The 72,089-nt window shown below is 42.7% G+C and overlaps 1 protein-coding gene across 2 annotated transcripts; it reads left to right on the top strand.

Annotated features, from left to right (window-relative positions):
- Positions 1 to 42,312: 42,312 nt before the first annotated feature.
- MCM3 (minichromosome maintenance complex component 3) lies at positions 42,313 to 64,745 on the top strand (the record flags this gene model as incomplete). 2 transcript variants are annotated; one of them, XM_081093959.1, is made up of 17 exons in its annotated part: positions 42,313 to 42,391; positions 43,624 to 43,736; positions 44,325 to 44,533; positions 45,249 to 45,379; positions 47,470 to 47,708; positions 48,190 to 48,298; positions 49,090 to 49,243; positions 49,513 to 49,644; positions 50,134 to 50,342; positions 53,368 to 53,542; positions 53,886 to 54,012; positions 54,835 to 54,985; positions 59,618 to 59,758; positions 60,690 to 60,793; positions 61,747 to 61,835; positions 62,267 to 62,336; positions 63,990 to 64,745. In XM_081093959.1, the coding sequence occupies 17 exons, from the start codon at positions 42,314 to 42,316 to the stop codon at positions 64,186 to 64,188; spliced, it is 2,430 nt and encodes an 809-aa protein (XP_080950085.1). In that variant the 3' UTR covers positions 64,189 to 64,745. The 2 variants fall into 2 exon arrangements, with proteins under 2 accessions (XP_080950085.1, XP_080950086.1); XM_081093960.1 differs by lacking the exon at positions 43,624 to 43,736 and having other exon boundaries at positions 42,339 to 42,391.
- Positions 64,746 to 72,089: the final 7,344 nt, after the last annotated feature.

Raw genomic sequence — 72,089 nt, 5'->3', positions numbered from 1 at the left:
CAATTAATCATGATAACCGCTCCTGAGGTTTGGGAGTATCATCCCCATCTTACAGAGGAGAAGCTAGGTCTCAATAACTTCCCAAAGGCCATACCGCCAAGCGGCAAACCAGGATTAAGCCCTGCGTCTGGCCAAGTTCAAATCCTGGGCTTCACCTCCGACACCCTTCTGCCTGTGCCGAAGGCAGGCTACACCTGTGGGCTATTCTCTAATGGGCTTTTCCTGTTTTAAAATGGGGAGTTCAGAGAACTATTTTATGGAACTAACAGAGTTAGGGCTAAAGGCCCATGGGATAAATGATGCCAGAAGACAAATTCCTGCATCTGGAGGGACTGAACCACCAGGCCGCAGTTTCAGACACAGAAATAAGCATGTGACTACCTCCCTTGTACCTCTCAAACCGCTTAATAACACAGGTTTTGCTATCCTAAAGCCGATGGGCCTATGAAACCTTTAGTAAGCTGAAATAGCCTAAAGTGAAGAAGCAACTACTATTAATTTATATGGAAAAAATGTTGAGCATTCCCAGACCCAAAGAATAACCTACCAAATCACACCAAACAGGCTAATTTTGTCCAGTTTTACGCTAAGCATAATACCCTTACAAGCTCTCTTAGGCTCCTCTGATGCCTCAGGGCACATCTTGCTAACAGATGCACAATGTGAACTGAGACACACACAGATGCTCACAGACACAGAGCAAAGCGCTGTGGCTTGATGCTGGGATGCCGCGTATGGTTCCCAGGAAGGAGCCTGGAGCGGCCACTCCCGCTGCTCGGGTGCGCGCCGCCTCTCTAACAGCTATATTTTGGCTTTGCACTTTTTTTTTTCATAACAGTGAAAAGCCTCTTCAGATTTCTTTTGATTGGCAAAAACAGGTCTCTTTTTTTTTTTTTAATGTAAGTCTTTTGTAAAAGCCACGTGGGGAAACACAAACTTTTGAAAAGCGGGGGATTCCTATACCCGACTCTAATAGCTGACTCTTACTTCATTAGCTGAGTCCAAATGAAACGGAAGAATGTCCTGATCCCCCTGCAGCCTGGCTTCCTCCCCTACCATTGCACTGAAATTGCTCCTGTTGAGGTCACCCATGACCTCCTGGCTGAGCTATTTTACTTTGCATTGGCACCTATCTTGGCCCCTCTGCAGCAGCATTTACTGTAATTGCTGACCACTTACTGAAACCCTCCCTCCCTTGACGTTAAGGCAGCAGCCTGTCCTAGTCCTAGTGCTATTTCTTTGGCCTTTCCTTCTCAGCCTCTTTCAAAGGCTCAGGCTTCTCTGACTATATCAGTCATGCAAAAGGCAGAATTCACCCTGGCGAGGGTAAGCAGAAAGGCATAAGTACAGGTATTGACTGGGTTATAGCATCCAGGGGATTCCTGAAGAAGCAGACCCTGGGCAGAGTTACCAGCAACTAAGCCACTCTCAGGAGTGAATTGCCAGGGGAGTTGCTGCTTCTGCCATGATTGCGAGGTGCTTGCTGCACTGGGAAACCGCCCTACAGCTGCCATCCTGACATCTAGCATTGCTGCCCTCCACACCAGCTCAGTGGCTGCCTCCTGCCCAGCCTGCCCCCGCTTTTAGCTTTGCAGTACAGGAAGTCTTACTAAAAGGTGACTGAAATATTGAGCCCTAACCGGTTTGGCTCAGCGGATAGAGTGTCGGCCTGTGGACTGAAAGATCCGAGGTTCAATTCTGGTCAAGGGCATGTACCTTGGTTGCGGGCACATCCCCAGTAGGAGGTGTGCAAAAGGCAGCTGATGGATGTTTCTCTCTCATCGATGTTTCTAACTCTCTATCCCTCTCCCTCTCTGTAAAAAATCAATAAAATATATTTTTTTAAAAATAGATATTGAGTCACAAGTCCCTTGAAATTTTGGTGCTCTTCAGAGTTATATTCTCAGCTCTTTTCTTTCCTGGTGCTAAGACTATCTTTCATCAACCTCGTGGCTTCAGTCACTATGTGGGTTACCTCAAACCTTGAACTCCAGACCTGAATGTCTAGCTGGCTGCTAGGTAGCTCTACTTCCTCTGAAGTCAGCATCCTCCTGTATTTTTTGTATCAGTGAATGGCACCACCACCTAGCTAGTAACTCAAGTCAGAAACCGGGGACAGTGCTCTGTCTCTCGTATGCCTCATATATATCGTTGTGGTGTGCAGTTGGTCTATAATTTTCAGTCCTTTTTCAACTAGCTAGGGGCATCTGACTACCTCCTCGTCAATGTAATCTGAACATAGGTAACATGAGCAAGTTCAGGTGAAACCCATGTAGTAACCTTTCATGTACTAACTTCCATGTAGTAACCTTTCACACATTACCTGCACTCTTTCCCCATCTGCCAACTGAATGGAGCACTTCAGGGACCTAAAGCAGAGCAGAGCCATAGATGGAAGGAGCCTGGGTCCCTGAATGACTCAATGGAGCTCTGCAGCTCTCAGAACTGATCTGCATTGTACTGTGAAGTGAGGATGTGGGGGTCACAAAGTTGCCTTTCAGATCTCCTCCTGGAGGCAACACGATGTACTGCTGCCCCAGTTGGATATATCACTTGGCTACACTTCCCAGGGGCTGCCCCCAATGACGGAGCATGCAGCGCATACAAATTAGAACCCATTCCTGTAAGACACTGGACACTCCTCCAGCAGATGACTTTGACTCATAAGTTCTCCAATGGTGTGGATGAACTTTTCTGGGAATTACAGTGAAGTCCAGGACTCTTTCTACCCAATCCTCCTTCCCTGTTCCTCTCCTTCATAGGAGTCAAACCTGTCCTGTGGTCTGAAAGCTCTCCTCACCTCCCTTAGCATCTTCCTACTTGTCTTTCACAGGTGTTTCCCCCAATAAAGCTCCTGCGTGTCTAATCTCATCCTGGTATCTGCTTTTCAGAAGACTCAACTTCAGAAATATATGTTTAATATATTACACCATAGATATTTGTTTTAGTTCCAGTAGTGAGCCTATCTTAATGTGATAATCAAGTTTTAAGTATTTCTTTTTTTAAAAATATATTTTATTGATTTTTTACAGAGAGGAAGGGAGAGGGATAGAGAGTTAGAAACATCGATGAGAGAGAAACACCGACCAGCTGCCTCCTGCACACCTCCTACTGGGGATGTGCCCTCAACCAAGGTACATGCCCTTGACTGGAATCGAACCCGACGCTCTATCCACTGAGCCAAACTGGTTTGGCTTAAGTATTTCTAAAAGTTAATCTGTCTCCTCTTTGCAAATGCCTTAGTTTAGGTATCCTGAACTATCCATCTTCTACATCTCATCTTGGTCAGCAACCCAGCTTCAGAGTCCATGTCCACATCACCTTCACAGTGACTGTTCTACTATTGACCACCCATTTTTAAACACCTATACCAGCACTAAATACATGTTCTTTCCTTTATCACAGCAATCCTGCAAGGGAATAATTATTAGCTCCATTTTACATAAAGGGAACTGATTTAGAGAGGTGATATATCTTGCCCTATGTTATATGTCTGGTAACTAACAGAATTGGGATTTGAACCCAGATCTGTCAGCAAAATGTGTGTTCTTTTCACTACCCCAGCATTGCCTGGATTGAAATTTTTTTTTCATGTTGCAGTATATCATAAGCAATGACTTTCACATACATTGCCTACTCCCTCGAGTTTATCTAATTTCTAATGCAAATTGAGCTGGAACGTAGAGCAGATAGACCATAGACTGTTTGGGGCAGGGCTTTTATATTCATAAAAGCATATTATAAATATATGTATAAATAAAGTATCCATTTAATGATATTGATGCTCTATGCATGTTTTATTCATTTATATTTTCTCTCTTTTTAAAAATAAAAATATAATCATTGGAAAAAAAATAAAGAAAGTGGAAATAAATACAAAACTATAAGTGAACACAATATTTCAATCTCCGCTGGTATGAGAGGTTATATCGGGTGAATCTCTAAAAGCAGGAACAAAGATAAGCAGGGATGCAAGTTATACATGCGATTCCTGCAGCTCTGGTGATGATTCCAAAATAACATTTAAAAGCAAGTGGCTCAGAGCTCTATTATATGAAGGTATAAAAATATACCTGTTTTAGTTTATTAAAAGCATGTCATTTATAATCTCAATTCTTTATTATTTTCAAATTTTAAATGCAACTGAGAGAGACAGAAACAAGCTCCATGCATGGGTGTCAGTACACCTCACTGGGCTACCTACAGATCTGATTATACCATGCCCTGCTTAATACCTTTCAGAGGCTCTAAGTCCCATTGAGCATAAGGAGTAAATTCCTCAGACCAGCATTCCAGGCCCACTGTGAACCAGCCCTTGCTTCTCTCCTGTGACAGTCTCCGCATTCACACTCCACTCCTCCAGCCCTGGCAAGCAAGGGACCAGCTCTCCATTGCACCAGGCTCCTCCTGCCTCTGAGTCTTTGCAAATGCCATCCCTGCTGGAGGGAACATCTTCCTTCACTCTTGCCTTCTGAAAACTCTAAGAATTTCTTCACATACAGTTCATGTGTTTTCTTCTCCAAAAAGCTCTCCCTGAAACCATTCTCAGCCATACACTACTCCCAGGCTGAAGCAGGCACCCTCCCCACTGCTACCCTCTCTTCACCCCTTCCTTCCCTCTGTTGCAGCACACTATTGTCATTTCCACTCAATTCTCCCCATGAACTGCTTTGACTCAGAGATTGATTTTATGTTAATGTATTACAGTAAGTACTTGGCAAACAAATGTTTGTTAAATGAATGAGTGACTAACAAATAAATTTGGCTTCTCTAGTTCACAATCTATGTATGCCTTACGTAATTTATAAGGACTATTCCTTTGCCAATAAAAAAAAGGACTGCATCCTGTTGTGGACATGTAAGTGTATTATTACTTTAGCTAACATTTTAGGGTCAGAATTTCAGGATCTGAGAGTGGTTATGAACTGGGACTTTTTCAGGGGTCCATGAACTAACTAAAACCATATGCAGACATGTGTTTGTGCATATGTGCACAAGTGTTCACCTCATGCCCATGTGTGCTTCCTTCCCAGGCAGGTCCACAGGGATCCTTTGAAAGGACACGTGGAACACGGCCAGGTCTATTTCAGACAGAACGCCATGGAAAACACGCTCATGGAAAATGAAGACTGAGAACGGGAGAGGTGGTCATAAGAATAGGAAGATGGCACACCGAAGAAGGGATAATTTATACATTTTAATTTATTATTGGGTTCTTATCATCTGGTGAGGTGTATCACCATCAAAAACAGCATTAAAATAGTATAATGTATTTACCAATTCAAGTATGACAGCGTCAAAATTTACATTCCCCCTGCTCTCCCAGCAAGGAGTCTGTGTTTGCCCTTTTCATGCTGCTGAGGGTAATAAGCAATGCGGACAGGAAAACTGACAGGTGCAAAGAAAGACTAAATCGATTTACATACATAAAACCGATTTGCATAGATACTTGGGGAAGGAAGGACTAAATCCAGAGGTGGAGTTTTGCCAGCAGCGGAAAAGAAAGATTTGGAAAGCAGCAGCTTGGGAGGAAGAAACCTAGCAGTGAGCTGGCCAAACAGGCTATTTAGGAAGTGTAATACTTTTTAGGAAGTGTGAGGAAATGTCCCCGGCCACATTTCCACCAGGCGTTGGTGAAAACATAAGTGATTTTTAAGGTCATGGGTGTCAGATTTATGCTCCTTTTTAGCGTGGGTGCCATGTGTCCATAAGCCTCCAAGCAGAAGCACACAGGCCTCGAGTTATTTGTGCAGGTTATACAGGTTTGCCTGTTTGTTCTGCTAAATCGCAGCCTGGAGTCGTCACCTGACACACCTATTTTTGGTCCGGGTTGGGTAGGCTGAGGGGAGGTGAGTCATGAGAAACTCACTGACCCCTATCAGCAGTTCCACTGACCAACCTGCTCCAAGTTTCTGTTTGTTTTGTGGGAGGTCTCGGCCCTTCTTCAGGAAGAACCACTGAGTCTCTGGACAAAAGAACACAAAGCATGTCACCATTTCCTCCTGAGCCATTTTGAGAACAGTCACTCGATTTCTTTTACTATTAAAATATAACTGTAACAGCTTTAAAAATGTTTGCAGGGGATGCTGTAGTGTGCTGCCCAGATCCAGGCCTGGATCCCTGCAGCTGCTGGGAGGGTAGATGGCTGACAGGACCCAGTCCAGAGCTCATGGTGAGAGATGTCATTATAGAATTAAGTTATTTGATAATAATGAGAATGATAATAAGCCTGAAATATTAGAGGTCAGGTGGCAGTGCTTAACCATTAGATGCCAGTGAAATCCTTCCCCTGTGATTATCCTCTGTGGATGTGAGCCACTTTATCCAAAGTTATGTGCCCTTCCCAGGGGCTACCTACACTCAATGACTGGTCAACGCCCTCAGTTTGAGGACAACTTATCAGGGCCCTCTCCGTTCCAGAGGCCCTCATGGAACCTGCCGCGGCTGATACTGTGACGGCATCACAGCCAAACTTCTCTTGCTCAATCCTGCTTCTTCACACTCCTATACGTGTTGATCCAAGAGCATCCTCCAACAAGGCTTCTGTTGGTAAACTCCACTGCCAAACCTGCCTCCAGATGCTAGAGCTGGGCCACCACTAGCTGACTGGAAGTAAGGACCCCACTGGGGGAGGTTGGTAGAGCATGGACAAAGCCGGCACACAGCAGCAATGAGACTGCTGTCATACCTTTGGGAGGGAATGCACTGGCCTGGGAAATGGAGGCAGTATGTGAGCAGTATGGGGGACTTAGTGATTAGGAGGACAATGGTATCAGATGGCTGTTGCTGGGGGAACGCAGTGTTCTGGAGAAAGAAAAGGAAAGGCTGGGTGAGGGTGATTAAACAGCAGTTAAAGGCTAAACATAAAAACCAGAGGGCCGTCTTGGCAGATTACAATGGGATTTCATCTCTTATAGCTGGAGGGTAGATAAAGCTGAAGATTTGGATTTAAGCATCAAGTAGCAGAGCTCCAGAAAAGATTAAATCCCCAGTGGCAGGTCTGCTATACCTAGATCTAAGCTCTAATTGGGAAAGAGTGGGACATTGATAAATGGGATATGGGTGTTTGGGTTAATGCAACGAAAACTTTGTATCTGCATATCCCCCAGAAGCCTCTAGGGCCTGCAGAAAGGGCCCACTCCTCCCTGTCAACGGCCAGTGCTCATCAGTCACTTGAGGACAGTGCCTACGCCTCTGCCTTGCAAGACATGTGCTGCCCTCAGATCTGCTACTATCATTTCCCTTCCTGGCGGTAGACCCATTATAATCTGCTGTAAGTAATAACACAACCCATTAAGTCACAACAAACCCAGTCAGGGAAGCACTGGGTCTGCTAAAGGAGGAAAAGGAACTGGGCCCTGAAGGAGCCGCAGCTTCTGACTAATACTCTACCAGCAGAGCTAAGAGAGCATGTATGGGCGTAGATTCTGAGGGTGTGGAATCAAGGGGAAGTAAAACATAAATTTGGCCAAGGAATTGTTGATTGATATGGGAGCATTCTCCTGGACTACAGCATTCGTAAGCTCTGGCTGGGACCCCAGCACACACTGCTAGCATGGAAATTAGACACTCACAGAAGGTGATGTCCAAACTCAGTTAAGAGTAAGTGCCAGGCATCTTTTGCAGATGGTGGAAAAAGAAGCAAATGTTTCATAGAAGAGGGCATGCATAAATGGGTTTATTATATGAGGCTGCAAACCCCACCAGAAGACTATTTTCCCTGAGAGGGCTCAAAAAACACTCCCTTTACCAAAGCAGTTAGAAAGGACCTAGTGAGAGGGACTCAGATTCACTGATAAATGCACTGGTGGCTGTCCTGTATAGTCCAGAGCTCATGGTAAGGGATGTCATTACAGAACTGGGCTCTTTGATATAATAATGAGGATGATAATAGCCTGAAATATTAGAGGTCAGGTGGCAGTGCTTAACTATTAAAGAAGCAAAGTGGGTTCAATTATTTGTAGTGAGAGGCAAGGTTGGAGAGGGGCCTGACGCACAGGAAGCTAGGGAGATGGTTAGGAACAGAGCATCCTTGTGGGAAATATAGGTGGACAACCGATAAGAGCATTGTTCAGTCTACTCAATCAAAATGATCAAGGGCAGCTGCCCCAATAAAAACTCGATCCTTTGCTCAGTTTCCAGATCTGCGTCAGTTTTCACAGCCAGAACTCTTGACTGAGCCACAGAAGACACTAAGCACTGGGCAGACAGAATGACTCGGCCAGTTGACGTCAGCCAGCCTCTGTGTTGTGCCTCAGTGTTGCCACACAACCAAAGAGCCATGGTGGCTGGGATGGAGGCTATGCAAGGGCTCAAAAGAATGGGCTCCCATTCACCAAGACTGCTCCAGCTACTGCTGCTACCAAATTTCCAAAATGCTAGGCAATAGGGACTAACTCTATGTCCCTAATACGGCACCATCCGTTGAGGGAGGCCCAACAGCCAATTAGTGGCAAGTTGACTTCATTGAACTCCTTCCACCCTGGAAGGGGCAATAATTCGCCTTGTCATGTTGACTGAAATCAATAAATAGTCCAGCTCTGAGTTTGCCTTTCCTGTTTACAGGGCCCCGGAGAGCACCATTTTCCAAGGGCTTACAGAGAGTTTAATCACTCACGGGGGATCCTACAAAAGATCACACTGGAAAAAGAAATACACTTTATAGCAAATGAGATAGTGAGTGCAAAACCATGGGACCCACTGGCCTTTTCCCAGACTTCACAGATAGAGCAACGGAATGAATTGTTCAGGAGTGTTTTGTGCAGGGCTCACCCTGTGAATAATGCTAGAAATCCCTGCGTCCGGTAAGCTTCTCACAGGTGTCTCCCCTGTTTCCAAACCAATGTTGGAACAACGCTTGCAATTCTTATTATGATTCCAAGCTGCCTTTCAGTACTCACAATCAGGAAACTTTCAAGGAAAGGAAAGTTTATTATTCACAAATCCTAAAGCATCCAAGGCATGAACAGCAAAGTTGCTCACAGAGGGTGAGCAGAGGGCTGGGGTTGTAAAACACAATACAAACAGACCCACTTCACAGTGGAGTTGGAGCTGCCATCCCAGAGGAAACCCCATGCGCATCTTACCTTTGGAATGTTAAAACTAGGCAAAATAACCTTTGAACTGAGCCTAAAGCAACACTGCGTCTGAAACAACTGTTCGCTATGATTACAGAACGGAGAATTGGACTATCTGACTGAAAACTAAAGACATTTTTTAGAATTAACATCATATGCTAGCTTATCTGCCATCATATCAGGACAAGACACTGATTCATTCCCCCAGCTGCTGGGAGTGCTGTTTACTTAAGACTCCTGGCTAAATTCCTCCTAAGAAATTGTTCTCAGACAATGGGAAGTGACACTCCAAGGGTCAATGGTATCCAAGGACAGACTTATGCAGGACTACAAATGCTTGGCCCTCTTCTCTCAATTTAAGACAACTCTAAAAACCAGTTCAGTTAAGAACTCATGGAACTGGCTGAAGCTTTGGTGCGACTGCATTTTACTTCGACTTCTCCCTCTATTCAATTTTGTTTCCTTCACTCCATTATAGGTGTGATTCCTAAGAGTATTCCTCAGCAAACTTCTTGCTCTCAAATTTTTGTCTCAGAATCTGTCTCTTGGGGAACCCAAATCGTCAAAGGGTATTTCTTCTTTTGTTGAGGCAAACCTCACACATTCAACTAGAATAAATTTTAGCTGAATCAAAGCTTTGAATGTAAAATTTTTAAAAGTTAAACTATACATATAGTGGGAGAAACTAGAGAATTTTTTATACCCTTAATTGGTTTAAGTATCTGAGGAAAGAGTAAAGATACGAATATATAAAATGGAGTCACTTTAACCAAGCTGCTAAAAGTATGAACATTATGAAGGTTGAGTCATGAGAAGAGACTCCATTCCTGTTCTAACTCACCTAGAAACTTAAACTTTTTAAAATTTTCCAATCCTGAATCAATGCCTGGATATACATCCAGATAACCCTCTAATTGCCCCCAAATACACACATATCCAGTCACCTGATTTTTGCCTGAAGGACTCACGTATACATCCACCTGACATCCATCATCCTGACTGCCTGACATCTGACTGATAACCATCCTGGACCAATCCATCCTAAGAATGCAGGACTGATAATTCTCAAGAATGTACTTTTTGCTATAAGAACTTTTAACTTTTCTTAGGAACACTTCCAGGTTTTTGCATAGCTGTTTCCAGTTTATAAACACTAAGATCTTGAATAAGTCTCTCTCTACCATTTACTTCTAGCAAAGCCTCCAAACTCTTTTTGAGTTTGACCTATCAAAACCCATTTTTTTTAGAGAAAGATGGACTTTTTCACATTAAAATAAAATTCTGATCAATGGATAAACAAAATGTTGCATATATATACATATATATATGGTTTACTGTACACTTGTGTTTGCACAATGGAATATTATTCAGCTTTATAAAGGAAGGAAATTCTGACACATGCTACAACATGGATGAACCCTGAAGACACGGTGTTAAATGAAATGAGCCAGTGACAAAGGGCAACTGCTGTCTGATTACATTTGAATGAGATACCTAGAGAGTTAAATTCATGGAGACAGAGAGTGAAATGGAAGGTACCAGGACCTAGGGAGAGGGAGAAATGGAAAATTATTATTTAAGTAGTGACCCGGTACACAAATTCGTGCACTTTGAAAGGAAATTAATTAGAAGGTGGCTGGCAGGGTGGGACTGGGTGAGAGGGGCCGGACATGCCCTGCAGCCAACCTCCCGTGGTCCCTCCCTGGCCAGCCACACATGGGGTGTCACCATGGCTCGAAATGTGTCTGCAGAGTGAGTGGGATCCCTCCAGCAGGTGGGGTCCCTCGGCCTGGCCTGTGGGGATGGGGCTAAAACTGGCTCTCCAACATCCCCCAAGGATTCCCAGAATGAAAGAAGACACTCTGCAAAGTTGCTGTCGTACAGGGTGTGGAACACAAACACAAGTGTACAGTAAACCAGATTCAGGGACCACAGTGCCCCAGCAATAACATAACCCACGGCTGAAGGTGGAATCGTGCAGCCCTGCGCGAGGAATTGGGGCTCCCTCCTCTCTGGTTTCAGGGTGCATCACCAGAGAACCACCGCTGCCAAGTCACTGCAGCTCAGCAGCTCCTGCATTGAGCATCTTCCCCTGGTGGTCAGTGCTCGTTACAGTGACTAGTCAGACAGTGGGACACTTAGCGTATTAGCCTTTTATATATATATATATATATATATATATATATATATATATATATATAGACTAGTGGCCCGTTGCACAAAATTTGTGCATGGGGGGGTGGGGAGGAAGGTTCCCTCAGCCCAGCCTGCACTCTCTCCAGTTGCAATCTGAGACCACTGGCTCCTAACCACTCACCTGCCTGCCTGCCTGATTGCCCCTAACCCCTCTGCCAGCCTGATCGCCCCCAACTGCCCTCCCTTGCTGGCCTGATCCCCCTAACTGCTCTCCCCTGCCGGCCTGATTGCCCCTAACCGCCTCTACCTCGGCCCCATTACCGTGGCTTTGTCCAGAAGGTCTTTGGAAGGTCTCCTGGTCTAATTAGCATATTACTGTTTTATTAGTATAGATGGGGACAGAGTTTCTGTTTGGGATTCCTGTCCTAGAAATGGATAGTGGCAATGGTTGCACAATATAGTGACTGTTCTTAATCACTGAATTGTACACTTATAAATGGTTAAAATGATAACCATTTTAACATAATAAATAAGTAAAATTCTGTTTGGCAAAACCCACCAAAGTGAAAAGAAACAAAATATTTGAAATGTCTATCAGAACAAAGAATTCATCTACAAAGCAATAAGGAAAAGGCCCAAAGCACAACAGAAAAATGGGGAAATGAACAGAGAAGTCACACAAAAAATAAAATGGTTCTTAGATAAATAAAAAATACATTCAAGTTCATTCATAGAGATATACAATTCAAATCACATTGAGATTCCACCTTACAAACCTATTAGGTTAGCTGAGATAAAAACAAAAAGTTTGTAAGATGGTCCTGGCCTGTGTTTCTCAGTGGTTAGAGTGTAGACCCGCACAACAAAGGGTGAAGGGTTCAATTCCTGATCAAGGGTACATACCTGGATTTTAGGTTCACTCCTCACCCCCTGGTTAGTGTGTCTCTCTCACATCGATGTCCTTTTCTCTTTCTCCCTCTCTCTCCCCTTCCCTCCCTTCCTTCTTTCCATTCTCTCTGAAAAGCCAAGGAAAAAATATGCTCTGGTGAGGATTAACAACAACAAAAAGTTTGTAAGATAATAAATGTTTACTGTTTTAAGTAAAAAAAAACAAAGTAGTGGGATTGTGGAATGGGAAACATGAGTGGGCATTTCCTCTTTCACAAGCAGCCAATGACAGTCAAACCACACATGATGTCCACATTTCTCCTGGATATCCTGCGAAACTGGCAAGTTAGCCCTGAAGTGCATGGCCAGAACCTAGACATGGATATCTAAAGACCATCTATTTCTCACCTTCTCTCTCGAATTCTGAAACCAGCCAAAGTAAAGGCATCTTAGTGATTCATAACAACCATCTGCAGAGGGGACAAAGGTGCTTTCTTCTCTGATCAGGGGAAGAATTAATGAGCTGTTTTGTATTGCTAACTTCTCAGTCAGGATGCCAAGATGACTCTTTGCCTTGCACCTGAACTGTGGCCAGTAATCCATTCTGACCTCTCTTAAATTCTTAATAGCAGCTTCAATGACCGTGAAAGTTTCGGGGCAACTTTTTGAGCCTTAAATATGCACAAATAAATTAGATGGCTATTCCATATTGGGCATGCTGATCTGTGTCTGTAATACAATAGATAGGATATATGCATTTTTTTTACATTGTCCTGTGAATTCAATTTTGTAAGATTTATGAGATGGTGGATATGTTTGCACTTGAATTAAATTAAAAACAGTGGCCATCATCTATCATGTACACTTAATTTAGACGTTAAGGCCATAATTTTCCATTTTTATAGCAGAGTATACCTTTATCCCTCAAAATTATGCCAAGGGCACCAAACTGCGCTTAGATCACCCAGGACATTTTGTTTCCACTGGGTGGTTCCACATGGAAGGCCATCACAACTAAATTTCATCAGGGATGTCAGTTCTGCAATGTGGCCTCTAAACCCAGTTTTCACACCCTGGAGAACTCTATGACCTTCACGGTATTTAAAAAAGAAATCCCCTTTGTGTTTAAATCAGCCAGAGTTGGCTTCTGTAGCTTGCTACAGAGAACCCGGATTGATATATACATCTCATACGTCAGTAAAATGTGAGTAGTGATAATTACATTTACTATGTTAAACAGCTGGTCTAAATACCTTTCTTGCTAATATTACCAAGAAAATTATTTCACATTTTTAAATTAAATTAATTTGTATGGAACTACAAAAGACCTCAAATAGCCAAAGCAATCTTGAAAAAGAAAAACAAAGCTGGAGATATCAACTCTGGGATGGTGGCTATATAGTGACTGTTCTTAATCACTGAATTGTACACTTACAAATGGTTAAAATGATAATTTTTATTTATATCTTACCTCAATAATAAATAAGTAAAATTCTGTTTGGCAAAACCCACCAAAGTGAAAAGAAACAAAATATATGAAACTTCTATCAGAACAAAGAATTAATTTGTCTACAAAGCAATAAGGAAAAGGTCCAAAGAACAATAAAAAAAATGGGGAAGTTCACTTTATGAGTGAACTTGAATGTATTTTTACATATCTAAGAGCTATTTTATTTTTTGTTCTGGAGTTCTGAAAAAAAAATGTATACCTACATTTTCACATTATTTCTCACATATCCACCATCTCATAAATCTTACAAAATTAATTTCAAACTCTATATAGAGCTACAATAATAAAAAATAGCATGGTATCAGCATAAAAACAGATACATAGATTAATGGAACAAAATAGAGAGCCCAGAAATAAACCCATATATATATGGCCAATTAATATACAACAAAGGAGCCAAGAATATACACGGGGAAAAGACAATGTCTATAATAAATGGTGTTGGGGAAACTAGACAGCCACATGCAAAGAATAAAACTGGACCACTACCTTACATTAGATACAAAAATTAATTCAAGATAAAGTAAAGATTTGAATGTAAACCTGAAACAATAAAACCCCTAGAAGAAAACATGGGAAAGACCTTCTTGACATAGATCTTGGAAATGATTTTTTCAATTTGATACCAAAAGCAAAGGCAACAAAAGCTAAAATAAACAAGTCGGACTACATCAAACTAAGAAACACAGTGAACTATCAGTAAAATAAAAAGGCAACCTACTGAATGGGAGAAAATATTTGCAAATTATATATCTGATAGGGGGTTAATATCCAAAATACATAAAGAATGCATACAATTTAATAGCAAGAAAACAAACAATCTGATTTAAAAATGGGCAGAGGATCTGAAGACATTTTTCTAAATAAGACATACTGATGGCCAACAGGTACTTGAAAAAATGCTCGATATCAGTAATCATCAGGGAAATGCAAATCAAAACCACAATGAGATATCACCTCACACCTATAGAGATGGCTGTCATAAGAAAGACAAGCAGTGCCCTAACTGGTTTGGCTCAGTGGATGGAGCGTCAGCCTGTGGACTTAAGGGTCCCAGGTTCGATTCCGGTCAAGGGCATGTACCTCGGTTGCAGGCACATACCCAGTGGGGAGTGTGCAGGAGGCAGCTGATTGATGTTTCTCTCTCATCGATGTTTCTGACTCTCTCTCTACCCCTCTCCCTTCCTCTCTGTAAAAAAATCAATAAAATATATTTTTTTAAAAAAAGAGAAGCAGTAATAAGTGTTGGAGAGGATGTGAAGAAAAGGGAACCCTTGTGCACTGTTGGTGGGGTTAGAAACTGGTGCAGCAGCTATGGACACCAGTATGGAGGGTCCTAAAAAATTAAAAATAGAACTACCATATCATCCAGCAATTCCATTTCTAGGTATTTATACAAAGAAAAACAAACCCTAATTCAAAAGTACCATGTTCACTGCAACATTATTTATAATAGCCCAGATATGGAAACAACCTATATGTCCATCAACGGATGACAGGACAAAGAAAAGGTGGTATAGATTTGCAATGGAAAATTGTTCAGCCATAAAAGGAATGAAATCTTGCCATCGTACACCCAGCAGCACTGAGAGCCTCTACAGTGATTAATGCTCAGATGATGCTGTATCAGGCAGCATGAGAAAAATGATAGCAATATTTGGGACCAAAACACAGTCCTAATTTTCTCCCTCTGTGCCCCTATTTTCCATCCTTGCAATGGAGATTGAATAATTGTGTCTTGATTTAGAGAGAAAAAAATGTACATTCATGGTCTAATTACCTCAGATTCTCAATGACAAATAATGCAAAGTAAATTCATGGCTCAAATTGTTCTGGAGTTTTGAAAAAAATGTATACCTATGTTTTCACATTATTTTTCCAATTTAAGATTATTTAATGAACAGCGGGGTGGATATATCTTTGTGAATACAGGATTTTGAGGTGTTCAGAGAGGGATTGCTGGGTCGTATGGTAGCTCTATTCTTGATTTTTTGAGGAATCACCAGACTGCTTTCCATAGTGGTTGTACTGGAAACAACCAAAGTGTCCTGCAATAGAGGACTGGGTAAAAAAGATGTGGTACATATACACAATGGTATAATACTCAGCCATAAGAAAGGATGAAATAGCGCCACTTGCAACAACATGGATGGACCTTGAGAACATATGCTAACTGAAATAAGTCAGACAGAAAAAGCTAAGACCCATATGATTTCACTCATATGTGGGATATAAAACTGAAACTCGTGAATACAAACAGCAGTGTGGTGGTGGCCATAGGGAAGGGGGTGGGGGGAGAAGGGGGTCCTAATATATGGTGACAGGAGAAGATTTGACTTTGGGTGGTGAGCACATGGTGCAATACATAGATTTTGTAACATAGAAACCCACACCTGCAACCTATATAAGCATATTAACTAATGTCACCCCTAAATTTAATAAAAAAGGAAATATCAGGAAAAGAACAAGGATTATTTAGTGAATCCATGTCAGATTATTTATGCTTTCTCACCTATGCCAGCTATGGTTAAAACCTTGAATACTTCAAATTTAATAAGGTGTAGTGATGGACATAAGAGAATAAAAAATAGGATCCTGCTTTTGAAGAGCACTTAGAATCTCAACTGTGGATGAATGACTGTGAGGGTTCGCAGAGCAGTCTCCCTAAAACCCATCTCTGTTTTCCCCAGTTCACCATCTACCCTGCAGTTCATCTCCCATTGCTTTCATCATGTCTCACCAGCTACTGTCAATGGCTCCCCATTACTATCAGAACAGTTTTCAAGGCCCTCTATGATATGGTCTGAACCTACCCATCTAATTTAGTCTTCCACCATTTCCAAGTGATAATCAGAGAGCCAGGCCAGTGTTTCAACTTTCTTAGACCAGCAAACCTATCTTTACACCTGGCTTCTCCTCACGCTGCTCCCCCAACTCAGAAAGCCCAGCCCCACTTGTCCATCTATCCAAATCCTGCCTATCACTCGTCTTCATTGAAATGCTCTCAATCCCTTCCTTATAGATCCATGTCTCTTTTCTGATTTCCTTTTGTTTTTGTTTGAAGACTTCATTTTTTTTTAGAGTAGCTTCAGGTTCACAGCAAAATTGAGAGGAAGGTACAGAGATTTCTCACACATGCATAATCTCCCCCATTATCAACATCTCCCATCAGAGTGGTGTATTTGTCACAACTGATGAACCTACATTGACACATCATTATCACCCCAAATCCTTAGTTTATATTAGGGTTCACTCTTGGTGGCTATTTTATGGATTTGGACAAATGTATAATGACATATATCCACCATTCCAGTATCATAGAGAGCATTATTATTTCCTTTTAAATCTAGGCATTGTTACTTACTTGCTCTAAGAGTGTGTCCTTCCTCTCTCATTTATTAAACATACTAGGGGCTCAGTGGATGAATTCATGCACCTTGAAAGAAACTGTGGGCCGCGAGACTGTGGTACCCACCACAGGGTACAGGGGTAGGTCTCGGCCCATCCTCCGTGCCCCCAACTGGCCCCTCCCACCACGGCCCCTGGTCCCCTGTGTGCTGGCAGCCCTGCTCCCACCACAGCTGCTCCCATATGCTGAGGGCGCCAGCTCTGCTTGCACTCACTGACGGTGAGGAGAGATAGGGGCAGGCGCCAGCAGCAGGTGCAAACGGGGCTGGTGACGTCAGTAGGTGCGAGCGGTGGCTGCTGCCCTGATCACCCCTCAGGAGCAGGGCGAGGTGGAGAAGCCCTCAGGGGAAATCAGGGCCGGCAGCCACCACTCACACCTGCTGATGGTGCTGAGCGATAGGGACTGGCATGGGACACTGGCAGTGGGTGCGAGCGGTGACTCTGGCGCTGGCTGTGGGTGCAAGTGGGGCTGGCGCTGGCAGTGGGTCTGAGCAGCAGCTCCAGCACTGGCAGCGGGTGCGAGTGGAGCCAGTGCTGGCAGCAGGTGTGAGCACCGGGCAGGACTGTGGTGCTCGGGAGCAAAGAATTTTCAGTAACCATCAGAGTCTCGTCCCAATGACAGCGACTGGTACCCCGCCTTGATCTGGTGTCCCCACTCCACCATCCTGCCCCATCTGATGCCTACCATGTTCCACACATGCCCCCTGGTGGTCAGCACACGTCATAACAACTGGTTGTTTGGTTGTTCCAGTTTTTCCACCGTTCGGACTATTTGCATATTAGCCTTTTATTAGATAGGATACTTAATGAATACTTACTGTCTGCCAGACTAATGTGATTTATACTGAATATACAGCAGTGAACTAAACAGACCTGGTTTGTACCCTCCTAAACTGTATAACTGAATGAGGCAAAATAGACTATAAGTAAACCAACAAAATAAACAGAAAGTAATTTCAAGTGATAAGTGTTGCAGACAAAACATGGAAAAACATTAGAAAGCTATGAAAGAACAACAGAGGGACCTAAATTAGATAGAGTGGAGGGTGGGGGCAGGGTGCACTCAAGGAAAGTCTCTGAGGAAGGGACATTTAAACAGATAAATGTCTGTTTGATAAGTGGATAGGAGTTAGGGAGCCAGGATAAGATGGCAGGAAGAACATTATAAGGAACAGCATCTATAAAGGCCCCGAGGTAGGAAGGAAGGAGCTCAGTGAATATGAGGGCCTGAAAGAACGGAAAGAAACCAGAGAGGCAAAGGAGAGCTGGAAAGATGAGCCCCTTCTAACCAACTAGACCTTGGATGCCTTACGCCTGGGGTTTTTCCCATTTTATCATTTGTGTATCATTTTATCTTTTTTATATTAGGCTTAAAAGGTTTGAGGACTGAGCATAGTACTTGGCATACAGTAGATACATCAGTAGGTTGAAGGATTTCACCACTTGTCACAACTAAAGTGACATAGGAAATTAGAATAAAATATGAAATAATGCATAATCAAGCAAAGCTGTCTGAAGACTCTGGAAGATCCTGGGCACTCTCACTCTCAGATGCCCTTCCACTCCCACACAATTAAAAAATGAACCTAGGGTGGACTGGAGGGGGTCGAGGGGGGACAAAGTGGGATATATGTAATACTCTCAACAATAAAGAATTATTAAAAACAAAACAAAACAAACAAAAAAATAGAAAAAAATAAAACTAGATCAAACATTAATTGTATGTTATCACCTCAGAATAGAGTTGAGTTGAAGTTAATTGCTTTCCATAATATTAAATTTATGAACATTTAAAGATACAAACATTAACTTTTATTTTGTAAAGTTTGTTTTAAGTCCATTTTTTTTTCACTTCTCAAACACCGTTTTAGACTTTAAAGAACCATAGATCCTGAGCACTTTGCCTAATGGGCAAAGGCCCTGTAATCAAGGGCTGAATTCAGCAGAACAAACAACAAATGCTACAGGAGTCAGGGAAGAGAGACATCAACAGGAGCAGGAAGGCTCACGGGCTGTCTATCTAGCTGATTTGCCTGGCCAACAACTGCAGCTCCTAGAAAACAGAGGAAGTAAGAGGCCCTGTTAGTCTGGGCCTAACTTGGGCCCTAAAGCAGAGATTAGTAGGTCAATTTGAAGCACGAGGGGTCTTGGGAAGAAGTAACCATGTCTTTTAAAAGTATGCAGTACCCGACAACGGACAGATTTTATGAAGGCAAACGCCAAACCATTCAGAAAAAAAGCATAGGTCTGCTTACCTGGCCTGAGACACTGCACAAGAAGAGAACTATCCAACCATAACACTGAGGAGACAATGGACAATGGGAAGGTGGGCAGCTGAGTAGGTCGAAAAGCAAATTCAGTAATGAGGTCAGAGTTGAAAAGGCCACACTGGGAAATGGAGGGCATAGATAGAAAGAGTCTTAGTCTGTTCAGACTGCCAGAACAAGATGCCACAGACTGGGTGGCTCAAACAACAGACATTACTTCTCACAGTTGTGGAGGCCGAGAAGTCCAAGATCAAGGTGCCGACAAGTTGGGTTTCATTCTGAGGCCTCTTTTCTTGGCTTTACTATAGGTGGCTGTCATCTCACTGTGTGTTCACATGACCACTTTGTGGGCACAGGAGAGAAAGAGAGGAGAGTGCACATGCTAGCTCTCTGGTACATCTTCTTTTAAGGGCACACATCCCATGAGGCACCCGCTATCAAGACCTCATCTAACCTTAACTCCCAAAGGCCCAATCCCCAAATACTGTCGTACTGGTGTTTAGGGCTTCAACACGTGAATTTTGAGGGAACATAATTCATGTCTATAGCTGAAGGATACACCTCAAAGAGAAACAAGGGACTGAGCCAAGGGTTGAGAAAAATAAACACAATCCTTTTTTTTTAAAGGTGCTGTAATAGAGCAGGAGCTTCCTAGACAGTGCTGGGCTAAATCCCAGCCTTGGACATGTTGCTTAGTATCTCTGAGCCTCAGTTTCCACCGCTGTAAAATGCGCATAGAAATGCTCGTGTTCTAGGGTTGCTGTAAAACTTACCAGGACAGAGGGTTTAAAGTAGCTGGCACAGAGAAAAGACCTTTAAAGGTTTTGATGGAGCATGGAAGGTACAGGTATGTTGCTCAGGAGCAGAAGTTGTGATGGTAACTTGTGACGGAAAAAAACTGTTGCAAGCTGAACGCACTGTTTCATGGGTACTGGTCTCACTGAGTGGGGGGTGGAACCCAGTAACTTCTCCAGTACTTTCCAACTCCTGTAAATCCACATATCTATGAGGAACCAGATCTATTCATCTCATCTGCTTTGTTGTTACTATCAATTTCTGCTCAGCACTCTTACAAACATTATCTCCTTTAATCTTCACTACACTCTGTGACAACCAAATAATAATAATAATCATAGCTGTTATTATTCCAATTTTATAGGTGTACAAACTGAAGCTCAAAGAATTGGATAACGTAGTCCAAGGTCAGACTGCTAGAGAATGACAGAATCTGGGTTTGCATCCAGGACTTCCTGGCTTCCAGCTCAGAACACCAGCTTCCCTGCTCCACTTCAGTGGAGCTGCGTGTGGGTCATACAAATACCAGGAGGAAGATGGTAAGAGAACACTAGGCTTTGAATGAGCTTGTGTCTCCGAGCTTGGACAAATCCTGGCTGGGCGATCAATAGAATTTATATACGAGAAGACTGTTGGCAGTTTTTCAGGGACTATGGAGCCAGGGGGAGATGCCAGAAGACTGTAGATGGTACACACTGTTCCAATTTGTGAAAAGGGGACGAAAGTTGATTCTGGAAACCGTTGATGCCAGTCCTGGGCAGAGTTCTTGAAGGGCAATTTGTGAACATAAAAAAGAGAAGGAAATAGAAGTTATTAGGCTCTAACAAATATTCACTGAGAAGACATTGTTCCAGATGAACCTCACTCTCCTTTTTGATAAGGTATAAGACTGGCGTGTTTTTATTTAGACGATGCATTTTGCTCATTACGATGAGCAAGTTAGAAATGTGTAGACCGGGGGTGTATAGACGGATGGGTTCATAACGAGTTGAACATTTATTTTTTCAAATTAAGAAACAATTTTAAATTTTGTTTCCATAAATGTATCAATTTTTGGTTATTCACTTTTTAAAAATGAGACAATTGTGGATTTACATACAGTTGCAAGAAGTAAAAGAGAGAGAAATCCTCTGTCCAGTTTGACCAACTTTCCTTACTAGTTATATTTTGCAAAACGATAGTATAATGGTACAATCAGGATAGCCATATTGATATAATCCACTGATTTTATTCAGATTTCCTCAGTTTTACTTGTACTCATTGTGTGTGAATTAAATTCCACACGGTTTTATCAACTACGTAGAATTGCCTATTCGTCCACCACATCAAGGTACTAAACAGCTCCAACTGAAAGATCATTTTTAATGTAGGAGATAAAAGTTTAACTCAGCCTTGAAGGACAAAGGAGGGGGAAATATTTCAGGTGAGAGAAGAGCAAAATGAGAATCAGCGACATGAATGAATATTGGATGTGGGGAGGGCATCAGTGCTATTAAAGGGACGGGCTGTTAAATTATAGAAGAGGTGATTAGGTTAGGTAGGTAAGATGTATAGCCATATTATAAAAGGCCTTGACCATCAGGGACCTTATCACTCATATTAAAAATAGTATACCACCTAACTCTTAGAAGGCACTCAGAAAGTCATCCCTGCGCCCAATGGTACAAAGAGGCATCGTGTCTTGTGCTTGCTGTTCTTTCCACCTAAAAAATCTTCTCTGGATACTCAGGTCTGGATCCATCTCATTAGTCAAGTCTAGCTTAAAGGTCGCCTCCGCAGGGAAGCCTGTCCTGCTCACCCATCCTAGGGTGCCCACCCTGCTCTCTCTATCCCAGGTCCTGCTTTATTTCTTTCATAGCCCTTATTATTCTGTTAAACTTATGTTTACTCGTTCATTGTTTCTCCCCCCCCCCACATACATTTTATGAGAAAAGAGATCTTGACCGTTTTGCTTACTGCTGTATCCCTCTGCTGAGAAAAGCACTAGCACACAGTAGGTGCTTACTAATTGTTGAATGAAGAAACAGGTTGCCTGCAGAAGTTATGGCAAATACCGTTTTTTGAAGCGTCCTTAGTCTTGTCATCCTTCTTCCTATTTTTCCTTCCTATTCTCTCTTACCTTGTGGATTCAGAACAAGCAAATATGAAATGGGGGAGATCTCATCATTACTATTGTGTATGTTTCCTGAATTTCACTTCAAACCATACGAAAATCAGATGCTGAGTAGTGAAAGGATAGAAGGTTATTCTTTGTTAATATGTGATCAGGCTAAAAAACAAACAAACAAACAAACAAAACCAGACCATTCACTGATTTAAGGATTTGTGCCCATCCTAAGTATCAGGCAGCCATCAAGAGACCCTATCTTCAAAGAACTCAGAGCTTAGTGTGGGAGACAGGGATGCAAAATTATAGTAAGTGCCAAAAGCACCATGATGGAGGCATGGACTGGGTGCCACTCTGAGAGCCATTTAACGTCTGAGTCAGGAAGGGATTAATAGAGGAGAGACCATTGAGATTGGGAGTGGAAACTAGAGTGGGTATTTACCAGGTAATCAATCAGAACTAGAAAAACACAGGGCAGCTTCACATATTCTGGAAGATACCTCTCCGCAGCAGTTTTTCCCTCCACCCCTCCTTTTCTTCCTAAAATTCAATAGTTATTTTTGAGATACCTAAGGGAAGATTCACCTTCCTGACCTCAAGGTGTTCTAAGGTACAGACACCAGAGCTCCCACTATGGAATCAGACCCTGGGTTCAAATCCCAGTTCCGCCAGCTCATTAGCTTTGTGAACTGTAAAAGCAACTCAACCTCTCTATTCTCTCAGCTTTCTCATCCATAATTTGGGGATAAGAACAGTACTGTACTAAACTCGTAGGATTGCCTTGTATACAATAAGTATTCAATAAATATGGCTGTTATTATTTTTAACAAACTATTAAGAGTTATGGGGCTAGGGAAGAGGGAAAGAAAAAAAGCACAGGATCCCAATGCTAATCACAACCATATTCTTTCCTAAGTGTTTTGATATTCTCTTATTAGGTCCTTCTCATTCATACCGAAGTAATATAATTTTCTGTGGCCAGATTCATTTATTTTTCTGGTTAATCAATTTGTATAGGTTTTATATCAATTGAAGGCTTCATCTTGGTTTCCCAAAACATTTTCTCATGCTTGGGAGAGGCAGATCAAGGTCCCAAAGAGTCCCTATGAAGTATGAGGGTGAAAATGAAGATCACCTGCTGGGAAGTGGTGCCCCCAGGTGGTTAGACCTGGGGTAGCAGAGGCCCTCACACAAATGCCTGCAGGGAACAGGCAGGAAGCAATGTGTGAATCTTGCTCAGTAAAAACTTTATTTACCGTGTCTAATAACTGTCTTTTGCTGATATGTGGAAAATATAGGTTCAGTGTTTATGGCAACTATGAATCTTTTTCTTTTTTAAAAAATATTTTTATTGATTTCAGAGAGGAAGAAAGAGGAAGAGAGATAGAAACATCAATGATGAGAGAGAATCATTGATTGGCTGCCTCCTGCACGCCCCCCGCCCCCACTGGGGCTCGAGCCCACAACCCAGGCATGTGCCCTGACTGGGAATCGAACTGTGAACTCCTGATTCATGGGTCCACACTCAAACACTGAGCCATAGCAGCAGGTCTCTCTTCATTTTTTAAAGGTGTGTGTTGGAGGATGGTGTTAGCTAGGAGCCCTCATTTTTCATAGAAAGTGACTCATCGGCAGCAGAAGGATTTGCTCATAGGTAGGCAATGGGATGGGGAGAAAAAAAGCTGGAAACTCCCTTCACCTCCATCTCTCCTCATGGGGTCCAAGGTGACCAGATGTAACCACTTAGAAAAACTTTAAATGATTTGTGAAAAGACCTGACATCTCAGATGGTAACTTGAGTTAATAACTAAGGAGGAAGTGGACTCCCTAGGCAATGAATTCTGAATATGTTAGGAGGGCGTATTACTCAAGAGTTATCATGAAGATGTCTTCTGTCAAAGGAAGCCATAAGGCAAAGAAAGCAGAAGAGACACTCATGGTTTCTCTTGATCAGTGAGGGTTGGCTAAGTTGTCATTTCCAAGTGGAAGATGCTGGATAGTTCAGTAAGAGGATTTTTCCAGACAGATGGGTGGGGAATATACTCTTACTGTAGGTCCGGTACATGAAAATTCATGCACTGGAGGGGGGGGTCCCTCAGCCCAGCCTGCCCCCTCTCACAGTCCGGGAGCCCTCAGGGTCGGGAGGCTACCTGGCAATCAGGGGAAGGTGACGCCCCTACCACACCTCTGCTGCTGCCACTGCCGGCAACCCAAGCCTTGGCCGGCCCTGGTTACCTGAGCCTTGGGCAGCCCTGGGTGGCTGGGCAGCCACCATCTGAGGCTTGCCTGTGCCTCGGGTTGGCCCTGCGCGGCTGGGGGGCTGAGGGGATTGGGGCACTCTGGAGACAGGTGCACAGCTGAGGGGACTGGGCACTGCCATCTTGTGGCTGTGGGCACCACTATCTTTGAAGGTGTGGCAGTCAATTAGCATATCCCTTCTTATTGGCTGTTGGTGCCGCCATCTTTGAGGGCGTGGCAGTCAATTAGCATATTCCCTCCTTATTGGCTGTAAGCGCTGCCATATTTGAGGGCAGGGAAGTCAAATAGCATATTCCCTCCTTATTAGCTGTGGGCGCCACCATGTTTGTGATGGCGTGAGGGTCAATTAGCACATCCCCTCTTTATTAGATAGGATAATGAGGCTACAGTAAGCCCCAATGTGTGACAGTAACTAATAAACTCTTTCCAACCCAGATAGAGTTTTAGAAAATACGTTTAATTACTACATGAAAGGAATCATCTAAATCATTAAAGTGCCAAAGTGTTTAGTCCTGCCTAAGTCAAGAATCAGCTACCAATGGCAAGCACAGACTTTTCAGTTAGAAACAGCTACCTAGGGAGGAATGACTAAATACCACTTATTCTTTCTCCAAGACCCTGATCTAACCCACACGGCATTCAGTGTCTCTCATGGCTGCCTCATTTTATACCCATGCCTATCACAATTCCTAGCACATAAGATTCAGTAAATACTGGTGGAATGCACTGGTGAGTTCATAATGTTTACCATGTTAAATTTATGAGCCCACCTTAAAAACAAGCTCTGGGATGCAGTTTCAGCCATCTTGGCTAACATCTTGTGGGATTTGGCATCTAAATTAACGTCAGGAAGTTAGATCAGCAAGGGACCTTTAGGCTCAGTGCAATCTATTTGTTTAACAAGGAGAACACTTGAGACACAGAATTCTCTTAGGACAGTAACTTTCCTAAGGTTACACGATCTATGCAGCCAGGATATGAACACTCCTAGTCCTGCCTAGGATACACACCAGCTCTTAAAGAAAGAGAAGCCAAAGGGCACATGAAATTATAGAAGTAGATTTTCATTAAGGAAAAAAAGTCAGGAAAGGCATTGCAGTGGTGTGTGGAGAAGTTCTTTGCAGCCTCTGAGTTCTAGCATCAGGCAACTTGTAAGGGCGTTCTAAGTGACTTGGCCATGTCGAACTTTGAGGTCTAGATCTATCCAGTGCTAATGATGAATCTATTTTGCCTTATGGTTGTTCATTCTGAAAACTCTAAGGAACAACTAATCTTTCCTTTTTTTTTTTTTTTTTAAACTCTTGTAAGGTAGGTCCTTCTTCATAATAAAGAAGTTGAAATCCAGAGTGAATTTTTTAACTGAAAGCCAGGTGCCTGAAATTGAAAAGCATCTTGTCTTTTGTCAACAACAAAACAAAACAAAACACCAACTAACCATCTCTTCACGTGCTTCCTTGTGAGGGCAGCACATGATCACGGCAAGTAAAATTGACTGGCGAAGTAGTTTGGTTTCTCTGGGCACTCCATGATTTTAGTGCGTGGGAGGGGACTTCCAGTAGAATTTCACCGATGTGTGTACTGGTGAGGAGAGAAAGCCAGGAGAAATTAAACGTCCTCTAGAAGGAGTCATTAAGGAGAGGAAGGCAATCATGGAGAAAAGAAGGCAAACTAATTCCACACGAAGAACCTAGTTTTGTTTGCTCTGAGCCATTTCATCCTGACTCTTGTGCTGTAGGCTGAATCTGTAAGAAAACGGACAGAAGCTGCTGATGTGTGGTTTACACAGAGGTAATTACATTCGTACCCTTGGCCAATTCATAATGGTAGGCATGATACTCATCAGCTAACTCAACCCCGAGCTTCCTGGTGCTCACACCTGCCTGGGAGATAAGTATTTCATTGACCATCATTGGGAAAGGCATATACACCCACACATCACTCTGCCCAACTCTGCTTAATGGCACCCTTGACTCACAACGCATGCCCCATGGATCCAGCTTGGAAGTGTGGGGGGGGGGGGGCTGCAGCTTCTTGCACAAACCACTGTGAAAATGGGAGCCACAAGCTGAGAAAGCGGCTGCCCTGGTCTGGGCCATGTGGGGGCACATGAATCTATCTGTCCTCCATACCTGAGAACCCAGAGGGTCATCCAATTTCTGCTTATTCAGCCACAAATGTCTGCCCACAGGACCTGGGCTCTCCCTATATCATCTCATCTTTGGCAGGCCCTCTGAGAGGGTAGACTTCACCCCACAGATGAAAGCAAGCTTTCTGGATGTCTCAGGAGACGTTTTACTCTATCTACAAAAAGCTGGGCCCGCAACTTCAAAGGAGAGTCACCCACATGAAATCGGTTCTCTGTGCCTCAGACAGTGGCCAATGGACTGGATCAGCCGGCCTTCACCTTCCGTGAGGTATGGATGCCATTTGTGCTATATTTCAGCACCTCCAGGAAAACCAGCCTGACAAAGAGGGGGTCATGAAGAGGTTCTGGACCAAATGTGGCTTCCCAGTGAGTGCTGGGGCTACTGGAGACACACACATTGAGGTGCCCAGCCCTAAAAGTCAGGAAAAGAACTATCCAAATGGGTGTCAGTACTTTTCAGTAATTCCTCAAGCCATGGCTGGTCCTGACCTTCATTTCATCCAAATGCTTGTCAGCTTCCCAGGATTCAGCCATAATCCACATGAATTGGAGGCAAGTCGGCTTGGCCATAGGGGAGATATAAGCACTCTCTCACCTCCATCAAAAAAAACAAAACAATAGGGGCCCTGTCCTCATCGGTGAGGGAGCATACCCCCTCCATCAGTGGCTAACAGCCCCAGTCCACCAACCCGTCACCGCTGAGGAGCTGCAGTTCAACCAGAGGCTCTCGACTGTGGAGGCACCACTGAGCAGGCCTTCAGGCAGTTGAGAGGCCAGTGGCAAGTAGTGTCTCTAGGACAAAGCACTATGTTGGGCAAAGCGCATCTGTGAGGTGGCCACTGGCTGCTGCTTGCTCCACTAACGGTGTGTCGACTGAGGTGAGGCCTTTTGCCTGGAGTGGGACCAGAGCTTCCAACCTTGCTGTGGCATGGAGCAGACCCAGCCTGCCGAGCGGCAGGAGGCACGAAGGCAGCTGGGGTTGTGGGTGGGCCAAGCCATCAGTTGGCACCTGTCATTCCAGGCCCAGCCAGCTGGGGATGATGACTATCCATCCTGCTTTTTCACTTGAATTTCTCCTTCAGGCGTTCTTTCTTCTTTCCATGTTAACCCTTCCTTCTCCCCTCCAGAGAATAAAGCACTGAGGTTAATGTTTCTAACATTCTAAGCTTGCTGTTTCTTTCTATAAAGTGTCTGAAAAGGGCACACAAGCTGGCCATCCCCAACAGAAGGGGAACAAATTGTCTGGATCCGTGGTCGGCAAACTGCGGCTCTTTGGTCCCTTGAGTGTGGCTCTTCCACAAAATACCACGTGGGGGCGCACACGAACAGTGCGATTGAAACTTCGTGGCCCATGCGCAGAAGTCGGTATTTTGTGGAAGAGCCACACTCAAGGGGCCAAAGAGCCACATGTGGCTCACGAGCCGCAGTTTGCCGAGGCGCAGTTTGCTGACCACTGATCTGGATGGTCAGAGAGGCCTGTAAGAAACGGACTACAGGTGTGTGGCTGCTTTACAGTCCGAGCATTTTATAGTGGCAGATCTAAGCATCTTAGTTCTACTTTAAATATCTTGAGTGCCGATTTTATCACCCATAAAGTCATATGCATTTTAATAAACATCTACATTTATACTTATGTACACACACACACACACACACACACACACACGTCTGTCCTTCTCTGAACTAACCCTGTTCAAATACTAATAACCTGTATTAGTTTCCTATTGCTACTGTAACAAATTGCCACAAAATTAGTGGCTTTGCCCGGAGGATGTGGCTCAGTGATTGAGTGGCGACCCATGAACCAGGAGGTCACAGTTCGACTCCCGGTCAGAGTACATGCCTGGATTGCAGGCTCAGTCCCCAGTTGAGTTGTACAGGCGGCAGCTGATCAATGATTCTCTCTCATCATTGATGTTTCTCTCTCCCTCTCCCTTCTTCTCTCTCTCAAACCAATAAAAACATATTTTTAAAAATTTATTATCTTGAAGTTTTGGAGGTCTCAAATCAGTTTCAGTGTGCTAATGTCAAGATGGGGGCAAGGCTATGTTCATTCTGAAGGCTCTAAGGGAGGCTTTGTTCCTTGCCTTTTCTAAAGGCAAATACCTTTCTTGGCTTTCTCAGCCCTTCTCCCCAGCCCACCCTCACCCATCCAGCTGAGGCCAGAGCTTGCAGGGCTGAGAGGCAAACTGTGACCTGGAATTTTGTAGGGTGGAGAAGGAGCCTTGGCTCCTCCATCTTTAGAAGTGTCACCAGACAATCCCAAACCCAGTTGTGATTCTGCACGTACTTATTTTGTGCCTCTCCTTTCGTCCACTTTTCTTTCCTTCCCTCACACAATTTCAAATAAAAGTGAAAAACCTTACGTGTGTGTGTGTGTGTGTGTGTGTGTGTGTGTGTGTAGGGGGCATAGGAGGATTTTAGGATGAAAGATTAGATACCACAATGAGAAAGCTCTACTTGTTAAAAAGTGTAATTAAAAAAAATTTGGGGCCTGACCGGTTTGGCTCAGTGGATAGAGCGTCAGCCTGTGGACGGAAGGGTCCGGGGTTCAATTCCAGTCAAGGGCATGTACCTTGGTTGTGGGCACATCCCCAGTGGGGAGTGTGCAGGAGGCAGCTGATCAATGTTTCTCTCTCATCGATGTTTCTAACTCTCTATCCCTTTCCTTTCCTCTCTGTAAAAAAATCAATAAAACATATTAAAAAATTTGGGGGCAAAATCCAACATCCACTTATGATTTTTAAAAATATGGGGCTAGAGGAAACATACCTCAACAAAATAAAGGCCATATATGACAAACCCACATCTAACATCATCCTCAATAGTGAAAAGCTGAAAGCTTTTTCTTTACAATCAGGAACAAGAAAAGGATGTCCACTCTCACCATTTTTATTCTACATAGTATTGGAAGTCCTAGCCACAGCATTCAGATAAGAAAAAGAAATAAAAGGCATCCATATTGAAAAGGAAAAAGTAACACTGTCATTATTTGCAGATGATATAATATCATATATAGAGAATGCTAAAGATTCCACCAAAAAACTATTAGGACTAATAAATGAATTAAGTAAAGTAACAGGATATCAAATTAATATTCAGAAATCAGTTGCATTTTTATACAGTAATAACAAACTATCAGAAAGAGAAATTAAGAAAATAATCCTATTTACAATTGCATAAAAATACATAGGAATAAATTTAGCCAAGAAGGTAAAAGACCTGTACTCAGAACACTATAAAGACATTGAAGAAATAAATGAAAAAGACATAAGTAAATGGAAGGATATACTCTGCTCATGGATAAGATGAATTAGCACTGTTAAAATGTCCACACTACCCCAAACAATCTGTAGATTCAAAGCAATTCCTATCAAAATACCAACAGCATTTTTCACAAAATTAGAACAAATTATCCTAAAATGTATATAGAACCACAAAAGACCCTGAATAATCAAAGGAATCTTGAGAAAGAAGAACAAAATTGGAGGTATCATGCTACCTGATATCAAACTATGCTACAAGGCTATAGGAATCAAAACATCATGGTACTGACATAAAACCAGATACAGAGATCAATGGAACAGAATACATAGCCCAAAATAAAACCATACCTATATGTCAATTAATCTGTGACAAAGGAAGCAAGAATATACAAAGGAGTAAAGATAATATCTTCAATAAATGATGTTGGGAAAACTGGACAAATAACATACAAAAAAAATAAAACGAAACCATCTTCTTTCACCAAAGAATAAACTCAAAATGGATTAAAGACTTAAGTGTAAGACCTGAAACCACAAAACTAGAATATAGGCAGTAAACTCTCCAACACTGCTCTTAATAATATTTTTTTGAATGTCTCCTTGAGCAAGAGAAACAAAAGAAAATAATCAAATAGACTACATCAAACTAAAAAGTTTTTGCACAGATAAGGAAACTATCAACAAAATGAAAAGACAACCTTCTGAATGGGAGAAGATATTCACCAATGATACATCTGATAAGGGGCTTTGAGGGCTGAGGCAAGTTGCTGCGACAACTGAGCTCCTTGCATGAATTTCGTGCATCGGGCCTCTAGTATGGTAATAACTAGGTATTGTGTCAGATGGGTACTAGACTTTTTGGGGTGATAAAACTTTGTAAGATACATAAATGCCTAATCACTATAATGAACACCTTAAACTAATATAATGCTGTATGTCTACTGTAATTGAAAAAGTTTTGGTAGTTTTTTTTATTTCCTTTAAAATTTATGGGTCACCTTGGTGGAGGTGATAGGTAATTTATAAATTCTTTTTAGTGTTAATGATAATAAGGCAGAAAAGATAGCATTATTTTGGTTAGGGGACACCGTTGCGATAGAGCAGGTGTTTAATTATTTGCTAATTTGGGGGTGAGAAGAATTTGTGCCTGAGCTTGTTTCAGGCTTGAGGAGAGAGAAAGGCTGTTCTTAGGGCCCAAAGAATCCTAAGCAGTTGGAATCAGTGACCAAGTAGAGAGGGGCTGGGACACAAACCTTGGATCAGAAGAGTAAAACCACATCTCAGGCCCATTATCTCCTTGCCCCTGCACTTTGCTATGGGGCTGAGAAAGAACGAAAAATAAGAAAAAACCCCAAATACTAGCTTTCATGTGAAGATCTTATTATTAAAATCCTAAATTCCTTTGTCTTTTATTTGCCGTTATCTACCCCTTTCCTCTATTTAATTTCCAAATTTCTCCTAAAAGAAAAATGAGGAGAACAGAGAAGCAAAAATCCCAGTTTCAGGGGAGAAATCTCCCCAAGGTCCTGGGGAAGCAGGATATGGCAGAGGCAGGTCTCAGTCCTGGCTCAGGTGGCCTAGAGATGACTTTAGGAGGGCTACTCTCTCATGGACATCATCAACAACGTCCTTAAGAATGGCCACCACCTCCTGGCCTCGGATGTAGTTGTTTCCAACCACCATAGACCAGCACAATCCCCACAGGGTTGCCATATGAGCATTGTGTTGGTCTATGTGGCACTGCAGCTGGGCAGCTGATTCCCCAGCCAGTTTGCTGACCAGGCACTTGTTCTCTGCCATTTCAATTGCAATAATTGCAGCAGCAGTCTGGTGGCGCCTGAGGGTCCTGGCTTTGGGCTGGAACTGGCACACTTGGCCTGTCGAGCTGCAGGGGATACTGTAGACACCCCTGGAGCCTCTGGGACTAATGATGGAGTCTCTCTCTGAGGCTGGTTTCCATCTGGAGATTCTGGCCTCCTCTGGACTTTTGTTGGAGAAAAAAGAGCAAAATTCTAACTGCTCTCCTGATCCTATTCTTTCCAGGTCCCATGGAAAAGATTACCACGATGCCCAGTTATCACCTACAATTAAGGCAAGAGCCAGGTACAAGCCAGTGGAAGGGTCACTGGACTCGGGTTCTAGTGTCAGCCTTAGCATTAACTGGGAGTGTTACCTTCTGCAAATTACTTTCTTCTGGATTCATTTTCTTATCTGTAAAATGCAAGGGCCAAAGATGGTCTCCAGGTGTCCTTTCCAACTCTAACATCTGTAGTGAAACCAAGCTTTCTTAAATTTCCAAGAACCCTGAGGGGAACCCAACCTTGGTTTTATCATTTATGACTTCCTTCTCCTCTCAGTTCCGTGGCATCAAGGCTTTGGTAGAACACATTGGGCCACTTACCTGTCCCAGTCCCTTAGACATCCTGGCTTATGTCCATCTCAGTTGTCTTGTCCACCTGGGCTTTCAGGACTGAGGCCCCTGGACAGCTCTAGTGCTTCTATTTTCAACTTAAAATGATCCTCTGTTTCTATCTCCCCCTCTGGTTCTCGTGCCTCCTGCTGCTCCTGGGGAGAGATCCTTCTGCTCACCCACCTTCTTGCTCCTTGTCTTTTTTCCTTCCCTGGGTCAGCCAGTGGTGGTGGTTGAGATTACAAGGCTGGGTCGGCTCCGGGAGGTGGTCTGGGCTGCTGCCGCCCGTGAACTGCTTTGTAGAAGGGGCAGCCTTGAGGGGCTCTCTCAGAGTGTGGGATGGCCAGGTGGGCATTCTTGCAGGCCACCTCATGGGGCATGAACTTGGTTTGACACTGATGTGCATGTCAGACACATCCCTGCTCCTGAAGGCACCTGGCCACATCTTCATAGACTGAAATGTTGTGTTGAAGTGCCTTGAGGCACCTCTTGATGGCAGGCTTCTCCGTGATGGTGAGCGGGTGCTTAGATCTCCACTGGAGCCCAATGGACTCCCGATGGATCCTCTATGGTGCCGCGATGGTTCCACTGGTTCCTGGTCTGGGACCATGAAGGCTGAGGCCATCAGTGCATGTTCTAGACATGTCCTATCAAAGAGAAACAGCATTGGATACTTGTTAGGTTGGCAAGACAGATTTTATTCAGGTTACTGCAATAGGGAAGAGAGACTCCAAGATAAAGTGAACTCAACACCAACTAAGACACAGGTGACTAAGGTTTTATAAGGGGCGAAAGGGAGTTAGCCCATTTAGAGATAACTAACAGTGGCTCAGGGGAGAACAAAAAGGAGCTAGGAAGACTTTGGGGACCTTGAACGGGCTAGGGAGAGATGGAAAATTACTGAAAACAGTTTGGCTACAAAGCACATTTTGTGTTTTTGGCAGAATTGTGGTTTCTTGAGTAAAGACTCAGCACAGGGGCTAGGGTCCCCTTTAGGGACACAGGGACTGGGGTCATCTTTAGGGACACAGGTTAGTATAGGAGGAAGCCAGGCTAAAGTTTGGTCAAGTCTCTTGGCAGTGTTCAGGCAAGTCTTTTGGGCTACGTGGGAGATAATAGTTCACAGTTTGTTCCTGGTGCATAGTCTCCCATACTGGAGCAGTCTGGGCCCAATAGGCCCTGCTCTGAGCCCGACCAGGGGCTGCACCTAGGGATTGGGCCTGTCCTCTGCCACCCGGGAGCGGGCCCAAGCCAGCAGGTCGTTATCTCCCGAGGGGTCCCAGACTGTGAGAGGGCACAAGTGGGGCTGAGGGACACCCCCCCTGCCAGTGCACAAATTTTTGTGCACCAGGCCTCTAGTGTTAAATAAAATTAAAAATTCGTTTTATTGGTTACATTTTAAATGCTTAATAGCCAGATGTGGCTAAGGCTACTATCCTGGCCAGAGTAGATATAGAAAATTTCCATCATTGTAGAAAGTATTATTAGACAAAGCTAGTTATTTCCAGTTAGTTTTTACTTCCCTCCAAATTAGTCATTATTAGTAGTATTGATTTTTAGAGTCAACACTTTAGATTTATCTTCTGTGTTTATCAATTTCTTTGCTCACCATTGTTTTTTCCTTACTTCTATATTTAATTCCCTTTTTCCGAAATGTATACTTCAAGAATCTGCTATGGACTGAATTATATATCCCCCAAACTTATATGTTGATGCCCTAACCTTCGATGTGGCTGTATTTGAAGATAGTGTCTTTTGGAAGTAAATAAGGTCAAGGTTCATTATGATTCTTTAACCTGAGAATTCTTGTCTTCGATCAATTCTGAAAAATTCTTAGGTATTATTTGTCTTATTTCCTTTATTTTTATCCATGTGGAATTCCCATTTACTTGAACCTTTTTAGTTTATCATTCATTGCATTTAACTTCTTTTATATTTTCCCCACTCTGCTGCATTATGACACTTTCTTCAGCTTCTTCTTCTATCTTAATAATTCTCTTTTCACATAAGACACTGGGGGATAGGGGAGGCTGGGGGACTGTCTAGGGCGGGGGGATAAAATGGACACATATGTAATACCCTTTGTAATACTTTAAGCAATTAAAAAAATAAATAAATAAAATAAAATAAAGAAAAAAAAATAATTCTCTTTTCAAATGTATCTACTCTACTTTTAACCAGTTCATTAATTTATCCTTTCAAAAACTGTATTTTTCAATTCTAAAAGTCTGATTTGTTCAAATTTACCTTTCTTTCCAGGATCTTGTGTAGTATTTCTTTACCTTTTAAAGAAAAACAAAAAAAAACAAAAACACTTCTTTTTTTGTGTGTTGAGTATATTGATGCTGGAATCTAACTGAATTTCTCAGGAGTTCAGTTGTCTAGACTATGAAATGGGGCTTTATATGAAATGGCCTCTAAGGTGACTTCCAGCACTAAAATTCCAGTATGCACCCTGATACTAATTTTTTTAATGAGCATTGCTGGCTGACTTTGCAATTCTAATTAATGAAGGTGGCATTAGAGCATGGCAGTGCATAAAGAATGGTTATTTTCAAAGCCATCATCCCCAGACCTCTGGGGCTGTGAGCCAACACCTTCCGTGTGTGTGTGTGTGTGTGTGTGTGTGATCTTCCTGGATCAGCACAGAGAAGCAGGTGGCTAACCAGATGAACACAGGACAGGAAAAATATCCATCTGGGTTTGGTTTCAGATCAGAGATATTTTTTTGGATGTTTATCAAAGAATCCAGTGAAAGAGTAGGGAGAACGGGTAAAGACTAAACCTCTCAGCTGGTCAGAGAGTTTTGTTTTGATCTTTATAGTACTTAAAACACAAAATTAGAGTGTTAACAGTTTTTCTACACTCTCTAAAACCAACAACATATTAGAGTGCTGAAAGAAGAATAATATAGCTTGTACTTCTTCTTATCTAAAGATTCCCACAATTGAGCTACAGGAATGTAGAAAGGTGTTAAAGTGAACTGTGGGTATGAGCTGGAGTGGGGGATGGAGGAGGTGATCTCAGTATATTCCTATAAAGGGCAAGTAAGTGATCAATGCAACCAATTTTGGAGCTTGTATCCCAAGGTGCCTCACAAGCATCTTTGAAGTTCGACTCCCACTTTGTCAAATATTCAGTGGTAGAGGATGCAATGAGATTCCGTCTTCCTAAACCCTGGTCTTCTGGTCTACCAAACTAATTGTGAATGCTGTAGACAGGAACTGCAGTTTCTTAGTCAAATGGCACAGAGCCAACTAAAATTAATATTCAGTCTACTTCAAAGAGACTTGGTTCTCCTCCAACAATGACAGCTGACCAGATATAGCCATCATGCTTTTATAATTTATTTATTTATTTTTGCTTAGATTTTCAGAATAAACTTGATTGACATATAATTTATATATGCCTGCCGGCCTGATCAACCCCAACCTTCCCCCGCCTTCCAGCCTTATCACCCCTAACTGCCCGCCCCTGCCGGACTGATTGCCCCCAACTGACCCCTCCTGCCGTCAGCAATAATACTTTGCTTTATTGAGGTACAGTTTATATATATTGTTTTAAAGTTCAGCAAATAAAATTTTCCTTTATTTTCCATACTGTCCTGGACAAAGTTTTGGAACTAAATGTCAAAGTTATATCCTCCTGACTATTGGTATTTTGAGAGAATGGGTTATCTTTTAAATTTCTATTCCTCTGTTGTCATAACTGAAAAAACAACTGTTTATTTGAAATTAAGATCTTAATAAAGATCATTAACATCTACATGTGTTTTGTAAGCCTTTGAGACATTGTGTGTGAGGCACATGTATTTGTTCTATATACAAATATGTAATTCTTATCCCCCTCTCTCCCTCATTCCTACCTCCATCCAAATAGCTTTTAGATCTGTCCATTTTTTCTCTGAAATGTCTTACTCTCAAAATTTTCTTTTTGTCTTTACTTTGAACCCCCTTTCTAGACATCATTTCTTTTTTAACTAATTTAAGTAAGCCATTCTAAATAATCCATCCTCTGGTCAGATTAATCTTTCCAAAGCACAACTGATATTGTCTCTCTTTTGCTCACAAGTCATCCATGGCTCCCTTTTGCCTCCTAAATCAAGCACAGTCTTCTCACTCTGCTGTTCAGTCTCCTTTACAGTCAGGCACAGTACACCCACTGCTTCCAGTCCTACCCTGCACTCACCTCTTGTGCTGACCCATCATTTCAGCTACCTTAGTTTCCCTAGGAGTTGGTCATTGTTGCCTTTACATTTTCTTACAATGTCATGGCTGCCCCACCTCCCTAGAAAAATACTGTCCACATTTTGATCCTTACATCAAATCCTTTTTTTAGCTTTACCTCACTACTCCTGTGTAAATTTACATCTCCAATTTTTAATGCAGGTGGCACTTTGGACCATGTCTAGAACACACATTGCTTTTTCTCATGATTATTTGTACTTGCACCTTATTTTCCATATTTGACCGTAAACTTTTGACCTTTTACCCCCCTAAACACTGAAATAAAATACAGTCAGTATAATTTATAGTGTGAGTAAATACCAGCATCACAAAGCCCTGTTGGTTGCACAAAGACGGGTATTTTAAATATTTTGAAACTTCATGTGCAGTTTACTTGAAGGATAAGGTAAATAAAAACTGATTATAAATAATATCTAATTTACTGTCATTTACCTAGCTCACACATAATTGGTTAAATGAATAAATAAAAAAATGTTACAGGACACATACAAATGCTAGCCCATCTGTAAGTCAGCAGAAGGTATTCATCATGTCCAGAGAAAGGTCTCTTTACACCTTAAACAGTAGCATGAGTAAGAAAACCTACAATGCACTAAGGTAAGATACAACAGACTGTTTTTTAAAAATCAATTAAAGTATTTTAAAATATAAAATATCTGTTCACTTAATATTTAAGTATAGTCATTGTTTTTATTTTTATTTAAAAAATATTTTTATTGATTTCAGAGAGGAAGGGAGACGGAGAGAGAGAGAGATAGAAAACCACTGAGCCACGCCAATGGGCTATATTCATTTGTTTTTTAAATGCTATTGGATGTGGCCATATAGACCTGGGTTCAAATCCTGCCTCTGTCCCTTATTGGTATAGGATTCTGTAGTCTTTTAAACTCTAGTCTCCTCATCTGTAAAATGAGGATTAAAAATAACCACATTGCAAGGTATTATAAAGAGTAAATAAGATTATATGGTAAAGTGCATAGCATACTATCTGGCATATAGTATATGTTTAATAAATGGCTGTTGTTATTTCAAGTTAAATCGTAGCTACTTCAAAAGATAGATTTTTTTATACTCTGAAGTCGTGATAATATGGTAGCCATTAGCCACATATGCTGACTGAACACCTGAAATGTGCCTCATCTGAATTGAGATGGGGTAAGTATAAGAAACACAGTAGATTTTTAAGACTTAGTACAAAAAAGTAAATATTTAATTAATACTTATAAAATATTGGTTACATGTAAAAATGACATTTTGGACATATTAGGTAAAGTAAAATATATTGTTAAATGAATTTAATGTGTTTCTTTTTACTTTTTAAAATGTAGATACTAGAAAATTATATAAGTGACTTGTATTATTTCTATTGCCAGCATTGATCTAGAGCAGTGATAGCGAACCTTTTGAGCTTGGCATGTCAGCATTTTGAAAAACCCTAATTTAACTCTGGTGCCGTGTCACATATAGAAATTTTTTGATATTTGCAACCATAGTAAAACAAAGATTTATATTTTTGATATTTATTTTATATATTTAAATGCCATTTAACAAAGAAAAATCAACCAAAAAAAATGAGTTCGCGTGTCACCTCTAACACGCATGTCATAGGTTCACCATCACTGATCTAGAGTCTCTGGTCAAAGACAGAATTAGGTATACAGATAGTCAACTAATGCTTGCTTGATTGACTGATATGGCTAAACCTTTTCATTTCATGACATAGGCACAATATAAAGAATTAAGGGACTATACTTTTTAAAATGCACACTCACATCTAGACAGATTTAGAGAATGAAGTTATTAGAAAATCTCATAGACTGCATTCATATACACTCATTACGGTTTTGGAAATTTCCTGCTGCAAATCTGTGGCTCTAAGCACTGAAACAGAGTTCTTCAATCAGAGCCTCAGTGAAACTGTGCAACTAAGAGTGGGGATGACTTTTCAGTGACTAAGAAACTAGATTGCTGAAATTAACCTTGGCAAATGACAATGAATCACAAGTAGTTGGTAGGCCCAACTGTGTTGTCAAATTTCATGGACAAATCAGTGTCACCAATGCTCTCTGGCTTCTGGATTTTCCTACCTTTTGTAGCATAACTAACCCAAAAGCTTCTAGGAAGCAAAAGGCAGGGCAGAAGCTATGGGACTATCCCATCTTAATAAGACACACTGGTTAACTCTAGGGACCATTCGACTTTCCATTAAACACCTATCAAATGCCTCTGATTATATTCAACACTGGCAGATTTGGAGCCAGACAACCTATGAATGTATTATTCCTTTAGCCAGATGGATTTGTAGCAAACAAGGTCTCTCAAAAAAAGTGCAAGGATTGGTTCTATTATCAACTTTTGAAAAGGAGTGGGAAGGACTTGAATTTGATTGTCTGAATTGTTCAGTAATGCACCAGGGTGCTTCTCTTTTTTCTCCCTAATATCTTGTGACACCTCTCCAATCACTAATACTACCACCACCACTACCATTTATTTAGTGCTTACTAGATGCCAGGAACTTTTCTCAATATTTTATATCTATTATTACCTCACTGAATACTCAAACCATTCTTTGAACTAAATACTACTGCTAGCTTCATTTTAAAGGTGAGGAAACTGAGGTACAGAATGATTAAGTAAGTTGTTCCCAGTCATACAGCTAGTAACTAGAGCAGCCAGAGAGAGAGAGGAAGTCTGCTTGTCTTGGTGCTCATGACCCCAGACTACAGCATCAGGAGAGGATTCTGACTAGTCCACATCACAGGAGAGAACAGATCTCCACAGCCAGGGCAAGCCTGGACCTGCAGGTTATGCCTTAAACTGCTCTGGCACTAGAGGCAGAGTTTTTGAAGTCCAAGCTTTTGTGGCCTTTGAGTGTCAAAGGACTATAATGGATTATGGTGCTTTCCTGAGTGCTGAAAGCTAGTTATGAATCACAGGCTATTTAGGATATTGTTTGAAAAGTTTTGTAACATATAATACTGTTCATTGGTATATTATGTATATATATGTATATATATATATTAGTGAGTATAAATAATATTTATGAAATATTTTTAAATTATATTGTGCTTTTGGGTACTTTTTGTTCAAGGACACAGAAAAGTGGAAGTATTACATACATTTTGCAATTTCTTTCCTGCAAACTTCTGCTCTCCAGGGAGCCCCCTGGTGTTTATTCAGCTTTGGAGATTGCCTTAGGTCTGTCAAGGCCTAGGGAGAGAAAATGGGGGAAAGCAAGAATGTGAACAAAAAAGAAAACCATTGATACACCACTTTATCGGATTACATGTGCTTCTTCATTGTGAATAAGAAGCAGAAAAGAGCCATTGGTTAAACTCAGCTGGACTTTGTATGAGATATGAACAAATGGCTCTAACTTTTAAAAAGCAACGATCTGATTGATTATTCTCCCCGCAGTTTGAAGGAGCAGGAGATAACAAAGAAAACATCCTTTCTGTACTCAAACATCTCATGCCCCTAAGAAAAGAAGAGAGAAGCACCAATTAAATATCTGCATGTCCTTTATGGTTAAAGATGATGATATTAAGGACTTTGTAAATAGAATTGTCATTACAGTTTTCAAATTTGCCAAAGGCTCATGGAATGTTTGAATGGGATAGATTATTAGGAATATTCTAATTTTCTCATATTTTATATGAGGAAACTGAAGTGTGTTAGAGACAAATATTTGGTTTTCATACTCCCACTCCACTTTCTATTGCAAGTTTACTTGAGTTTTCTTTGAATTAAGCTTCCTGATTCTTTCAGTGTTAATTTCAAGTAGTTTCCAGACCAGAGAATATTGTCAATATTGCCTTTAATATATACACAATATGAGTTATGATCAAGTGATAAAGACACTCTTAAGTTATAACTAGAGGCCCGATGCACGAAATTGGTGCAAGGGGCTTGGCCCTTGCAGCCGAGACTTTGTCCGGAGGGTCGTCCGGAAGGTCCTCCGGTCTAATTAGCATATTACGCTTTTATTATTATAGGTTAAACGCAGAATCCCCATTCTAGAATTTTATTTTTTATTTTATTTTGCCTGTTAATGAAAAGCAGGCAATCATGAGAAGCTGGTCTTTTTTCTCTAAGAATCAATTTACCTGTCCACTAGGATGACACAAAACTATAAACTGTATAATAACTAAAAATACATATACACATACAAATAGATGGCATATTTTTTTGTTGTTGTTTAGGCAGATTATACTTAGAATCCTTGTCAGGGTACCATCTGCCTTGGAGACCTTCAAACAAGCTAATAAGTAGCGTGGCCAAAATTTCAGATATAGAATGACCAGGTGTCTAGTATTGGGAAATCAGGTATTTTTGTTTCCTGTTCCATAAAATTAAAAACATGCTGGGGCAATCAGACTGTTCTTTATTGTGCACTGGTGGTTACATGGGTGTATGCATACTAAAAATTCATTGAGTTGTACACCTAAGATTTAGGCATTTTACTGCATATAAATTATAACTCAAAAATAAAACTGAAGACTGTAAAGAAACTGCAAAAGACTAAAAACAAAACTTGGAAATGCATTTGATCTTTTTAATTTAATTTCAGATTTGCTTTTTTTTTTTTTTTTAAATATATTTTATTGATTTTTTACAGAGAGGAAGGGAGAGAGATAGAGAGTTAGAAACATCGATGAGAGAGAAACATCGATCAGCTGCCTCCTGCACATCTCCTACTGGGGATATGCCTGCAACCCAGGTACATGCCCTTGACCGGAATCGAACCTGGGACCCTTCAGTCTGCAGGCCGACGCTCTATCCACTGAGCCAAACCGGTTTCGGCTCAGATTTGCTTTAATTACTGATTGGTACTTAAGAGTGACTTGGCACAATTTTTTTTTTGTTTCTCCTTGTGTTTATCTTTCAATAAATTGTTATTTTAAAAGATCCCGTGATGTTATAAAGGCGAGAAAGCCTCAACTTACCCGTTTGCAAGATGGTGTAGTAATTATGTCCAACATTTTGTATAACACACGAGGCCATCTCTGGGGCTGCGGGATACGTATCGAAAATTTTTCTTCACACTCCTCCGCCGCCTCATATTTTTATGGGTTACTTCAGGCAACGGTGTTCAGATAGCGAGTGGGTCGCTGAATTAAATGACTTTTCCCGAAGATGCTATGATTTTATTTTTAATCCCAGATTCTCAAAATTCACTTTATTTCTTCTGGATGCTTCTTAAGCAAGATATCCAACACACCTGACTTGAATATATACTTAAAAACTATTTGCTTTTATGTCTCACCTCCTTGCGTTATAAACCCCTATTCGCTGATGTTTAGTGTTTGAATCCAACCGCCAGGCTCGGTTTGTTCCCCTTTAAGCGAGTGAGGATACAGCTGATTGAAAAAAAAAAAAAAAAAAAAAAAAAAAAGCCCTGGAAACATCCGGGAACTGGGGGAAGACTACTACTCCCAGAATGCATGGCTTCCAGGTCTTCCGTCTTCGGCTGCCCAATGACCAGGACCTACAAGACTCCTTTCGGCCCCATTGGTCAGTTTTCCCGTCAGAGAGGGCGGAACAAGGCGGGGATAAAGCCCGGATGATCCATTTCCCGCCGCCGCGAGGCGCCGCTAGTAAACGCGAAGAAGAAGCAGCTCTCTATTGGATAGCATTTAGTCTGGGTAAGAGGAATCAGCCAATCAGAATGTGCCCATCTCCCAGAGACCCCGCCCCTTCCTCGTGGTAACTTTTGGTGGCGGGAAAACTTCGGAAGTTTCGCGCCGGGGCGGGGTCATCCTAGAACCTACGCGGGGCTCGGGTAGAACTGACAAGCATGGCGGGGACCGTGGTACTGGACGATGTGGAGCTGCGGGAGGCGCAGAGAGATTACCTGGACTTCTTGGATGACGAGGTGAGAGAGGCTCGGGTCCCGAGGTTCTTGAGCGTGGAGCCTGGGGAGGCGGACGGGCCGTGGGAGGCCACGCCGGGCAGCGCCGGGGCCGGGACCTAGAGGCCCGCCTGGCCTGCAGATGCCGCGGCCGAGCCGGCGGGCGCAGTATTCCACATATTCTCGCTGTGGAGTCAGCCTTCAGGTGGTTCTCTCCTGGTGAACCTTAGCGAGCGGCACTGTAACTTTCTCCTAAGTACAAGCGATGGCTGGGTCGCGCGAAATTTGACAGGCTTCCTTCGGGGACAAACAAGATGGCAAAGGCCACATGGACTTTTTGGGAGTCACTCCCGGCTCTCTTGATTTGGGGAGGTTGGTGAGGGGGGGGGGGGGGGGAAGCATCGCTACCGTAAGGTAGTGATCGCAGCGTTTAGGGTCCCCAGGCTTAGAGAGTGACTTCCTGTTGGGCGGGAGACTCCCTAATTCGGCAGTATTCTTTTTCAATACTGAGTGAGATGCCAAGGGAAGGTGGTTGTTATTCAGGTAAAGGGTCTCGTGTGCAACCCGAGATCGGAAGCCGTAGGATGTTGGTAAAGCATCTCGAAGGGCGGCTGATGCTGGGCCTGTAAACACATAGCTAAGGCTCCCAACTCCTGAGAACTCTTTCTGTATTATACAGATGGTCGGGAAAGAAAACATTTTAATCCTGTATGTGACTTTAAAATGAACATTCATTTTAACATGAGTGTTAAAGGCCCGTTTCATTTACACTTTGACAAGGTTTGTATTTATTGCACTTGAAAGGTTGAGAAGTGACTGCGTTCGGAAAGCTGTTGTTCATAGGAATGACAGCAGGGACTGTGAGGAAGTAATAACCCCACACTGTCCGCTTTGGGTGAAGGTGGAATCGGAGGCTAGGGAGCGAAGATATGGGAGGAATGGGCCTTCAGCTCTGCTGCAGAGATGGGCATTTATCTTGCTGTGAGAGCTGCCTCTATTGAAAAACGTTTTTGAATTGTGGCTGTTGTTATACACTGAGTGGCCAGATTATTATGACCACCCCATCAGTACAATGAAGTGAATTAGTTATGCAAATAATAATAATAATAATAATAATAACAACAACAGTAAAACCTTGAGAGTATTTGCTTAGGAAGTTTTCAATATTCAGTATTTTTGAAAGTGTCAATGAAGCACTGATGGGGTGGTCATAATAATCTGGCCACTCAGTGTATATGGTGGTGGCTCTTTTGCAGGAAGACCAGGGTATTTATCAGAGCAAAGTTCGGGAGCTGATCAGTGACAACCAATACCGGCTGATTGTTAACGTGAATGATCTGCGCAGAAAAAATGAGAAGAGGGCTAATCGGTGAGTGGCAAGCGTTTCCAAAGGGATATCCTGGCTCTGGGTGAGAATGGCTCCCTTCTCTCTTCCCCACATTGGAACTGGCTTCCCAGGAGAGGACTTGGGTGAGATATTTTTTACCTTGAAGCCTTCTTTGCCTCACCTGCTCCTGTGTTGTTGTTGCTTTTTAAATCCTCACGGGAGGACATGCTTACTGATTTTTAGAGGGAGGGGGAGGAAGAGAGAAACATTGATCAGTTGCCTTCCCATACACACCCCGACCAGGGATCAAAACTGCAACTTAGGTATGTGACTGACCTGGAGTCGAACCCACAACCTCTCGGTGTACGCTCCAGCCAACTGAGCCACACCGGCTGGGGCTCTGCTCCTATCTTTCTCTTCCAAAAGTAGGTGCTAGGCATTTTCCTCTCAAGAGCCCCCCCTTCCATGTTTAGTCGAGTATCCTGAGTCTTGTAGGATGGGAGGAGAAAATAGGAGCCAGATTTTCCTCCTTGGCCTTCATCGTTTCAGAACGTCCACTTCTGTTTTGAGGGTCAGCTTTTTTTGAGTTCTGCTCTCTGCCTAATTATTCTTTGTCTTGTCCATATGCAGCCTCCTGAACAATGCCTTTGAGGAGCTGGTTGCCTTCCAGCGGGCCTTAAAGGATTTTGTAGCCTCCATTGATGCTACCTACGCCAAGCAGTATGAGGAGTTCTACATAGGATTGGAGGGCAGCTTTGGCTCCAAGCATGTCTCCCCCCGGACTCTCACCTCCGTCTTCCTCAGCTGTGTCGTCTGTGTGGAGGGCATTGTCACCAAGTGTGAGTGTGTTGAAGTAAGGGTCCGAGGGAATGGAGGTGGACTGACAGGGCCTGGGAAAGCAGGAGAGGTGGAGTAGAGCTGGTAGCTTGTGGTACCAGAAAGGTGGAGCATTTAGGTTACCAGGTGAAAGCTGGAGGAGCTCCGAGTAATTAGGAGGACCTTGAGTGGCCACCTGTGCTCGCAGGATGCTGAATTCTGCTGAGAGGGGAGGAGTCTTGGCTCTTGGCAATCTCCTCTTTCTAACCCTGAACTCCTGCTATCTCATTTGGGATCGGTTGTACTTAAAGTTTTACATGGGTATGGTGATGTTCTGCATAGAAATGTAAAGATGAATACATGACACGTGTTACTGAAACAGCTTAAACTAGTTGGGACATTAGTATTTGGAGTCATCATAGGCTTGCCTGGGTTAGGTCCCACCTTTATGACTGTCTAGCTCAGTGATGGCGAACCTTTTGAGCTCGGCGTGTCAGCATTTTGAAAAACCCTAACTTAACTCTGGTGCCGTGTCACATATAGAAATTTTTTGATATTTGCAACCATAGTAAAACAAAGACTTATATTTTTGATGTTTATTTTATATATTTCAATGCCATTTAACAAAGAAAAATCAACCAAAAAAATGAGTTCACGTGTCACCTCTGACACGCGTGTCATAGGTTCGCCATCACTGGCCTAGTTGGATGACTTCATATGCATGTTTTTCATTCCCAGGCTCTCTTGTTCGTCCCAAAGTTGTCCGCAGTGTCCACTACTGTCCTGCTACAAAGAAGACCATAGAGCGACATTACTCTGATCTCACCACCCTGGTGGCCTTTCCTTCCAGCTCTGTCTACCCCACCAAGGTGAGGGGAATGAATTGATTGAACCTCTTGGGAGGTTGTAGTCAAATATGTCTTTTAATGCAAATAATTGGGTAACATCTGAAGTCTTCTAAAAGAAAATAGGGTGAAAGTTAGGACAGGATTAATCTGAAGTAAAGATTGATTGTTAGCCAGAACTTAATATGGAAAGTTTACAAATTTTTTTATAAGAATAAATATTCACTGTAGAAAATTATGGAAGGGTTGAAAGAAGGATATACTTTTATAGACTAATATGGAAAATACCTATGCTACAACGTTACTATGTGCTCTTTGCGGGCATTTTACTACAGGTTTGAGAGAAGGTTGGCATAAGCAATGACTTATTCTTAGTGTGCAGGTTGATCTGCATTGAGAATGACGTGAAGCTTTACTTAATGAGACAAAAGAAGATTATTACTGTTGATTACTTGATGTTTGAACTCATTCTATCAAAGAAGAGCTGTCCCCACCATTAATTTTAATTGAGAGCTACTGTATCCAAAGAATTGTTAGGCACTGTGGAGGACACAAGTATAAATAAGACCCAGTTCTTGTCTTCAATATTATTAACTGGTAGAGGAATCTTAGCATTCCTCTTACTATATAAACAACTAAAACAACAATGAGTATCTTAGAATTATTACTGCAACTTGCTTTAAAGTCATTTAGTCTATCTCCAGATGATATATTGAAGTTTGGAGAGGTTAAGTGACTTGTTTATGTCTCAGTGATGATTCTAACGTTGGGACCCATGTCTTTTTACTTTTAGGCCACTTGCATTGTCTAAGTAATCCTGCTCTCTAGAATCCCCCTTTCTAGACTTTCTTCTGCAGGAAGTATTCAAGGAGTACTCTCCTACCAATTACTGTGGCCAAGCTTCTTTGCTTGAGCTGTGAAATACACCAGACCAGGCCTTTGGAGGTGTGTCTACTGTAGTGCCTAGAGCTTGGATTTTGGAGTTATGTCTGCCTTGAGCCCTGGCTCCAGTACTTATGGTGTGATCTTAGGGAACTTATTTAACTGCTCCCAGCCTCAGTTTTTATAATCTGTTATAAAATGTGAAAAATACCTGCTTTACTGAGTTGTGATGATTACATGAGATAATTCCATGAAATAATAGCACAGTGTTTTGCACATAGTAAACATTTAGTAAGTGTTGTGTGTTTTTTTTTTTTGAAACTCAAATGGCAAGTAAGTAAAACTTTAAAAATGTCTTTACTAAAGTTTAATACACATACAGCAGCATACAACTTGATGAATACCTATAAAATCAGCATCCAGAACAGGAAACAACCTTATCAGCAATCAAAAGTCCCTCTTGAGGGCCCACACTGCCCTGTTAGTCTATCCCAGCCGTGGGCAAACTACGGCCCGTTTGAAATGAATAAAACTAAAAAAAAAAAGACCGTACCCTTTTATGTAATGATGTTTACTTTGAATTTATATTAGTTCACACAAACACTCCATCCATGCTTTTGTTCCGACCCTCCGGTCCAGTTTAAGAACCCATTGTGGCCCTCGAGTCAAAAAGTTTGCCCACCCCTGGTCTATCCTCATGTCCAGCAGTATAAATTATTTTTGCCTGTTTTTATATTTTATCTAAATAAATACTCTTGTGTTGGCTCCCGTTTGTGAGATTTATCCTTGTGTGTAGGTATATTTCATTGTATAGTTGACGTGTGTGAGTATACCACATTTATTTAATCGTTGTGTTGCTGGCATTTGGATATTGTCTAACTTGGTCATCAGAAATAGTGCTGCTCTTAACTTTGTAGAACAAGGCTTTTGTTGGGTATTACATGGGCGTGGAAATACTGCATCATGGTGAAAGTATATATTCAGCTTTAGTAGGGGAAGGTTCTTAATTTAGATGTTACATGGCTGTGGTCCATTCAGACTAGAGATTGCCTCTTTCATCTAGATGGTTTGTTATTAGATAAGGTTGGAAAAGCTGGAGAAGATATCTGGCTTTTTTACTTCTGGATATTAAAATCATGAAGTCATCAAATTATACTTGTTTCCCACCACAAATTAGTGTGGTATTTCTAAGACAGAGCTGAGATAACTGCTTTTCTGTGTGCCTTTTCCAGGATGAGGAGAACAATCCCCTTGAGACAGAATATGGCCTTTCTGTCTACAAGGACCACCAAACCATCACTATCCAGGAAATGCCAGAGAAGGCCCCAGCTGGCCAGCTTCCTCGCTCTGTGGATGTCATTCTGGATAATGACCTAGTGGATAAAGTGAAGCCTGGTGACAGAATCCAGGTGGTGGGGACCTACCGTTGCCTTCCCGGAAAGAAGGGAGGCTACACCTCTGGGACCTTCAGGTAAAGGGTCAGTCATGAAGTGTTTGGAATGCTGCTGGCAGCTTCCATATTTGGTAGTATTCTTCCTCCAGTTTGCCATGTTCCAGAGAGTTATAACAGGTGAAACACACTATCTGCCTGGGAGATGGGATACCTGTTTTCTATAATATAAAACTGGTAATACTATCTCATGCTAAATGTGGGAGTTACTGGTAATATGATTATAGCCTCATGGCTTACCTGGGAGTATCTCACATTTTCCCACCTCACCTCCTTCCTATATACACTTCTACTTGAAACTCTGTGGGTTAGCAGGAGATGCATTCCTGAGTTGAGGCATTGGCAGATGTTTAGGTCATAGATGAAGAGAGAATCAATTATTTAATTCAGAACAGCTTTCTTTTTTAAAAAAATTTGATATTCTAGATTATTAACTTAAAAAGGCTCTGATGTGAGGAATTGAAAATAGCAGGCTTTCTCTTAATTTTCCTCTTTGTCCTAGGACCGTTCTGATTGCCTGCAATGTGAAGCAAATGAGCAAGGACATTCAGCCTTCATTCTCTGCTGAGGATATAGCCAAGATCAAGAAGTTCAGCAAAACCCGCTCCAAGGTCTGGGTGTCCTTCGGGGCTTGGCGGGTGGGGATGGAATTGTACGGGTTGTGTTTGGGCATGGCCATCTTTGTACTGGACCAGGAGGAAGGTTGAGGTTTTTCCTCTGAAGTATTTGGTGCTAGCTTCTAGTTTTGACCCAATCAGTGAGCAACAGGGTGTTTTTGCTGTTTGTTCTTTAATATTTCTGTTGTGCTACCTGCTGGGCTGCTAAGTAAACCTAATATAAATAAAGAATAGGATTTAGAATATCAGTGTGCCAATGAGTCTTTACTGAAGACATTAGTGATACGTTGCTACTTAAATTTAAAATAGTGGTTTTATTTGTTTTAGTTGTCAAAAACATTTTTCTTTTTAAAGAAAATGTTAACATTTAGAATTGAACAAAATATAATGCATGTGTGACATAGGTTACTGCTAAAACACAATACATATTTTTATTGAACCTAAAATGTTTTGAAACTGGAAACACTTTTTCTGGCTTAAAAATTATGATCATTTATGATTAGTATGAATGGAGAGTATAAAGATAAGCATATTTCAGTTTTGATGAGGGATCACTTTTTTCTTAAAGATTAAACCTCTAAGCAAGATTTGGAACCTAGGCTTCCTCTGTAACTGCTTGAAAATGATCTGATCAATGAGATTTGTCTTAGAGAGGAAGATTTTACTATCAGAAACAGTATTTGTATTTGTGTTTGTGTATATCTTCAAGCATTTTCAATAGACTACATTGTAAAGTGGAGCTCAGCACAATCCCATGGAATCTCATTAGACTTTCACACCCGTAGGATATCTTTGACCAGCTGGCCAAGTCGTTGGCCCCCAGTATCCATGGGCATGACTATGTCAAGAAGGCAATCCTCTGCCTGCTCTTGGGAGGGGTGGAGCGTGACCTGGAAAATGGCAGCCACATCCGTGGGGACATCAATATTCTTCTTATAGGTATGGTGTTGGGGATTTGTTCTAGATGCCTGGTCTTCCCTAGTGGAGTGTGGTTGAGGACTCTATAACCTTTACCTGGCTGTATTTCAGTCCCGTAAAAGGTTTATATATGTAACATATATTTTCTGCAAATGATAAAGGTAAAGTGAAGGAAATAATGTTATTAACCTATGACTATATTTGTTATGTCAAGAGCTGTTCTAAAACTCAGAACTTGGGGTTGTGGAGACTTTCTTTAGAGAGTCACCACTGCCGCTATCCAATTACAGGAGACCCATCGGTTGCCAAGTCTCAGCTGCTGCGGTATGTGCTCTGCACTGCGCCCCGGGCGATCCCTACCACTGGCCGGGGCTCCTCTGGCGTGGGTCTGACGGCTGCTGTCACCACAGACCAGGAAACAGGTAAGGGTCCTTGGCAGATGTCTGGCAGTGAGACCCAACATGTAGAGAACTGAGTGTCGGACAACAGTGGGTGAGTTATTTAAGTTTGGGTGACCCTCTATTGATAAGAATGTCTCCTAGAAAGCTACTTAAAAGAGTTTTTGAGGAGAAAGCAAATTGGAAGGGAAATGAGAATGAAGATGTACTGTTTCCTAAATTAGAGGAAGGGGTTTGAAGACTAGTGAAAAGAGAACAGATCTAGTTGGGAAATTACTTGAGGATGAGGATGGAGAGAGAAGAATCTATAAAGGAAGTTGGTTGGAGTCTTGCTGCTTAGGGGTCAGAGTGGGACAAGGAATTACCCACCAGGGATTCCTTAAGTCTCTAGGTGCTGATGTCACTATATTCTCATATGGGACAGTGAGAGAGTCTCAGGAGGGGGTTGAAATCTCTCCCTCTGTCCCCTACAACCTGGATTATAGCATGTATATTTGTCTCCCTACTTCCCAGGGGAACGCCGTCTGGAAGCGGGGGCCATGGTCCTGGCTGACCGTGGTGTGGTTTGCATTGATGAATTTGACAAGATGTCTGATATGGACCGCACGGCCATCCACGAAGTGATGGAGCAGGGTCGAGTCACTATCGCCAAGGCTGGCATCCACGCTCGACTGAATGCCCGCTGCAGTGTTTTGGCAGCAGCCAACCCCGTCTATGGCAGGGTCAGTGGAATCAGGCACTTAACCATTGTCCTCACCTTCATTTAGTTTTGCTGGATAACTGGACTGAGAAGTTTAGTTTAGGTAACCCAGGGAAACAACAGGCCAAAGACCAAAGTAAGCTTATCATCTTTAGGCCCTCTTGTTGCTGTCCTTGGTTTAGGGCCATGGTTCCTCACCCACTCATACACATCAGAATCCCCTAGAAAGTGACTTACTTAAAGTAACTTTTCAGAAATATAAAGACGAAAACAAAAATTACCTGCAGTCTCACCTCCCAGGTAACCTGTATTGACATTAAAATGAAAGTACTATGTACATGTGGTTGGAGGATTTATGTACAGAACAGGGAGGTACAACATGAAAATTTCTTTCCAAGAGATAGCCACTAACAGCTCCCGAGTGTTTTCAGGAAACAAAAATTAAGCATGTACCAACAATGCACTATCTCCATCTTAAAGATTAATCTATCTTTGGGTTTTAGATGTAATCTTTTTTTTTTCTTCATATATTTTATTGATTTTTTACAGAGAAGAAGGGAGAGAGATAGAGAGTTAGAAACATCGATGAGAGAGAAACGTCGATCAGCTGCCTCCTGCACATCTACTGGGGATGTGCCCGCAACCCAGGTACATGCCCTTGACCGGAATCGAAACTGGGACCTTTCAGTCCGCAGGCCGACGCTCTATCCACTGAGCCAAACCGGTTTCGGCTAGATGTAATTTTATATTTATTCTGCTTGGGGTTTGCTGAGTTCACCTTTTTTTTTTTTTTTTTTAAATAGTCTAGCACAGTGGTTCTCAACCTTCCTAATGCTGTGACCCTTTAATACAGTTCCTCATGTTGTGGTGACCCCCAACTTCATTGTTATAAATTGAACATAATTAAAGCATAGTGATTAATCACAAAAACAATATGTAATTATATATGTGTTTTCCAATGGTCTTAGGCGACCCCTGTGAAAGGGTCGTTCGACCCCCAAAGGGATCGCGACCCACAGGTTGAGAACCGCTGGTCTAGCATTTCATTGTATGGATTTACAGTAAATTTTTTTCACTGGTCTCCATTTGATGGGCATTTGCTGCTATCTCTTTGTGAATGAAGCTGCAACAAAATCCCTTCATGTGCGTTTTGTTATACATTTGGGAGTATGCTTGTACGATAAATACCTAGCAATGGAATTACTAGATTGAGTTAAATGCATTTTTATTTTGGTAGAGATTGCCAAATTGCCCTCCTTAAAGATTGTGTCATAATAATATTATTAACTAATACTTATAAATGCTTTATATTCATCAACTCCTTTCATCCTCACAATAACCCCTGTGAGGTCTAGGTAGTGTCCTTATTTACAGATGAGAGAATGGAGGCATAAAAGTTTAAGTAACTTGCTCAAGAGTCACAAACTAGAAAATGGCAAAGCCGACATTTGAAGCAGAGCCTATGCTGTGCTCTGGCAATTTATCTCAGTGTGTGGGAATACATGTTTTGGTGGTGTTTTTTAAACATACAGGTGCCTGATTTCTAGCTTAGCGTTTCTGAATCCAAATCTCTGAGTTAGGGCTTTTGGTAACTGTGGTTTAGAAAAGGTTCCACCGGTTGGTTCTAATTCATAGTGTGCATTGAAACCATAGGTTTTTAGATGAATGCTAATGTGTGTTTACAGTATTCTGAAGAATTGAAATATAGGGGGAAATGGCAAGTCCTGAAATGTGAACATGGTCATCAGAATGATTATTAATCATACCGCCAAGATTGTTAGGCTCTCTGACGTATATGTGGGAGGGTTGGCATCAGCCTGGTGGGTCCTGAATTGAAAGATAAGAATACAGGGATTCTTGACTCCCAGGTGAAAACTTCTATGATTCTTTCTTCTTCTTTTTTTAAAAATTGATTTCAGAGAGGGAGAGAGAGCTAGAAACATCAATGATAAGAGAGAATCATTGATTAGCTGCCTCCTGCACGCCCCACCCTGGTGCTGGAGCCTGCAACCCAGGAATGTGCCCTGACCGGGAATCGAACCATGACCTCCTGGTTCATAGGTCGACGCTCAACTCCTGAGCCATGCCAGCTGGGCTCCTGTGATTCTTAAAACATAATTTAGATTATTGATAATTTTCATTTTACTCATTTGTGGGGAGCCGGCACGGCCATGGCATACTCAGCCCCAGGGTGCCTTATGTGCCATGCCAGCTCAACCTGGTTCAGTGACCCTGAGTGGGGTGGGGGTGAAAGGATTGAGAAAAGACAGACAAGAGAATGAAAGCTGGGTCTCCGTGGGACGCTGCTCCCTGATGAGACAGCGCCCACAAGCCGTGTCTTTATTTTATAGCAGATGCCACGAGACAAAGTAGGGGCGTGATCACGTTGTTTACAGCATTCTCGTGAGTTTCAACCTCACTCAACTACATGGACCCAAACTCTATCACAAGGCACGTGGGGCTACGTGTTTGGACCATAGGTTCAAGCTTACAACCACAGCCGTTGGCTATAATTGTGCTGGGAGGGCCCTGCCCTCCAGCTGGGACTTGCACGTGGCAATGAGAGGACCCTGTCCTTTCATTAGTCCGAGGCTTGGACCTGGCCAAAACACCGTAACCGCGCCCCACACTCACTGGTTTCTGAGTAAGGGACTCCAAAGTTTCTCAGTTTCTCTGGTTTAGCCAGCTTGTCTTCAGGGTTGGTCCTGCCTTGGGAACGAGATGAGCAGAATAAAGCTTGGGGAGGAGGAGGCTGGTTTTGGGATCCACACAGCCTGATGGAGGCACCTACGCTAGGAGGTGGGGCTCTGTTTGCTGGGAAGGAAGGAGGTGGGGCCTGGAGTCACTCAGGTCAGCTGAGCTTCAGTTAGAGAAGGTTGTGGGTAGAGATGAATTACTATTTTAATAGTGTTAAAATTTTCTACTTCACTGCTTCTGGTCTTTTTCTCTAAGACCTAGTCTTTCATTCTCACTCCCAGAATCCATCCAGCCTCCTTGTCCTTTCTGTTGATTGTTGCCTCCACTTTCCTTTTCTCTTGTGTTCCCAGTATGATCAGTACAAGACCCCTATGGAGAACATTGGGCTGCAGGACTCACTGCTATCCCGATTTGACTTACTCTTCATCATGCTGGACCAGATGGACCCTGAGCAGGATCGGGAGATCTCTGACCATGTCCTTAGGATGCACCGTTACAGGACACCAGGGGAGCAGGATGGAGATGGTGAGACCACGAGAAGAGTAAGGGAGAGAAGGGAGCCTAAATTGATCTCCTTATCTGATGCCCAATCCAGGTGGTGGGGTGTGTCTGGGTTGATGTCAAAGATGCCATTCCTGGCCTGGCTACCTCCCCTTACTGCTCACTGGAGGTTATCCTGAGGTGTGTCTTTTGCCCATTTCTGGGCCTGGGAACACCTCTGAGCATCTTCTGTGGGCCAGGTGGTTCCACCTTCCTTACTTTTGGCCTCCACATGTCTGTTTTCTTGGGAGTCCTTCTCTTCCTTCCTGTGCAGTTCCCCTGGTTAAGCTCTTTCTTACTCTCCTTTCTCTCCCCTTGGGTTTTCTAGCTATGCCTTTGGGTAGTGCCGTGGAAAAGTTGGCCACAGATGATCCCAACTTTAGCCAAGACGACCAGCAGGACACCCAGATTTATGAGAAGCATGACAACCTTCTGCATGGGCTTAGGAAGAAAAAGTGAGCATTTCTCAGACCTGTCCCTTGAAGGAACCTGAGATTTGTGTCATATTAGAACATGTGTATATTTAATATTGTATCATATTAGGGCGTGTGTATATATTTATGCTGTCCAGGCTAAGAGTATGCTGGAATCATAACCATGTGGACCTGTTTTCTTCTGGATCCACAGAGACTCCCCTTTTCCTGGCCAGTTGCCTCGTAAATGTTTGTGGGTGATTAAGCTTAGGTTCTGATCTTTTCCTAAAATAGAAGATTGATGACATGCCTAACTGGTTGTGGGTGTGATGTCATCTTGTGAAGGATTGCGCGTCAGGTAGCTATTCATGTTGAGTTCGTGGTGAAGGGTCAGGAGATGGCAAGCACTGGAGGCTTTGCAAGTCGATTTGGATAAAGGAAACTTGCGACCAGATGCTCAAAGCATGAAATGTGAGCTCTTACTCCTCTATTTTTGGCCACGGTGCAGTAGGAAACATAACATCATCTTCAAACCTGTTGGTTTAAGAACATAAAATTTCAAGTCAGAAAACTGAATTTGGGTCTACTTAAGCTTCTCTGTGCCATACTTTTCCCATGTATGACATAGGGCAAATAATACCTAAACTTCTTAACTCACAATTAATACCTAAGTGATACCTGTAGAATTAAGTAAAAATATGTGAAAGGGCCTTGGACATGCTCCATATGAGATTTATGATAATGGGTTCTAGACTGTCTCTGCTTTGCCACTTGACCTTGACTTCTCTGAGGAGAGGCAGAGCCATTGTCTCAGGCACGTGCTGAGGTGTGGCAAGGTGGGGAGTTCACTGTGTGTGGGTCTAGGGAGAAGATGGTGAGTGCGGCTTTCATGAAGAAGTACATCCACGTGGCCAAAATCATCAAGCCCATCCTAACGCAAGAGTCGGCCACCTACATCGCAGAGGAGTATTCACGCCTGCGCAGCCAGGACAGCATGAGCTCCGACACCGCCAGGGTGAGTCCCCAAGGGCAAGAGGGCCCTGGGAATCCCTTAAGCATGTGGCTGGGAAGACTCCTTACTGTCTGGGGCTCTGAAGCCATTTTAACGTAGTGATTCTTTACCTTTTTCTTCTGATCTTGACACAATGGTAATAATTTTTTTTTACAAAGGAAAATGAAATAAGAACCCCCGAGATAATATGTATCTGATCAGTTCAGATGATGTTGGCCTCCAGAATCTGTGATCTATTTAGCAAACATGAGCCACTTCTGGGAACTGAATGAGTCTATTCTTATAGGCAGTGTTAAAATAAGAGCTCAGATCTGGGCTGGGGAGGCAGAAAGGCAGGTAGAAAGATCATGCATACATATTTATAAATATATACCACAATGTGGTACTTGAAGATGACTGCATGTGAGATTGTTGGAGACAGATGAAGAAGCATCAACTTTTCCCTTAGACATTCCAGAAGGTTATGAAGATCAGGAAAGGATTCCCAGAGTGTGATATTTGAGCTGTACTTTGACAGATGACTTGCAGTTGGACAACTGTGATGATTTTCCAAAGCTATTTCTAGAAACCTTACATACCAGCCCATGAGTTTATCTAAGTCTTTTGGGGCAGTTTAGTTCATACAGGATTTTACCAAGAAACCCAAGTCCAAAACCCTCATTCTGCAATAGATATAGACTCTTGGATTCTATGTGATCCCAGATCATCTACTTCAGCCTGACCCAGGACAGGAATTCTGTTTTCTAGAATTCCTTCTGGAACTTCATTGACACTCCAGGGAGAACATGCCTAGTATATCACTGCATTGAAATGTTACAATAGTCTTCTACTTATCAAGCTTAAACCTGCTTCACTGTGATGCCTACCCATGGGTCTCAGGGTTGTTTGCTGGAGATTTTGTATGACTTGCTTCTTCAATTAAACAACTCCCTTTCTTTTTATGTTTCTCACATATGAATACACTCCAGTGTGTCAAAGGCCTCTCACTGCACATAATATACCAACCAGAGCTATAATGGAGCAATAAACTCCAAACTCTGGTAGCTTTCTAAATCATGAAAAGTTTTGGTTAACTTATATAAATATAAATACATTTGTTTTTGAATGTCAGATTGGGTTTAAATGATAATTTTAAAGACTTGAAAGTAGAAGTGACCACATACTTCACTGGTGCATGATACAGCGGGAGGTGTGGTAGTACAGCCCTTCGTCTTGGCCCGAGGTTTCCAGCTAATTTTTGGATCTTTCACCTCTCTGCTCACAGTTTTGTTATTCATAAAATAATGAGAAAGTTGGATAAAGTCAGGGATGCTTAACGAGAAGGGCACATCAGAAGCACTTGGAACTTAAAAAAAGTACAGGTGTCTAGTCCTGTGTGCTAAGGAACACAGACATTCTGGTTCCTTAGGCCAGGGGCCCTGTTCAGACAATAACAGTTAAAAAAGGTGAAGGCACCCCAGTTTTGCATGCACCCTCCTCTCCTTTGAGAACCGTTTGATAAGAACTTGTCAGAGTTCTGCTCCTCTGGACTTAGTGAGTTCATCCAACTTTTAAAAATGTGTCCTCTTTCACACCCCTCATTAGCATGGCCTTGGACAAGTTATTTGAGTCCCATTTTTGTCATCTATAAAACTTTTTCTAGTAATGAAGAGCATTAATGACACAAATAATGTAAAAGCAAAGTTATTGGTGCATTAAGCCTGCAGTAAGGGACTCTTTCTCCCTTCACTTTGGTATTCCTTCTAGGCTTTTCTTTTTTTTTTTTAATATATTTTATTGATTTTTTACAGAGAGGAAGGGAGAGGGATAGAGAGTTAGAAACATCGATGAGAGAGAAACATCGATCAGCTGCCTCTTGCACACCCCCTACTGGGGACATGCCCACAACCAACGTACATGCCCTTGACCGAAATTGAACCTGGGACCTTTCAGTTCGCAGGCCAACACTCTATCCACTGAGCCAACCAGTTAGGGCTAGGCTTTTCTTTTCTTTATTTATTTTTAATAAATCTTTATTGCTCAGATTATTACAGTTGTTCCTCTTTCCCCCCTCCATAGCTCCCCTCCACCCAGTTCCCACTCCACCCTCTGCCTTTACCCCCCCCCCCCACTGTCCTCATCCATAGATGTACGATTTATGTCTAGTCTCTTCCCACACCCCCAAACCCCTTTCCCCCCCGAGAATTGTCAGTCCACTCCCTTTCTATGCCCCTGATTCTATTATATTCACCAGTTTACTCTGTTCATCAGATTTTTTATTCACTTGATTTTTAGATCCACTTGTTGATAGATATGTATTTGTTGTTTATAATTTTTATCTTTACCTTTTTCTTTTTCCTCTTCTTAAAGAATATCTTTCAGCATTTCATATAATACTGGTTTGGTGGTGATGAACTCCTTTAGCTTTTCCTTATCAGTGAAGCTCTTTATCTGACCTTCAATTCTGAATGATAGCTTTGCTGGATAAAGTAATATTGGTTGTAGGTTCTTGCTATTCATCACTTTGAATATTTCTTGCCACTCTCTTCTGGCCTGCATAGTTTCTGTTGAGAAATCAGCTGACAGTCTTATGGGTACTCCCTTGTAGGTAACTGACTTTTTTTCTCTTGCTGCTTTTAAGATTTTCTCTTTGTCTTTTGCTCTTGGCATTTTAATTATGATGTGTCTTGGTGTGGTCCTCTTTGGATTCCTTTTGTTTGGGGGTTCTCTGCGCTTCCTGGACTTGTAAGTCTATTTCTTTCACCAGATAGGGGAAGTTTTCTGTCATTATTTCTTCAAATAGGTTTTCAATATCTTGCTCTCTCCTTCTGGCATCCCTATAATTTGGATGTTGGGACTCTTGAAGGTGTCCTAGAGGCTCCTTACACTATCTTGATGTTTTTGGATTCTTTTTTCTTTTTGCTTTTCCGGTTGGGTGTTTTTTACTTCTTCGTATTTCAAATCTTTGACTTGATTCTTGGGATTCTCTTGTTTGCTGTTGGATCTCTGTATATTATTCTTTCTTTCAGTTAGTGTATGCTTAATTTCTAGTTGGTCCTTTTTCATCTCCTCGAGGGTCTCACTAAATTTATCGGTGGTTTCTAGAAAATTCTTGAAAAACCTTATAAACGTGGCCTTGAACTCTCTATCCAGTCGTTTGCTTTCCTCCATTTCTGTCATTTGTGATCTGTTTCTTTGTCTCCACATTTTGGCTGCTTCCCTGTGTTGATAGAGTGGCTTTCTGTGCTAGGTGTCCTCTAGGGCCCAGTGGCTCAGCCTCCCCAATTACCTGAGGTGGATACTCTTTGTGCACCCCCTTGTGGGCTTTGTGCACAGTCTTGTTGTAGTTAAGCCTTGATTGTTGTAGGTATCACTGGGAGGAATTGACCTCCAGGCCAATTGTCTGTGAGAATCAGCTGTGTCTACAGTGGGAGAACTTCTGTGCTGAAGACACCCTTCTGGGGCAAGATTTGCTTCAGTGGGGCTTTGGTGCTCACTGAGTCTGCCCCCTGAGTGTGTCCCTTATGGATCTGAGGAGTTGCAATCTGGATGGTCCCCCTCTGACCACTGGGTACACAGGCTCTTGGATCTCTAAGGAGGTGCTAATTTAGCCTCTGCCTGAGGCTACCCAGCAGTAGCTATGGAGAAATCTGCAGGTTCCTCTTCCTTGTTTGGGTTTTGGAGGTGCTCAGATGAGGCCCAGCTGTGAAGCAATGCAAGCTGCTGTGGTTCCTTGGGCCTTCTTTTGGATGTTCTGGGTCTTTCTGACCCAGCTGCAGTTTGTTAGGTAATTTTAGTTCTCAAAGGGCCAGCCCATTCATATGCAAAAGCCTCTGCGCACAGCTTGGGAGGGGCGAGGTCTCAGGGAATCAACAGGGTGGAGCAAACAGCTATGGCTGATCCTCAGCTCTGCCCTAGGAGGCCCCTGGGTCTCAGTGTCCTGGTAATCACTGCAAGCACCTCTGAGAGAAAGCCGCCCTCGAGTTCCGCCCGCTGCCAGACAGTCCAGTTTCTCCCCGTATGAGTTTGGGTCCCCAGAGACTCGCCCGGAACTGGAGTCAGGGCCGTCGAGATCTTGTGCCTCCCTCCCGATTGCTAAAGACACCGGCATCTTCCGTTGCCAGCCCCTTTCCGCATGAGCTCGAGCCTCCGTACCTCTGTACTTTACTTCCGCATCTCCTCTGAGTCTCAGTGCTTTTCTCTTTCCTTCTAGTTGTAGAATTTCCACTCAGCCAGCCTTCCTGTGGTTCTGGATAACGTCTGTTTTCTCTTTTAGTTGTATTTTTGAAGTGGTTGTGCGAGGCAGCAATTTCAAGTGTTTACCTATGCTGCCGTCTTGGTTTCTCCTCTAGGCTTTTCTTTTCTTTTCTTTTTTATTTTTTTACTTTTCCAGCTGCAAGATGCCTAATTTTCTTCTTTCCTGTTCACCTACTCCTCCCTCCCTCAGCTCTCTCTCACACATATTTCCATGATAATTTTCATCTTTCTGAATTTCATATGGTAGTTGTAGAGAATACAGAGCTCTGAATCCTTTGCTTGGACCTCCTAGAGCTTTTCTGGTAGTGTCATTATTTCCTTATCGGTGCGGTGGGAATGATGGGCATGCCCAAAGAATATGTGTAATTCTGGACAAGGAATTCTCGTTTTCTCCCCCAGACCTCCCCAGTTACAGCCCGGACCCTGGAAACCCTGATTCGGTTGGCCACGGCCCATGCCAAGGCCCGCATGAGCAAGACTGTGGACCTGCAGGATGCAGAGGAAGCTGTGGAGTTGGTCCAGTACGCTTACTTCAAAAAGGTGAGGATTCAGGTGCTTGGCTGAGAGATCCTTCTGAAGAAACCTTTGGTGCTTGGCTTCACAGCCTCCCCTGGCCGTCAGCTGTGTTTGGGTCATCAGCAGAAAGTAGCATCTATCTGCCAGTGCTCAGTTGGCCTCTGTCCTTTCTCTGGGACCTGCAGCACCAGTGGTTCCCAATCTAGCTGCATGTGAGAAGCAGCTAGGGAGTTTTAAAATACCGATGCTAGAGCCCAGAGGGATTCTGGTTTCATTGATGTGCTATACCTTCTCTACTTCCTTTGCCCCTTAAAAAGGTAGATGTTTCCAAAGGATTGACCTTGATAATCTTCCTCTTGTATACTTTTCCCTTTGGCACCTCTTCAGGTGTCCCATTGGCACCTCAAAAACGAATGTCACAAGTTGAATCCTCAGACTTGCTTCTCGTATTTCTGCTTGTGACATTTCATCTCTGTCATTTTAGACACCAAGACTTGAAATTTCGACTCCCTTTTTCTCATTGCCTTTGCCCCTCAATCGAACTGTAGCTTTTTAGACATGGGTCTGATAAACATTTCTTGGCTATTTCTCTTTTGAGGGTGGGCGTAGTCTTAAATTTAAATTGAGCACCTGATTTATAAAGAAGTGAATTGTTTCCCACTTAACCCTTATGGGCTGGACTATTTTCTCATTCATTTCTTTATTCGGTAAACACTCATTAAGTACCTACTATGTGAAAAGAATTGAACACACCACTCGGCATTTCTAAGGGTGAGTAGCAGCCTGTCCCCTGGTCCTGGGACTTGGGGACAAGAGAGGCTAGGTGGGTCCTTAGACCCATGGGCATCATTTCTGCTGATGGTGCAGAAAGGACTCTTATTCAGAGTTCTTTATTCCGTTCCCTGGCATCAGTGCCCCCTCCCACCATCCATCCATACTTGGCTTGGTATCCTAGGTTCTGGAGAAGGAGAAGAAACGTAAAAAGCAAAATGAGGATGAATCAGAGGCAGAAGATGAAGAGGAGAGAAGCCAGGAGGACCAAGAACAGAAGAGGAAGAGGTAAAGTTGGACAAAGAGAAATGGAGAAAAAGACTTCAGTTGAGGCTGGGGGAGGGGGAAGGGTGAACAAGTCAGTAGACATCAGGTTCTTCAGGGGAAGGGTTCCTGGACCTGCACACCTTGAGGGTGAAGGTAACTGGGACAAAGGAGAGAATGAGCGAGCCCTCGCTGTCTTTAGTGTGATGCTTTGTCCTCTTTCCTGCTAAGGAAATGCTGAATAGCAGTAACTCACTCGAAGGTTTTTGAATGTATGTTTCAGAATTTTCCCCTCAAGATCATTTATTCTTCTCGGGCCTGTGGTTGAATTTGCGAGGGTAGGTTAGGGAAAAAGCATTAGGAAGCAGAAAAAGTAACAGTTTATACAGGCCTGGGCTTTTTAAATCCTCACTTGATCATATGTATATTTTTTTCTACCCATTGATTCTAGAGCAGGGGTCCTCAAACTTTTTAAACAGGGGGCCAGTTCACTGTCCCTCAGACCGTTGGAGGTCTGGACTATAGTTTTAAAAAAAAACTGAACAAATTCCTATGCACACTGCACATATCTAATTTTGAAGTAAAAAAACAAAACGGGAACAAATACAATATTTGTATTTGCATGTGGCCCGCGGGCCGTAGTTTGAGGACCCCTGTTCTAGAGAGAGAGAAAGAGAGAAGTTGAGGGAGAGAGTGAGAGGAAGAGAGAGAGAGGAAGAGAAACATTGATGTGAGAGAGAAACCGACCAGTTGCCTCCTGTACTCATCCTGACTAGGACTGAACCTACAACCTGGGCCTGTGCCCTGACTGGGAATTGGTCCTGTGACCATGAAGTGCATGGGGATGACGCTAACCACTGAGAACACCGGCCAGGGTGTTTGACTTTGATTGTCAAAGGTTCTGGTTCCTTTTCCCTATGATCAGAGATACAGGCAGGGCTCCCGAAAGCTTTTCTTAACTGCGATGGGTCTTTTAGGAGGAAGACTCGTCATCGCTCAGATGCTGGGGATGGGGACTCATATGACCCCTATGACTTCAGTGACACAGAGAAGGAAATGCCTCAAGGTAAGAGAGCATCCCTATTGATAATATTTTTAGTTGCTCTGTGCACTGCATTTTGTGGGGACTCCCATATGGTTCTGCTTGGGACCCTGTGTCCAAGAGGTTTGTCCCAAGAGAGCCTCAGACACTCAGTGAACCTGGAAAATAAGCTCTGGCAGTTGTTTGCTTCTCTCTTTGATGAGCTGTGCTCTTTGCCAACCTGGCGTAAACATCCCAGATCATGTGTATTGAGGTCTCCTGCCTGACACATGCTTATATTGCTCATTCATTGGAGAGTTCCCTTTTTCCTAATTGTCCTGCCTGGCCCCGGAATAACTTTAGGAAATAGTGTTCAGCAGACTCAGTGAGGGTGGGGAGCAGAGATCACTTCTCTGGTGTGTATGCAAATGGCTTCCTTGTTGTCCTCACCCTCTGCCACCATTTATCTTCTAAAGTGCAAACTCCAAAGTCAGTGGACTCACAGGAGACCAAGGAATCCCCGGAGGTGGAGTTGAGTGAATCCAGGTGAGTAGGGAAGGGATTTTATGTGTGCCGCTGAGGCAAGAATTTCTTCTAGGGGAGAGGATATGAAACAAGCTGCGTGTCAACAGAGCTTAAAACCAGAGGCCCAGGGATTTCTAAAAACATTTATATTTTGATTATACTTTCAAACTTTAAAAATTGCAAAAATAGTTTGTAAAGAACTCTTGTATACCCTTTGTTCAGAATTCCTAGGTGTTTGCACTTTACCATTTGCTTTCTAAACAATTCTCTCTGTGGGAATTTTAAACCTGAAGACCCGGTGAAGTCAGGAGGAAGAGTCTTAGAGCAAGGGCAGAGTTTGTGTCTTTGACACTTGGCTCTTCTCAGTAGGAGATATATGTAGATGTAGATATAGGTATAGGTATGTTTACATATAAAAATATATTCATATTTGTAATTTATAGATACAGCTCCCTGAAACTCTAGTGGTAAATCTCTTCAACTCAAATTGACAATTCATTTGTTTTGAGTTGAAGAGTTTTACCACCAGAGTTTTAGAAATAGTCTTATGGAGAAATTTTTTTACTGGGCACCTAAAGAACTCCATGGTTAAGTTTTGCTTTTTTCTTTTAGTACCTTAAACACACACAACACAATATGTTTACTGAAGAAGTTGGAAAACATTGAAACCTATTTAGAAAAAAAACATTAAAATCAATTGTAATTCTGCTCATGAGAGAAAACAATTGAACTATATGTGAAAGCACTTTTGAATCAGCTCATACAGATCTCTTTTTAATGACTGCAGGGTTTCCATAGTATGGATGTGTAAAATGTTGACATTTAGGTTCCTACTGTTTACAGTAAAACATCCTCATTTATCTGTGCACTTGTGCAGGTGTAGCTAGCTGTAATGTTAATTTCTAGAAATGGACTTCCTGGGTCAAAGGATATGTATGTACTTTAAAATTTTAGTGCTTGTTGCTAAATTGCCACCCAAAGATCCCATCCCAGTTTATATTTCTACCAACAGTATGTGGGAATGCCAATTTCCCGCACCCTCAAAGGCCTCTTATTTTAAAACTAGAGGCCTGATGCTCGAAATTCGTACACTGGGGGAGGTAGCGGGGGCGAGGGGGGTGGTCTCCACAGCCCAGCCTGCGCTCTCTCGCAGTCCAGGACCCCTTGCTCCTTACTGCCCACCTGCACGCTGCTCCTTACCGCTCGGCTCACTGCTCCTTAGCACTACCACGGAGGAGGGAGAGGCTCCTGCCACCGCCACTTCACTCACCAGCCATAAGCCCGGCTTCTGACTGAGGGGAGTGCACTGACCACCAGGGGGCAGCTCCTGCGTTGAGCGTCTGCCCCCTGGTGGTCAGTGCGTGTCATAGCAACCGGTCTTTCCACCGTTCAGTGGATTTGCATATTAGGCTTTTATTATATAGGATGCTTTTGTTTCTCAGTGCTCAAATCAAAGGTTTCAGGAAGCTCTATAATTCAACAGTTTAGTTTTAAAGGGAGAAACGTGTGTGGAGTAGTCATCATAGGCACATGTACATGCATGCATGTTTGTGTGTGTGTGGGGGGGGGACTGCTATACTGTACTAACCCTTAGGCTTTCCCAACATAGATCTTGCATGAAAGCATTTGGGTTTGTTTACTCCTCCTTCACCCATTTTTCCCTGTTTGGGGCAGGTTGAAGGCATTCAAGGTGGCCCTCTTGGAGGTGTTCCGGGAAGCTCACGCCCAGTCAGTGGGCATGAATCGCCTCACAGAATCCATCAACCAGGACAAAGACGAGCCCTTCTCTCCAGAGGAGATCCAGGCAGCGCTGACCAAAATGCAGGACGACAACCAGGTCATGGTGTCTGAAGGCATCATTTTCCTCATCTGAGGAGGCCTGTGTCTGAACTTTGGGGCTCTGCTAAGAAAGCTCTCGTCCCATCCCACCCTCACCCCTATCTTGGTCTTTGCCTTTATTCTCTAAATAGCAGTGTTTAATTAAACCGACGTTGAGGGTCACATGCTGAAGCTGTAACCGGACTTGGTGGAAGCTTTGGAATGAAAGCTGCTGTGTGGTAAAGCAAGAGTCAAGTGGGAAAGGACCCAGACGATGGGCTCTCGTTGTCAAAGACAGGGTCATATTCCCCACTTCCATCCCAAAGCAAAGCCACCTGTTGTTTGCTGTAAATAGCATATGACTTCTGAGTGCTTTGGGGCACAGCTGGGTTTTGTTAATCCTCTCTGTTGGTTGGCTTTTATTTCCTCTGAGCACTTTGGTCTAGAGTGGGCTTTGTTTTACACTGGTGGGGAGATGCTCTGAAGCAAGGCATGAAGGCCAAGGAAGCTTTGTTTGAAGGAGCACCAGTTTAAATAACCTCTGACCTAAATATCCAAGACTTTGAATAAACTTAGCCATTTTTGTACTGTGTACATGGCTTTAACACTGTGTGCTGTTACACATTTAATTTTGTTTTCCTTAAACGTTCTGCCCTACAAGATTTGCTGCTCCCACATTTGCACCAAGCCACCACAAGGTGGCAGCAGGCTGCTGTGTACTCTTTGGGGATTAAGTCTTTAGGTAGTTTTCTTCTTCAGCGACACCAGCCTTTATCAGTTAAGATTGTGCGAACCAAACCCTGCTGATTTGAAATAGATAAATGGCCACAGGAGGCCAGTGAGTGAAAGTCCAGGAGCAGAATTGACCCGCTACCAGGCTTTTCTGAGCCTGAATCAAATCCCCTTCATGAAGAGACAATACCTGATTTATCAGATACCTCTAAATCATGTCAGGTTTGGTTTTTTTTAAGTATCTTTTATTGATTTTTTATAGAGAGGAAGGGAGAGGGATAGAGAGTTAGAAACACCAATGAGAGAGAAACATTGATCAGCTGCCTTCTGCACACCCCGTACTGGGGATGTGCCCACAACCAAGGTACATGCCCTTGACTAGAATCAAACCTGGGACCCTTCAGTCCGCAGGCCGACCCTCTATCCACTGAGCCAAACCAGTTAGGGCTATCATGTCAGTTTTGCCCATAGAGATTTTCTAATAGGATTCTTGTGAAACCACTTATACCTGGGTGTCCAGCCCTTGGGATTTGTTAGTCTTTTGCACAGAAGTTTGTAGAGGGGCCAGGGCAGTACTTCTACTATTGTAGGGTCTGAATCACTTCTGAAAAACATTTAAGGTTAATTCAATAAATAAAATGTGTGACTATGGGGCCCCGGGTCCCATGGATTGGAAGCTGCTCTCAAGAAGAGGGGCTTTGCTGGTTCTCAGCTGTGAGGTTGGTAAGGGACTTCTTCCTTTGTGCTGGGAGGAGCCCTCACCCTGAAGCCACGAAGCAGAAGATTCTCTGCAGGGAAGACAAAACTGTTGGGGAGTTCAGTGTCATCTTTGTGACTTATTTTCAAAGACGTGAATGCCCAGTCCTGATGGGAGTGGTTTAGAGTTCCAAAGGGGAAAGGGCAGTGGTACCAGGGGGGAGTTTGACCTTGAGCTCTGGCAATGCGTAATGTGCTGTGTGCAAAAGTAAACGTTTAGCCCTAGCCGGTTTGGCTCAGTGGATAGAGCGTTAGCCTGCGAAATGAAGGGTCCTGGGTTTGAGTCCGGTCAAGGGTACATACCTTGGTTGCAGGCTCCTCCCCAGCCTGGGCTCTGGTTGGGGCTCGTGCAGGAGGCAACCAATCTGTGTTTCTCTCACACCCATATTTCTCTTTCTTTCCCTCTCCTACTCTCTAAAAGTCAATAGAAAAATATCCTCAGGCGAGGACTTAAAAAACAAAAGTAGATTTTCATTTTCTTGAGCCCTACAGGCTGAGAAGATGTGTGCCTAATGTGTCGGCATTCTGAAAACGGGAAGTATAATTATACAGGGGTGGGCAAAAGTAGGCTTGCAGTTAATATATCAAATGAGGGCACACAAAATAGCTACAGGAATTGAGGGGCCATGAGAGAATCAGGAGGAGAGTGGAAGCTATTGATGGGGTGCTGGTATAGAAAAAGCTAGGGGCTGTCATAAGTCTCATCAGATCTGTTCCAGAAAGGCCAAACATTTTGTCAATAGAACCTTGCTCTCCTTCACTCCTGAGAAAATGAGGCACAGTGTGGAAGAGGAACTAGGTGCACTCAGCGTTTTGGTGATAGCTGTGATACCTTGCTGACAGCTCCGTTCTTGGCAAGCTAACAAAGAAATAAAAGGTAGACTATTTTTGGCAGCCACAACAGATATTAGTTGTATTAAAATAACTTGCTCGTAGGGACTCTCAGTGACTCTCCAAAATTTTGTATTATTTCCCAACTTAGAAAAGCATAAAAGAAGTTAGTAAGCACTGAAAGGTTAGATCAAGAGCTCTGGATTCCTGCTGGGGCAACCTGAACGGCAGCTCAGGCCTGGCCTTCCCATGGGTCGGTGCGCTCCACGGCAGTGCTGCAATGGCACTGGTGACCCAGATTCATCAGGGAAAATACATGCTGCCTTCCAAAGGAGAAGCCTTTAGTTTAGCTTTGTGTCTGAAATAGTTAAAATGATCTGTGGGAATTAGAGAAATAAGCTGTGCCTTGAAAAATCATACCGCCTCATTCCTTAACTCTCCTGGGTAAATGAAGTGTCCTTATGAATGGTTAGTTTTCAGAAAAGACAATTTGGTTATTGTCACTGGGATTGAGTCTGTTCTCTATTACCAAATAACTTCCATTAAGTTTTGTGCTGCTTGTTATTTCATCTGTAAAATGGGATAATTACTGCCTGTGGGTGCTTGTGAGACATAACTGAGCAGGTGGATAAGTGCCTGCTGGCATGGAACTACTCCCAGATATTTTCTTTTGTTCTTGTTTTTTAAATCTTTATGGTTGAAAGTATTACATATGCCCCCTATATCCGCCCATTGACCCCCTCCAGCCTGCCCCCTGCCCAGGCCTTCCCCACACTATTGTCTGTGTCTATAGGTTATGCATATACTAGTATGCATACAAGTTCTTTGGTTGATCTCTTCCCGCCCACCCTCCCTCTGAGATTCCACCTGATATTTTCACTAAAACAAAATGATTCATTTTGATAGCTGTTTTTTTTTGTTTGTTTTTTAAAAAAATCCTTTGATTAAAACCCTATTGAGTTCCTGAACTCTGTTCCCTTCCCTGCCCTTCATGGCCTGTGTGGCTCTGACTCATGTGCTTCTGGCAGTAGGTTCTGCAGCCTTCTCCCAAGGCCTGAAATCTGCCCAATGTGGGCAGGGCCACCTTCGTCATCATAACAGCCCTGTGAGGTAGGGTCATTAAGACAACTTGAAGGAGATAAAGGTGAGCCACTTTCTTAGAAGGAAGTGCTTGGTTTCTTTATATGGAAAAGGAGGTGGTTGGATGAGATGATCTCTGAGGTCCTGGCTGGTAATGCTATGACTGGACACCCAGAGTCGGTCGTGCCCACAGACACGTTAGCTCTGGCACCGATTGGAGCCAGGTCAGAATGAGTTTTCTATCATCTCATTAAGTATCTTTTTCAGGGCACTGATTGTGCACTTCTCTATTCTGTGGGTAGAACTGCAGGAGGTTTCCAATTATCTCAAGAGATTTAAATTCCTAGGAAAACGTTAGAACAAAATTAACTTTTGTCCAACTCCACTTGGATTTGCTAAAATTTAAACATGGTTCACTTTCTTTTTCAGGTCCAGTGCCTCGGTGATGAGGACTGGTTTCTGCCTGTTCCATTATTAACCAGCATGTAATCCTAGCTCATTCTCAGTCTTTACTCAAAAAAAGAGAATTAAGGTGCTCAATTCTTTTCCTAAATATTTTTACTAGTAAATCCTGAGTAAAAATATCCTCCTACAACCTGCAGGAGGTCATTAGCCTCTGCTGAGATTGACCATCCTGCTAATAATTCTCCCGGCAGGTACTTCTTGTAGCAAGCTAAGCCTTCCTACCTTTAAGTACCAATATTTAACCTTGACATAGAAAGGTCAGCTCATGCCATCTTGCACTGTATGTATTCCTATTCTAGTCATCTAGGTGGATGCAGCCCTGAATTAGAGCTATTATAAAGCTTGATTATACAGGGTGGGGCAAAAGTAGGTTCACAGTTGTTTGTATGGAAAATAATAAAGTAATTAATGAGTAATACAAGAATAATACAAGAAGCTGTGTTTCATGTACTCAAAACTATAAACCTACTTTTGCCCCACCCTGTACATCCCCAAACAGCCTAAAGTTACATTTACTATGTGCATAAGTTCTATCTTTTAAAGTACTGCTATGCCTAATAAAACATAACATGGACTGTTTAGGAAAATAGAGAACAAAAGAATCTTACCACCCTGACATAAGTACTATTGTTTCTTTCTGGTGAACTTTAAAACCAGTTTTAAAAGTGACACTTTAGCCTTAGCCAGTTTGGCTCAGTGGATAGAGCGTCGGCCTGCGGACTGAAGGATCCCAGGTTCGATTCTGGCCAAGGGCATATGCCCAGGTTGCGGGCTCGATCCCCAGTAGGGGGTGTGCAGGAGGCAGTCAATCAATGATTCTCTCTCATCATTGATGTTTCTATCTCTCCCTCTCCTTTCCTCTCTAAAGTCAATAAAGATATATATTAAAAAAAATAAAAATAAAAAATAAAAGTGACACTTTACAATTCAGCCATGTATCAACAAGTAATAGATTAGGCATTTGAGACTGAAATTAATAAACAATAGTCTGTAGGAGTCTAGGGGCTAAGAATGTTTCCCAAATGTTGAACTTCAAGTCAGAATTCTGAAAACCCATACTGCAGAAGAAATGCAAGCATTCACATGTCATACTTCCCTCTAATGGACAATAAAAAAGCAAACAGATCAGAATTAGCATAGGGATGCTGTATAAAGGTGCAAATTCCCACACACACTTTGACCCCCAGAAACAATTCCATGCAGCTTGTGATTGGGTGGGTGAGCAGGTGTGGTCCTGCTAGTAGCCATCATTTAAGTCCTAAGCATCCTATAAATCATCTCATTAAATCTTCCCTGTAATTTTATGAGGTGGGTTTTATTTTCCCAACTTTATAGAAGAGGAAATAGGCATAGGTAAGATAATTTTCCTAGGGTTTCATAGCTATTCGGGGTTATCTGGATCCAAACTCAGGGTTATCTTTATTCTTAACTATCGTGTTCTAACCACCGCACTGTGCTGTTTCCTTTATAGGACTTCAAAGTGCTGAGATTGTTTTGGGAGCTGGAGGTAGTCAGAGCTACATCGATGAGTGAGCCTGGGGTGATAAGGTCTGTGGTTGCCAGTGTGCAGAGGTGAAATCAAAGACCTCCCATGATGGGTAATGCTCCCTGCGTAATCTCAGCGATTTGCCCCAAAGGCCAAGAAACTTACTTGGCAATGACAGGTTATCATCCCACAAAGCGTGTGCTTGGTGGGCACCATAGTTACCAGGAAACTACACTCTTGGAACCTGTTTAAAATAAAAAAAATTCAAATATAGTTTTTCTTATTACAAAAACTATTTTTTCATGAGAGAAGCACTAGAAAATAACCATAAGAAGTAAATAGAAACACCTATAATCTGGCTATCAGAGAAAATATATCTTGGTTTTTCTCCTGATACATTTATGTACGTGTGTATATGGTTGGCACCTGCTTATTTACTTCCTTGGGATAATTTCCTAGGAGTGTACTTGCTAGACCAAAAATAGGAGCATTATTCAAGTTTTAGGTATATTTTCCTAAATTCCAAAATTATATCCCCACATGTACATGTAAGGATGCTCTCTGTCCTACATCCTTGCTAACACTTGATATCATCTCTGTCTCTATCTCTTCCTTTTTACAATTGCCAGAGTTGGTCTGGTTAAGATTTTAAGTTTATTTTTAAGATCTCATACCACATACTTCTCACACGGTACCTTCATTAGTATGTGCAGAGTTGTGGAAGTGGTTTACACATTCTTCCTATGGTGAACACAGCAGGTGCAGAACAGGCAACTTCCCACCATATGTAATCTTCAAGAGCTGGAGGTGACACGTTGGTGGAGTTGTCTTCGAAACCATCTGGCCAGATCTTATCTCTATTTGTCTTTTAATACATAGATAAATGTACATAAGATCATTTAAAAGGCTAGAAAGGGTTCAGAATAACATGGTTTCATTTCTCATCCTATATAATAAAGAGCTAATATGCAAATGGTTGTCGCACCCCCATGCCCTCGCGCCCCCACGTCTTCGCGCCCTCGCGCCCTCACACTGGGGCCAGGGGACTTGAAGCTGCGCCCCCTACCCTGGTGCCAGGCCAGGGGACCTGAGGCCGTTCCCCCCCCCCCCCCCCCGCCCTGGCTCCAGGCCGGGAGACCTGATGCTGTGCCCCGCCCCCACCTGGCAGGGCTTGCCGGGGGACCTGAAGCTCTACACCCCCCACCCCCACCCCCCGCCCGGTGGGGCTTGACGGGGGTGTGGCTGGCCGGGTCTTGGTCTCGTGTGATTTCGAGGCACACGCGGGTGGGCAGGGACTTGACTCTGGGTCCTGCGGTGCACCCCAGAATCTGACAGGAGGGAGATTTTCATATACATTTTACTAATTTTCTTTCATCTCTGACACTTTTATTATAGAGAAAGGGCAAATAGCAATATTAAAATATTTCCTCTAATTAATTCCCTTTTAATGTGCACAAATTTCATGCACTGGGCCACTAGTGTTAACATAAGAAACATTCAAACCTGTAAAGAATGTTTGTGAGTTTATTTGAGCCAAACTGTGGACAATTGCCAGGAAGCAGAATCTCAACATATTGAGATAATGCTCCAGAGAATGGCAGTTTTATTTTTTTAAAAAATATTTTTATTGATTTCAGAGAGGAAGAGAGACAGAGAAACATCAATGATGAGAGAGAATCACTGATTGGCTGCCTTCTGCACACCCCCTACTGGGAATTGAGCCCACAACCTGAGCATATACCCTTGACCAAAATTGAACCCAGGACCCTTCGGTCCACAGGCTGACACTCTATCCACTGAGCCAAACCAGCGAGGGCCAGAGAATGGCAGTTTTACACCTTGTTTTATACATTACAATCAAACAGTTTATAATTAATAACAAAGAGGAGATTTGTGGTCTCCACAGAGTGGTACCTATATTTTGAGGGGTCTCAGGAAAGGAAAATTACTTTGACATTCCAAAGATATGTTAGTAGAGGCAAAAAGACAATAGGCTCAGTTAAGGTAAAGATTGACCGTTGTCAGGGAAAATACTGGCCTAGGTATGACTACCCACCATAAGCTACTTTTTAATTAAAAAGTTTTAATTTCAGACCATCCTTTCTGGTTACTTGTAGGTCTCTGAGTTTGTAAGGCTGCCACACAGGCCTTCCCTGAGCTAGTCAGGTTAGCATGGGGCCCTTTTCGCCAAAAATCACAACCTTCAGAGAACAGTCCGAGCCACCCAGGTGTCCTGACTCCAGTCCAGACAACGTAGAGCCCATTGCTCGCTCTGTAAGTCTGATCTCTGACAACCATCACCTTTCCACCACCCCCTGTGCATCTTTGTTTCAAATATTCTCCAGCCTGCATCTGGGGGAAGTTGTTTCTTCTCCTCTGGGCTTGTCAGCTCAGCTGTTTAATAGCTGTGTGGCTTTGGACAGTTTCCAGGCACTCTTTACGCCTCCATTTCTTCATCTGTGAAATGGAGAGACTTGTCTTTGTCTCATGGGATTGTGAGAATCAAATACAATAATGTCTATGAAAATGTTTTGTGAGCTGTGTGGCTTCATCTACAATGTAAGGCTACTGATATATAATCATTTTCTTCCCTTGGCAGCACTTTG

The sequence above is a fragment of the Myotis nattereri genome (assembly GCF_964212035.1).
Source record: "Myotis nattereri genome assembly, chromosome: 6".
NCBI classification, from domain to species: Eukaryota; Metazoa; Chordata; class Mammalia; order Chiroptera; family Vespertilionidae; genus Myotis; species Myotis nattereri.
Note: the sequence above shows the minus strand (reverse complement) of the source record. Positions and strands in the feature narration are given on the sequence as shown.